Here is a 70904-nt window from a genome sequence, read left to right as displayed (position 1 = left end):
TAACCTCTTCATTAGGGGCTTTGGAACTGCTCTTAGTCTGACCCGTCACCCAGGACATGTTTGCCTTTGGAGACCCTACCAGGGTCATTAAGCCCCAACCAACATAGCTCCTAGGATCATTCAAGTGCTCAAACCACTCCACCATGATGAGGTGGCAGTTCAAGGAGAGGTTCTATGTTGGTGTTACTTGATTACTTTACATTACTTTTGGATTACCTCAGTTCAAAACACATGCAAAATAAAGATGAGAGAAAAACACATTTCATTTAATCTTATTATTTAATCATAAATATAGTTACTCTCCACTACATTTCAGAGGCAAATATTGTAATTTCACTCGTTACTTTGCAGATTACATTCTGCATCACAGCAAAAATCAATGGGCTCTTTGCACGTCAGCTTCCGCATTCGTGTAATACGGCTCACTCACTTCTGGTTTTCTAGAGATGGCGCTCTTCTACAGTCGATGCCTGACAGACCTGCCGAAGATAACAATTAACGATGTCAATCACCTTTGTAAAGCATCAGCGAAAGCCCCGAAGAGCAAGCTGGACAAGGCATTTAGCATGTACGCAAATTTTAATGTGTTTGAATATGAAGGTGAGTCTCCTATACTTGTATCTTTGTGGTTGGGATAGCTAGAAGCCAAGTCAACGTCTTTAAATTAAAGGGAAAGAAAGAAACAAACAAAGAAGGAAGCAAACAAACAAAGAAAGAAAATGAGACTTTTTAATGACATGAGAAAAACTAATAAAAACGTATATAATCACAACATTTTCAGAACGTTGAACTCTAAAAAGTGCACTGGGGAAATTTGTACTCATGACTTATATTTGAATATTTGAAGTCCTTGAATAACGCCCATATAGCAGTCCTCATCTGAAAACAGATTAAACCTTATTACTCATTTTACAGAGAAAGTTAAAAGCATAACAAGAACATGAAGTATTTTACGAGCATCTTGTCAATGCTTTTTTGATCCTGTGCTGTTTGGAAAACCCGGGATGACACCACACCTTCAGTGTCTGAACAAACAAAGGCACAACAATCTGTCACAACACCGGAACTTTCTGGATGGTTTTATTTAAATTACATCCTCTCTTATCAGTGATAAGACCATGAAAAACCGTATTTTATAGTCGTTACTATTGTCATGATGCCAACTGACAAAAAATGAATGTTTTTTACCTTATACCGTTTGTGTTCATTTGTCCTTGATTAGCCAAATAATTAACTTCTATAAACATGTTAGCTTTACGCTAGCTAGCAACAGATGCACCAACCTGCCAACTCAGCCTCTGACTGAACTCAGAACTCATCAGAAACTTTCTTCTCTGTTCTTTCAGTTATTTCCCTTCAGTCTCTTTCCTTTTCTCCTCTAACCTCTGGATGTTTAGGATGCAGATCAATAAAGCCCAGGATAAGCATGGAGTTAGAATCAATAGATAACAGGAACACCACGATGTGTCAAATGTAAATGTTGTCCGTGGTACTTGTTGCTTGTTCATCAGAACTCGACAGGAAGACAAGGTTGCATCACAACAGCAGTAAGTGAGCTTGTGTGGTTTTTAAGCTTATCTGTAGAGCTATCAAGCAGTTGAAGACATCATTAGAGCAGAGTAAAGCAGAGTAGACGGAAGCAGTCTAGTTACCAGTCTCTCTATCAGACCTCCTCAGACTCACAGGGAAACACTGCAGGTATTTAATCTTCTTCTTTTGCACCTCAACATTTTAATATCCAAAAATCTATATCTTAAAATCTAAAAGCTTTATTTGCCAATTGAGTGGGATGTATGTTTGAATCCTCCCGTGGTTCCTGTAAGCGTTATATCTTGATCGTATGGTCATGGTCACATGTGATGAATGATTTATTCTGATGTTCGGAAGCATTTCTGTCGCAGGCAGTGTGTTTCGTGTGTAAGGTGGATTTATCTTGTTTAGATCAACCAGAAAAATAATTGACCAAGGATTTGTAGAAATGACCTCATCTGTCAACCAGTCGTCGGATACAAACCAGACTGCAGTGGATGTTTGTGTTGAGGTCGACACCTCAGCAAACCCCTTCTTCATGGTCGTCTACAGTCTGGTGTTTCTGGTGAGCTTTTAAAGTTCTGATGGCTGAATGGATCTGAGGGAAGGAAGTGACTTATGTAAAAGATCTTTGCTATTAAATGACAATTACTTAAATTAATTTGTTTTACAGAAATGAAAGGTTAAATCTTTTGTTCAGCTAAAACTTTCGAGTGTAACTGTTGCTGCCATGCGGCTCACCTGGTTTCTGTGCAGGTTGGTTTCTCCCTCAATGCCTTCATCATCAAGTTTTACTTCTGCCGAGCTCAGCGTCAGGCATCCAGCAGCATGACAGTTTACCTGAAGAACTTGGCGGCCGCTGACTTCCTGCTCTGCCTCTGCCTCCCCATCCGCATCACAAAATATGTCAGCACCACCCGCCTGGTCTTCTGCCACTTTGGCTTCTCTGCCTTCTTCCTCAACATGTATGCCAGCGTCCTGTTCATGGGATACATCGCTGCTAACAGGTAGGCCAGGTTAAGTATGCAGAGTGGCCTGGCATTGGCCACGATCCTCTCCACTGAAGTTTGTACAAAAATGTTGGGCTACTGTGTCAAACATAAATAACATACAATATGATCATTTGATACTCAACGGTGATTTCATTTTTTTTTAATGTTTTACCTAATTCTTGTAAATAAATCAGGTTCAGCGATAACAGTCATAGTTCAAAGACAGACCTTTATACAGAGTATTAATGTCACCTCCTGTGAGTCATATCCTCAGAGTTGTATTGCACAATTTTTATGTAGTATCCTGTGTAGATGCTCTGTGATTCGTAGAATATATGTAGGCTATCGTTTTGAATCAACTGATGTGAATGATAGCAACTTGGTCGTGGAGGGGGAACAACCCACTGAAATTAACTATCCAATCAGTTGTAGACATTTTTTTAATTAAACAAGTTTTATTTAGTAACACTTCCAGGACAGATAATGTACGTTTCTGCTAGAATGTCCAATTTGATGTCAGCAACATGTTTCAAACAAGTTGGGACAGGGGCAACATAATACTGGGAAAGTTGTGGAACGTTAAAAAAAAAAAAAACCTGTTTGCAACATTTCACAGGTAAACAGGTTTATTGGTACCAGGTGATGAAAGGGCCATCCTCAAAGGGCGAGGATTTCCACAACCTCTACAATGATCAAATTCTGTTTTTATTTATGTTTAACACAGTTTCCAAACTTGTTTCAAACAAACAAGGTATATACAAGTGGGCTATAGCATACTGAGCATTTTTACAGCAGCATCTGTATTTTCACATGTTGAACACACCAATGTCTTGTTTCTGGGCCATGCAGAGAAGTTGGGCTGTGAACAATGACAACGAATTTGTCTTCAAAATAAGATCTTTACATTGTACCCCACTGGAGTTTGGAACTGCGAACTTACCCGGGGGCTTTTAATTTGAAAGTAGTGACCGTCCTTAGCTTGCCAACACAACAACTACAACTAGCTAACACAACCAAACAGCTACAGAGACCGAGGAGATGCTAGCATCTCCTGGATCTCAGCGGCTGACATCTTAATGTCCACGGATGAAATGATGGACTGACTGCCGTGATCAGCTGTTTCTTGGTTTTACAACTCTCCGGCTGTGGGTCGCACAACAGCACAGGTCATCGACACCTCCGCTGTAAACTGCAAATTTATTATTATATACATGCACACATTGCCCAAGATATCCCTAAATACATTTAAATATCCCATGGCACCATATTACTGCCCTATGTTTACAGAAAACAGAAAATGAAAAACCTAATGGATTTTAAAGTAGCATATCATTTTGAGAGAAGAGAAATAGTGCTATCATCAGTGCGCTGAACACATCATGTACTTAAATTCTCGTCAAACATACAAATTCCATACTTCCATTTGAGGGGAGCAGCAGGTAAACTTTAAACTGCTGAACTTTAAACTGCGACTGTGTACTGACGCCTGCGCTTCCTCGCTCCAGGTATCTGAAGATCGTCCATGGATCTGCAGCACCTCACATCCTGCAGACGGTGCGTGCTGCACATATCATCTCCACTGTCACCTGGGTTTTCCTCCTGGCCCTGACAACCACCTACATCATCATGTCATTCCACAGCCTGAAACACTCAACCTCTGTTGCAACAAGGTGTGAAGCTCTCCACAGTGACCAGCTTGCTGTGCTCTACAAAATCATAGACACTTTCACCACCGTCAGCTTCCTGTTTGTCCTGGTCTCCTTGATCTTCTTCTATTATAACACCTCCCGCAGAGTGTCAGAGGCGCAGCAGAGGCAGCCGACGTCCTCCAGCTCCAAGAAGCTTGCAAAGTCACACAGAAACATGTTGGTGCTGGTCTGTGTCTTCTGCTTCTGCTTCGTCCCTTTCCACTTGTTTCGAGTTATCAACATATTCCTTCGGAAGAATTGTTCTATGAGGAAGGTTTCTTATTACCTGATGGAGGTGACCGTCATGGTTTCAGCTCTGAACGTCTGCCTGGACCCGCTCATCTACTTCATCTTCTGCAAGGCATTCAGGGCCCGGCTTAGCCGGAGAGTGGTGGCTGGAAACGGATAATTACTGTACATAACATTTTATTTGCCTGGAATGTAATACAAATTATAGATTACAATAACTAATCATTTAATTTAAATAAATTGAGGGGCTCTGTGGAACTTTGTGTAGTGCTGGGATCCAGTCGTTAATGTTAGCGGACTCCAGTTCTAAATGATAGTTCTGTTAGTGGAGCAGAGAGGCGCTGAGACAATGTGCATAAAGTCAATACTTTGGACTGTCGTGGAAATCTGACCCGAGTCTTTCACAAAGAAATCCACAGTCCAGCAGCATTCAACACCTTCAACAAATCATCCACAGACTTGTTCAGTCAGCTGAGCGAGACGCAGAAAGTCTCAATTTTCATGTCATGTTACAATCTGTGTCCGTAAAATTGCAAACAGGGTGAACTGTGACTATTTCTATTTCAACCATTGGCCATTTGGTCCAATAAAATTCGGACAGTCTAGAAGAGCCACAAGATTAAATCATTTAATGTCACTTCAAGTTAGCTGGTCACTAAACCAGAAGTTCAGCAACTTTGCTTTTCGTGCCGCAAGACTGTGAACGGCCACTGGCAGTTGTGCTGCCATATCTGGATGTTTAATACATTTATGGTATTTGGTCTTAAAAGAAAAAAGGTTTTTTTACCTGATGAGGCAGAAACAAAGTATTTCTTAATACTTCTGCCTGTTCTGGTCGTCACCTTTTGTATATCTCCATCTGATCTCCACACCAGAGGAGGGGAGTCAGTCGCTGCTTGTCTTTAAGAGCACAGTAATTGATGGCTCAACTCAAACATAGAAAGGAAATCAAACCTGGCTCCTTCACAATGATGCACTGAGAAAAGGCCAGAGACAGTCAATCTTTATCTATTCTCATATATTTCTGTCTTTTCCCTCTGTGTCGGTCTGTATTTCCTGTAATCTCAATCTCTGTGACAGCTTGTGATGGTTCAAAGGAAGAGAAGAGAGGCAGAGAGAGGTGTAGATCATTGTTTTTTCTGCCCGGTTATGTTCCCGTCGACATATAATCCATGTTAATAAATGGCTGTTGAGGTCATCGCGATGTAGCTGGAGGGACGATGGGAGAGATAGAGGGGAAGGCAGAAAATAGGTTTCAGTCTGAGTGAGTGAGAGAGCGAGCGAGCTTTGAACAGGGTGTACACCTCACTGTTAACCTTGTTTATATTTTGTGTATATTTTGGGATATTTTTGATTTCGGATACCTGTTTATATTTGGATTTCCTACTTCCTACTGGAACTGCTGCACAACAGTTTCCCCCCTGGATGATTGAAGCTCTATCTTATCTTAAGCTGATACATATGTGGCCAAAAGTATGTAGACACCCGAACATTTCACCCGTATGTCCAACGACTATCAGTACTAATCAGACGCCAGCAGCCTCTGCTCATCGACGGCGGCTTTCCACTATACTAAGGAACCCAGCTGCAGAGATTTTCCCCTCATTCAGCCAAAAGAGCATTAGAGAGGTCGAGCGCTGATGTTGGGTGATAAGGCCCCGCTCGCAAATTGGTGTTCCAGTTCATCCCCGAGCTGCTGGAAGTTGGGTTGAGGTCAGGTTGAGTTCTTCAACAACAAAACTCGAAAAATCACTTCTTCATGGACCTGGTTCTGTGAGTGCGGTCAGAGTCATGTTGTAAATATTTAAATACAGAATATGAATAATAGATATTTTATGTAAACCCCTGCTGTGCTGTTAATTCAGTCAACCTGCTTAAGACATGTAAACGTTTACTTCCATTTATAGAAATAATAGATAATGTTGTATTTGTATCTACACAACAACCTGCTCTGTGCATGAGGTCACTGTCATGTTGTATACATATACACAGGTTTAGGAGGTTAAATCTATTTCATTACAGTTACTAATGATCCGTTACAAAAGGTTATCAATAATGTAGTCACATGTAATGCAATATGAAAGTAATGTAACTCCTTATATGTTTTTTTTAAACGTTATATTTATTTTCTCTCATTTGCTTTTGCACTGAACAAAACTGTAACAAAACAGAAAAATAAATGCTATTTATTTTTTTTTTATAAATGTGTGTTTTGGGGTCGCTACACTCTCTTTACAAACTGATTCATTCTTCTCAGACCAGCTGAACACATGACCTACTTTTCATCTTATATGCAGTTCAGTGTTGCGCATGAGATCGTTGATTTATTCATTTATTTCTTAGATAATGACTCTGTTTTTTCATGGCATGCACGTCTTCCATGATGTCCAGTCACTGTCCTGAACATTTCAAACAGACCCTTGTGATGGCCTTATTTTATGTGAGTTAAAGAATTTTGTGAAGATAGACGTTCTTCTCTGGAATTATGGGTATCAGACCGAGGTACACGATCCGATTGCCTGTTTTTTATGTGTGTGTAATTTGATTACTTTACTTTTGGATTACCTCAGTACTAAACACATGCAAAATAACAGTGAGAGATTACAAATATCAAGATGAATTTTATCTAATGTTAATAACTAGCGTGTTTTATATACATTGATCTTGGGCTGCTTTTTAGGTTGTAGTTACACTCGACTACCTTTCGTAGGCAAATATTGTAATTTTACTTGTTACTTTGCAGATTACATTCTCCTCCAGAGCAAAAGGATATTTTTGTATGAATTAATTTTATCAGCAATGGAATGAAAAACAAAAAACATGTAAACATGTAAATTTTATTTTCTATACTTTTGTACATTTATTGGCTGAAATTTCTTTTTGATACCTCAGTATAATTAATATCAGATACTTTAACTCGAGAAACACTTGTATGGGCGCACTTTCCCTTTAAACAAAGTAATATTCTCACATGATATCTTTAAAGTTATGAAAAAAATCAATCTTCTTTTTTTCCAACCAAACTAAAGAATCACATTTGCACATTATTTTAAAAGATCTCTGTCTTGTGCAAGTTTGTGTCTCAGGTGTCTGAACCGGTCCTAAAATGAAACAGTCAAGGTCAGAGAGTGTCACACTGACCATATGTTACATTTTTTTCCTGGGTTCTTCTTCTTCTGTGCCAAATACCGAGGGGCTGGAAGCAGCCGACATGTTGGGCATTCGGTTCGTGTGGTTGTGAATGGGCAGCTATTTTTGTTAACATGCTCACCGACACGGATGAGCTCACGTTAACAGACGTTATCAATGAAACAATGAGAGAAAGTGCTGCAGCGATCCTCTGCACCACTGGATGGCACTGCTCCTCCTCCTTCCTTCACCACTCCCTCCCTCCCTCCCTCCCTCCTTCCCTCCATGCACTCCTTTTCTCTCTCGCCCTTTTTCCCTGCGTCTCCTCATCTTGTGTAGGAGGAAGATTAGAATCGCCAGAGAGCACAACGAGGATTACCAGATCAATATCGGAGACAATCTCTTTCTCCCATCTCTTTTACATGGTCTATCCCTCCATTTCCCTCTCCTCTCTGCCTGTGCCACTCACTCACTCTTTGTGGTTAATTTGTGTTTTCACCCTCTGCCCTTCAAGTCCCTCACTCCTTCTGGGTATGTAAGAGAGCCGAGAGAGAGAGAAAGGATGGAGGGGAGGGGGGGGGGGATGGACAGATAAGCAGACGGACCTGCAATAATCAGGAAAAGACAGATGCAGCTGAGATGAGAGATTCTGATCCCTTTCACTCAGATGCCATTGATTTTCCATCACCTACGTGCACACACAGCCGTTACATGCAACGCTGTTAATTCATCACACACTCACACACACCGGCTAAGCTGAGGCTCCGGGAGAGATGGCATAACCCATTTCATACTCAGACACAGATTCATAGCTGAGTGGCAATGATAAAAACACCTAGAGGTATTTTTCTGTCCTTTCAGACAGACTGAGGCCTGAGGAGGAGAGGAGAGGAGAGGAGAGGAGAGGAGAGGAGAGGAGGACACAGACAAAAATACACACACACACACAGGTGCACAGATCCATACCAGTTTAAAATAACAAGTGGAACCGAGGAGCCTTGTTTGTCCAGTTCCCGGGTACACACAGAGGTGGTAAATGAAATCCTAGAGAAAGAAGATTAGTCAATAAACTCAGGTAAACACTTACAGATATGGTGTGTGTGTGTGTGTGTGCATGGGTGTGTGTGAGTGTGTGTGTGTGCGTGTGTGAGACAGGGGGGTAGAGAGCGACTCATCTTTTATGTATGAGTGTTTGTTTAGCTGCACTTGCAGCTGTGCCTGGGTTACTTCCCATCTCAGTCACACACAGCTGACTAATAAACCCTCTCGCCACGTTTAAAACACACCACGAGACCCACTCGCAGCGGAAACTGTCCGGGTGTCACTACGTTTACCGTACATTGAGCGCGAACAATCCCTTCAGAAACGCAAAGAATAGCGTGAAATATGACATTTGGTGAGTCATAAAAACATGAAATATTCTCATCATGTTTGGTGTGGCACTCGCACTTGTTTGCTTGTTTGTCTGTGCATGTGTTTTTGTGAGTACAAACAGACAGTACAACAGAGTCTGTGTGTGTGTGTGTGTGTGTGTGTGTGTGTGTGTGTGCGTGTGTGTGTGTGTGTGTGTGTGTGTTTGGCCGCCTCCTGGTACAGAGTTCTTTCTGGGACAGTGTGCATCACAATCATCTGTTCCTGACCAAACACCCATTTCCTGTGTCCAACTGAGATACAAGCTGGCCACACGGGCACGCACACACACACACACACACACACACACTTCCTTTCTCTCTTACATAATCAGTAAAGTAAAGTCTGCCAAAACTCATGGTCGTATCGGCGAATCCAAATACGAAAAAGACTGATGGGAATAACACACATTCATTCACACACGCACATCAAACATGACTTTACAGATGTGTGTGTGTGTTTATGTGTGTGTGTGTGTGTGAATCTCATTGATATGCGTGAGTGGAGGCGTGTTATTGGTTCCTACGGGCTCGTTTGGGGCTAATTAGAGAGAGTAATGAGATAAGAGCAGTGGGAGAGGGAGGCGATGCTCTGATGGATGTGAGGAGGGGGACGGCATCTCAATGAGGGGAGACTCTGAGGGAGGGAGAGAGATCAAATTAGAGGATGAAAGGGAACAAGAGAGAAGGTAGAGAGGATGCAGAGAATCAATAATGTGGGCTGAAAGGGAAGCTCGGCGTCCGGGGGTAAACGCTCGCGACAAAGTAGATCAACTCGACTCGGCAGCAGACGTGTTCACTTAAACTTCAGTCGTGTGCATAATCACTATCAATTATTTATTTTCGAGCCCGTCCCCGCTACTTAACACTCGGAGCCATATGGTGAGCTCCTCCGAGTCCGTCTGTGAGGATCAGATCGGTCAAGAAATGTATGTGAAGAAAATTCAAAAGGCGTCAATTCAGAGGGAACAGGGTGTCATTTCATGGCACCTTAAAAAAACAACATGACTCAGACAAAAAATTTGGAGAAACCTTTCACCGGCAGCTCAACAGCACTCACCACTGAACCGCCGTCATGTCTGCCAACAGTAAGCTGTGACAAAAAGGGAGGGTGTGTGGGGTATTGGCCGATGGCCCACCCTTAAAATAAATGTACGGAAAAGAGATCATAAGTCAACATCTAGAGTTTAAAAACACAAAAAGACAAGAGCTAAATGTCTGTTAGCAAAGTACATTTCTGCAAAATAGATAAGACAAGTTCAACATCAACAAGTTTTCCATTTCTCTCTTTTCATAACGCTGTGCTCTGGTTAGATTTAGGCACAAATAACACTTGGTTTGGTTTATAATACCCAAAACAAAACAACCGGAGGTGCTCTGACTTCCTGTTGGATGCATTACTCAGGAGACAATAAGTAAGTTAAGAGTAATAAGTTACTCTTTACTTGTTATTCCATTAAACAAATTATAATATTCTTGATTTATTATGTGGTTTCAAAGGTCATTAGTGACACTGTTTGTTATATTACTACATTTCTTCAACATTGGTTGACTTACCCATCGATGATCTTGTCTGGATCTTTCCCTCTTCTCGTCTCTCCACAACATTGTCCCGCTCTGAAATCCAGTTGCAGTTGTTTAGAGTGCGTTCTGCTTCACTGGCAGTCGACACCTCATTTTGCCTCGGTAGCACCGGCATCACGTTGTCCGTGCTGCCGTATCAGATGTTTCAGTAATTTTCAAGTTGTATTTTCCACAGTTAAAAGTGTTTTCCTGCTGGAAACAAAAGTTCACAACAGACCAGTGTCGCTTTGTCTCTTTAACTGCTCCATCACTACCAACTTGCTCAATCTGAACAAGTGTTAATTCACCCGCCTGCCTAGCCTGTCATGTGACTGTCTAGACCAATCATGTTGCTGCTCACCTGTCTTTACTGTTCATGTGATTATATGCCAACCTATAAATGAGCCCAAAGGTGGCCATTTTGTGCTTGGCTGAAATGCAAAGTCATGTTTTTACTGATGTGATGATTCAACAGCCTTGATTCATCAAAGGCTTTTCTTTGAACTCATAATCTTTTTGAGTGCCTCCGACTTTTTCTGCTATTCCGAAAGAAGAAGATTACTGATGGGCACCAACCATCTTCCAACCCGAGCAGCGCCACTTGCATCCCGTTTTTTGACGGACCACGGTGTTCTCTGCATGTTTGACAGAGACAAACTCACCGGGACAAAACTCTCTCCCTCATCCTGCATCCTTCAGCTTTTTGTCTAGCAGCCGATGTGACCTGCCCTGATCCTCTCCATGTATTACTTATATAGTAACTGTAATGTTGTTACTGAGTTTGAAATTGTTTTCACGGCTGGAGTGTTTATCACAGCACAACACTCATCACCCTGGGCCACATGGGCATCCTTCTCCCCGAAGCCTCGCACAACAACAAGGGAATAAGCGGAGTGCTGGCACTAATTTCTCTCCACTTTGAGCAGTAAACATCACTGAGCCAAAGATTTTCAGCAGCAAATTTCAGAACCAGTGATGTGACAGTTGTCTGAGTCGTGGGATGTGGGAGAACTGCAAATTGAGTCTGTCAAGATTCTGTAATAATGGACCCAAACACAATGCACACAGAGGCAGGCAGGTAACAGAACAAAACTCGAGCTGTGGGGCAACCAAAGCAGTGAGCGTGCAAAACAAACGGCAGGCAAGAAGGCTGACAACAAAACAGAAGTCATCTGCAAGTAAAATACTAAAGTACACGCCGGTGTAACACGGCGAGCAGAGCCACGGGTTGAAACTAACAAAGAGGGGAGAGGGGAAAACACGGGCTTAAATACACAAGGAGGGATTAAATAATGGAACACAGGTGAGCAGGAAAAAGGGCGAGAAAATAGACAAAGACAGGAAGTGGAAAGTTAAACACGAGAGGGTAAACTTTCAACAAAACTAAAACTCAGAGTTACGAAGAAGATCCTATTGAAATGACCCACTGCAGTGTGGATCTGCTGAACATCCATCTGTAGTGTGTTATAAGCCCCTGCAAGGCTGAACATTTGTATGCAAGAGACAATAATAAGACTTCTTCATCATCATCAGTCATCTGAAAGGAGCATCCTGCTGTCTGCGTCGCGTTTATGTTTCCCTTGAGTTTCTTCAGCGCAGTGTAGTTTGTTTTTATGTATGCGTGACGTTGACACTGTCATTTAGGTTTTATTGCATTTAAAATTCATGCTTTGCTTACACAGCACTTAATCTTTGATTTAACTTCAAGCCCGATGAACTGAGACGCCCCTGATGTGTCTTCACATATTCAAAGTGATGCCTTTGTTTTGATGGATTAGATTTGTTTCATTGTAACAGAAGAGCACAACAAAATCAACCTGAGAACCTTTTCAAAGGATTGTTTTCTTCTTCTGATAGTGACTTCTGTAAACTGAGAGAACTGCAGAATGATAAATTCAGCTTTTATATTCACCTGCATGAAGGTTTAAAAGGTCTTCACAAGCAGGTGTTTGATTTGAATAAAAAATGGTCTTTGGGAGGGTCCAGATGTTCGACCTGAACAACTACAGAGCAGTGACAAACATGAATGGGTTAAATGAATAAGCTGTCAAACATATCCACAGGGGATCACCTTTTTCTTTGGCATTCATGATATAGTTTTCAGGCTGTAATTAGCTGTGATGAGAAAGGAAACCTAGTAGTTCTGAGCTTGCGAAAAAAAACTACAAAGGCATCAACAGATTAATGTGAACAATGGTTGTAAAGACTTCATCACTTTTAATTGCATTGTAATAAAATTTTACATTAATAGAATTCATTCAGCTCATTTAAAAGGATTCATACCCTCATCCCTGTTGAAGCAGCTACAACAACTTTATTTACCAAAGTCATAGAGAGCAGAGTCAGTCTCTGAGGCTGATTTCAGTCCCAGTTCAGTGTCCAGCAGTGTTCAGTCTCATGTCCAAATCCAGTTGAGCTGAGCCCCATCGCCCTTGTTGACTCCTCCTGTGATCCTAGTTCCCGGTCTGGACAAACTCTAAGGCTGCTGGCTGCACGCCTGACCAAATCCAATGAGCTAGTTAGCTAATGTTAGCTAGTTATAGTCAAGGACAGCTAGCAAAGAGCCGCAGTTGATCTGGTGATTTGCTGCCCTACATTACCTTGCTGACGAGGTAATGTATGTAATATCTACTCACTTTTATTACCAACTTTTACTTCTATTTTTTTTTCTGTCCAGCTTCCAACTATTGACGACCTTCCTGTTCCACACACTATATGGTAAAAGCACTACATTTACATAGAGCTTTTATCCACAGCACTTCACCGTTGGCCTCTAATTCACCTGGTCACACACTCACATACACACATACAGTAAATGGTAAACGTATGGTTAATGGACTTGCATTTATATCATGCTTTTCTGGGGTAAAGGCCACTCAAAGCCCTGTACGGTACTTGTCACATTCACCCATCCACGAGCACATTCATACACTAATGGAAGATGCAAAGAGCCGCACAACGTATCTCCGACATTGCTCAGCCGTTCACACATACACTGACGTGGGAATGGAAAGTACTGGTCCGACCACGAGGAGTAACTTGAGGAGACGTGGACAGGAGGAGTCGAGGGTTTGAACCACTGACCCTGCGATTAGAGGACAACCAGGTCTACCTATAAATCAAATAACCTAATTCAGTGTAAATCTTCAAGCTTCTTCTTTTAATAAGACTCTATTTACTGAGCTGTGTACATGTTGTCCAACAGAAGACGTGGACTCACTGGTTAAAAATAAACATCCACGCAAATGGTGAGATAAAACTAAACTGCGTCGGCACTGCACCATCTGCCACGCAGGAAACCTTTAAAGCAGATTTTAAACCTCGTGTGCCAATTTGTTACTTAACTGCTGCAACGTTTAAGATTTACATCACCGCTACCAGAAAATTCCCAAGCGCCCCCGCAGCCCCCTCGGGCTCAGATAAGTGAATTTTGGCCGAGCAAACATCAGCGACCCGGTTTGGAAAAAACCCCACGGCGCTCCTGAAGAGGTGGTCCAGGTGACAGTAAGCGACAACAGCAAGTCTGGCGCCTTCGTGAGTGCGTCTAGTGTGTGACTGAGTGATGGTTACTTGTGGTAGAGCAGCTTGAATTTAATTGGCTGGTTTCCCCTCCTCCCCAATGTGCTCTGACTTCTATTAATAGAACAGCATCGAGCCCGGGTGGAACCTGATGCCTCCCTTTTCTCTTTCAGACCTCCACATCCCCTTCCTCGCTCGTCTACGCCTCTCTTTGTTTTTTTTATCTTCGACGAGGGAGAGCAAACTATGTGCCACCTCCCTGACCTCCTCCTCATCCCACCCGTCTGTGTTTCCCCCTCCCAGGCTAGTCTTTCAGCCAGCGTCCTTGTTTAATAGGCTGATCCCTCCGTCATTAATTAAACATGATCACAGGCCATGTGAGGCTTTGCGTTCCTCCATCCTCCTCGGTTCCCTCTCTCCCATATCTGGATTTTATGTCTCAACTACAGGTTCCCTTCTCATCGCTCTCTCCTCACTTTACCTCTCCTCGTTCTGTTTTCTCCACTCCCTCCTCCGTGCCCCTCAGGTGGTCTCTTTTAACAGCAGTAAATAATTTATCAGGCTGATATCCGCCCAGGAGACAAAGCCAATGGATAGATGAACAGATAGAGATGAATAAATGAAAAGGTAAAAATGATATATCCGGTGTCTACTTCAGCATTTTGTCTCAGGCTGTGTGTGTGTGTGTGTGTGTGTGTGTGTGTGTGTGTGCACTGCGTGTGTGTGGGTGTGTGCTTCCCTGTGTGGAATTCCGGCGGGTCTTCCGGAGAAGCACTTCCACGATGCAGAAAATCGGAGCCAATGATGGTGATAGATGGAGAGAAGGGAACCTTGCAGCGGGGATCGTGCCAAACCAACTGGGGCCAAGCCAAAGACAGCGGGGAGGTGGGCAAATAAAGACGAAAGGGAAAAAAATAAAAGGCGGAGAGGCACAAAGCGATGGAGGGAAATCAGACTAAATTGTCAAAGGGGTCTGTACAGTCTGTCACCGCACAGTACATCCAGCGATGTACTCGATTCTGACGGAAAGCAGATTTAAAATGTGAGCCAGCTTGTTACGTAACATGTCTGCAAGGATAGCATCACAAAGTGCAATACTAAACATGGACTTGTGCTGAACTGTACGCAATAGGTTGCAATCAGACAATGCAGCAGGAAAAGTTCATCCTTAAAGGTGTGAAATGTAAAAATTTCCGTATTACACATAAAATGCGTAAAAAACGACCATTTATTCTATATTTTGCTGATTTGTGCAATTAAATTATCTCCAAATGCTCTGAAATCTGTGATTTTATTCAAGCTGATGGCGCGTTTCGTTTGGTCACCTCTCGCTATGACTTGAGGGGGAGTCACAGCGTCAGAGAAATTTTAGGAATAAAATTCAAGCTGTTTTTTTTTTGTTTTTTTTTACACAACCAAATATGTCCGGACTCTCAAAGCTTTTATCATCACATCTAAATTGTTGAAGAGCCCAGATAGTCACCAGGATAAAATGCTAGCCGTTAATGGTTTTGCAAAACAGAAAAAATACTCCTGCACACTTGCAAAAAATACATTTATTTGTGACATTTTGGTACCAGACCAAATGTCTCACTTGCTTGACTTTTAAAGCTCCCACATGAAGTCAAAATTGCTTTTTTTATCACATACAGTATGTCTTAAATTCAGTCATTTTGAAGGTATTTTGTGTGTCGCTGGGGGACCAGACCTCCCCAGTTACTGTCCAACAATCCAATGTCATAAATGTATTCCCTGATTTGGGTCGGGTCATGTTTTATGGAGAAAAGATTTTGTGTTTTTCACTCTGCAGCCCGCAGGTCGCTCTGTTTTCAGCAGCATTTGACAGATTGCTCCACTTGTTACGAGAGTCACTGCAAACACACTGATAACCAGCAGTTTCTCAGTAAACACCTCCAGGCCGGGGCTGTAAGCAGCCTCCAAGACACCTGTAGTATTGATGCTAATGTAAGCACTAACTGCTGCTAAATGTAGTTAGCTGCGTTTAGCTTGGTCAGCCGTCGTTGCTGAATCAGCCCCAGGTTGCCAGACCTGGCATGAAAAGCACCTCAGCACTGTATTCTCTCAGTCAAAGTGGCCTCCTCTCAGAGGCGGTGCTTTTACATCCTGGTCTGACTGTGTTCTCTGGGAGCTGAGTGTCTGGGGAGAGTCAGCGTTGGCGACTCCACACTATTGGCTGTTGCCTCTCTTTACAGGAAACACTTAAGGATGCTGAAGTCACTAGCACTCTATTAGCCACTTCATGCGCGGATCTTAAGGTGACAAGCACACCAAGCTGGTGACAGCGGTTCAAGTCTGTGTTTCAACATTTCAAAGTGAGAAACCAAAGGATAAAGAATTTTAAAGGAGACCTTGTGACCATTTCTTCACGAATTAAAGCCAAAATCGAATGTTTTTATGTCTACACCTGACAAGCACATGAGCACAGCACTGTGTGGGAAAGCTAGACCTAATGAAACACCTGGGGTTTTGCAGAAATGTCCTTTTCTGGTATTTACTCGATGGGCTTGTTGTTTACATGCAATTGCAAAAATTAGAGTTTGCAGAATCCCTTAAACTCACAGCAATGACTTTATATTGTCACCTTGTTTGTTTTACCAGCTGTTCATACTGTTAAGTTTGATGTCGACCGGATGGTTTAATTCTAAATACAATATTTAAGGATTTTTTCGTTTACATGAATTTGTGATTGTGTCAATGAAAAATTAAGGATTATATTCCAATCCTTGAAAATATAACAGGTAAAATTAGGCATTTTCAAACTTTCAGGACATTGTATGAACCCTGTCAGAGGTAACTGTCTTCACCAGACACTAATGTGGATGTAAATTGATACAGACGTTTATTAAGTTATCTATTTTTGTCACTGCGACCTTCCTGCATGACAGAAAACCTTGTTAAGCCGTTTATATAAGCATTGAAATTCTCAGTGTGTTGCCTTATTATGGTTATAATCTGATAATTATAGTTGTTGGAAAGGAAATTAACAGGTGCAGCAGGTTCACACCTGCTCTCTCGCGGGGCCGTTGCCGGAAAATTTAGAGATCACACACTGAGGGAGAAGTCAGCGAGGCAGGCTGAGGCGGGCTGGCACAAATGTCCTAAAATGTTGTGAACTTCACAGTTTATTGACACATGAGATTGGATTTTTCCCTCAGGTGTACAGATTGCTAATGAAAAGTTCTGATTTGTTTTAAGGCGTATTCTTTTGGGGGTAAAATGTCACCGTTCCATTAATCAAATGTCTCAAATTAAAAAATTAGATAGGAGAAAACCAGCGGAGTCGGTGACCCGTACTCGAGGCAGATACACACAACACCATCACGGTCACCATGGCAACAGAATAGCCACATATAGCTGAGCCTCTTTATCATCCTCCATCTCATTCCATCGATCCAGCGTTCCATCATCAGAGAGATGACCGCCGCCTCTTACACCTGCCTTTCCTCCTCGTGAATCTGCGTCCTCACATGTCAGCACAACTGTATTTAATGAATCCATAATTATGTGCGTGTTTTGATGCTCTCAGCCGACAGTATCGACTAATCTTTGGGGGCGCTGCCCTCCGTTTTCAGCTCATAATAGCCACTTCTATATAATAATGAGCGGTTTAACCTTTGCAGCTGGGCTTGACCCAAACTCATAACGATGCTCTGCTCTGGAATCACATCGTCCGTAACACCGCTGGGATCCTTTAGAAACAATAAAAACCATCATTACACAAATTAAACTGACAATTAACACTGATGCTGCGAACGTGACATCAAAGAGGGGCATCTCATCTGTAATGTGACTGTGTGGATCGTGTCAGCGGCGTGACAAAATTACATTCACTGAAAGGTTATCGGTCTCGCTCGTAATTAGTGGCACCATCCGTTTTTTCCTGTGGTAAATGTGTCACTGCCTGGGCCTAGCTGGACGATATAACCGTCTATTTGAACCCGTAAGACGAGCAACGCGGCGAGTGCACAGTGTTCTGTAAACTGTTTGTTTTCTTCATCAAATGTGAAACGCTAATTAAAGATAAATGCTCTACATCGTTTCTCGGAGCACTTCTGGTATTATTATTTCTGAGGTCAACAAAGAGCTAACATCTTCGTCGATGTGTTGTCACACTGCTGAGCTTTAAACTGTAAGACTGTGTTTGTATATTGCGGATGGAGTGTACACTTACCCCATGTTTCATCATTTAAAGATATTATATCACAAATGTTTCCGACAATGTTCAAACCCAGAGAAATCCACAAGTTTACCCAAGGTTACGGTGCATTTCATGTGGTTGCCTGTCGCTACTTCCAGGATAGTGAAGTCGATGAATGAGACACGAATAATACTTTAAACCAATTACCTCGTCTGGGAAATCTTTGTGTATCTTAGTCTGATTTTCATCAGCAATGTTGGTTGTTGAATGGAGAGTTTACGTTTTTTCACGCTGGAGTGTTTACTCACCAGAAACAGCCGGATTACTTTACTGTACATTAGCCGTTAGCTTGCAAACAATGACACGTGTATTTGTGTGTTTAAACTCAACTCTAACTCAACTCAGCACTCACCCATGACTCTGGTTCTCTTTCGTCTATTCCCCTCTCCTCTGTGCACCATTATGTTCATGTAGTGAGGCACATTTCTCCTCCGGCTCATGTCAGCAGTCAACAGTACAGGGTATAAACAGCCGACGACGGCGGTCACCTCCACGGAACACTGCTGCAGTCAAGCTGAGAAATACGAGGGAAGATAAATCAACTTTTTGATTTTCAAAGGTTATAAAGTAATCTCCCAGCGCTCCTCCTCCTGTCAGTAAATGGCTCTGGATCAGAGCAGTGGTGTTTTTTCCTCAAGGATGTCTGGCTTTGAGCCCAGCGTCCGAGCAGCTGCAGGGGTTGTCTGAAATTTCATTTTTGAGCGAACTAATCCTTTAAAAGCTTACAGTCAGGGAACAGACATCTCCGGTATTCGATAAATGTGTTATTGAATACAGTATCATGTGTGGCCTTTGATGGCATCTCGCTCCCGCATCTTCAGACCCTGATAGATAACAAAGAGCACCCGAGCTGATTGAGGCTGCATGGCTGTAAAGTACAGGTGGGAGAGTGCAAAGAGAAAGAGACACATTCCCCGACAGCACAAAGCTCTTTTGTTTTGTTGGAGGTCACTGATAGTCCTGCTTTGAGTTTTGTTTCAGTCAGGTACACTTTATATCATTTTTAGAGGTGCTCTGCATGACTGGCCTTGAGCATTTCCTTTCCTCATTTGAAGCTGTTTGTGACCTTCAATTCCTTTTGTGTGATTTATATGTTACTCTTGTTCATTTACCAATACATGTTTATTCTCTCCTGTGGGTTTTTATTTGTTATTGAGCCGCTGTTGTATGAAAGGTTGTAGCACAGAACAAGCTTCAAGCCTGCATTTTGTCAGTTTTCAACACACATGAATGTACGTAGACAGACATGCAGGTAAAGCCTGATGGCTCATTTCACTCTCGCAGCTCCGAAACAGAGATGACAACAGTCTTGGCAAAGTTTGACAGTAAGATTTAATGAATGAACAACCATGCTGACTGAACACGTCCACGATCACATCACAAACCCAGAATATCTCCATGAGGTCCGTCGCCGCAGCTCGAGATTTGAAGAGCGTTGAAATTCAGTTCGTGAGCTGCGCTTTTTATTTCTTTTTTTTTCTACAATTCAACCTCAGCTTGCAAAATCACTTCTTGAGACGCAAGTGGAATGAAATGCAACAGAATATGGATGAGCTCAAACTGTCTGACTTCCTTCTCTCTATCGGCGTCCCCGTAGCGGAGGCAGTTAATTTTCGTCTCCGCCGTGATGAATGCTCTTGTCTGTGACCTTTAGACATGTGTTCGACAACCGTGTATTGTGTCTAGTTATTAGCTCCGTGAGCTCTCGCAGTCTAGAAGTCATTCAAATTCAAAGACAGACAGTAGTCATTTTCCTGTTGACATGAATGTCATTGCGTGTGTGTGTGTGTGTGTGTATTGTTGCAGTACCCTTTAATGACACATCACATCCTCCTCTACCACACTCCCTCTCCTTTTCACCATTTCCTATGTGCTCATCTATCCGTCGCTCCGGATGACGTGAAACAGTGTGACGTTGTAGAGGACCTGGTGTCCGTTGTTCCAGGTGTACAGCGCTCTCTCTCTCGGGTTGTAGTCCATCATGCTGATGTGGGAGTACTGGTTGTGGAAGGGGATGTCAGTGTACTCGTACGTGGAGGAGTTGGTGTGGTAGGCAAAGTGGACCTTGGCCCCGGCCAAGTGGGAGTTGGTGACGTACAGGGTGCCGCAGATCATGAAGGCCTCCCCTGCACTCCGCTTAGGAAACCCTGTGTCCCAGCTCTGGAGGACTTCCAGCGAGCGAGAGTCAAGGCGACTCACCTGGAGACAGAGAGGGAGGGTTGGTCACAGGGTTCACACGACAGACGGTAACTAAGTGCACTTAATTACATGTTGTGCTGTATTACACGGCGGCTGAAAAGGGCAACCGAGCTGCTAATGTCTTGCTTCTCATTAAACTGTCAAATTGAGGACGTTTTCTTAATTTGCTCATGTTTTGTCTATTTGTGTGTTCTTAAGCTGCAGCACATTTGCCCTCGTCAGCCACCGTAGTGTGTATGTTGGCCTGTGTTTGAAACAGGACCACACATAGTTTGTTGGCCAGAGTGCAAACAATTTTCAACTGCGAGATGTCCTAAAAAACAAACTGCAACTTTGTTAGAAAAATAAGTTTTTATGTAAAAATAAAAACAACACAAGCTTGCCAAAGGTTGACAGAGCTGCCATCTTGCTGCCTGCTTGTTACAGTTACTAAGTTTAAATGCGTTTCCATTGAAGTTCCAAAAAGACTGGCTGAGGCTGAGGCGGAAAAGTTGGTGTGTCAATAAAAAACAAATGTGACAAGATGCAAGAAGTGTTGAAAAATAGTGGCAAGCGGAAACATCAGAGACTGTAACCTAAAGTGAATACATGAAACAAAACAAATGCTTTTTATACCCCTGGTTTCCACATGGCTTTCATTTAATTCACTTTAACGGGTGCTTTATTGTGACATCATCTTGCTGCACTGTCCTCTTCTAATGGAGGAACAAAACAAAATGTCCACTAACATTTTTAATTCACCCATCAATCTTTAGATCTTTATCACACACACACACGCACGCACGCACACACACACGCACGCACGCACACACACGCACACGCACACACACACACACACACACACTCGTTGGGCTGTAAAAAGTGTAATGAGGAAAATCAGCTCCAAACTGTATATTTGAATCATGATAGGAAAACTGCAATAGACTTGCAGCTCGTTATAACAAACGACATCATTCATTGCAGCAATGTGTCTCTGTCAGCTGTTTAATGGATTTTTAAATAGCAGGACTTCCGGAAGGTAAAGCAAACCTGCTGACAGCAGAAGTTTCAACAGAAACAAACACATCAGTGGGTTTAGATAAGTCACTCCAAATTAAATGATTCAAATAGGGTTAAAAACAGCTTTTAACTTCTTTGTTGCTTATTTTTTTTAGTTATCGCAAGAATGCAGGAGCAGACTTTACCATAATGTTTCCAGCATTTGGGATGGAGGTGTAGACGGCCCAGAGTCCCATCTCATCAGCCATGAGGTCGATGTCGGAGGACCCTCCCCAGCTGTAGGGAAATGTGTTGTTGTATCCGGCTCCACTCAGGCTGCGCTGGAGCAGCACGCTGCGAGAGCGGAAATGGTACTGAACCTGGAAAGAAAGACACATAGATCCATCACTCTGGTCATTTATTGCCAAACTGCTACTATTTCCATTGCAGCCGGTCTCCTACCAGGATGTTGCTCTGGTGTTTGTTGTAGTAGAGTGACCCGTTGTAAACCACATGGCCTGTTCCTGCCCAGGGGTGGGGCAACAGATGCTGCACGAAGTTCTGCCCTTTTGTGAAATCCCCCATGGTTCTGTACTCCAGCACGCGCCTGCCCTTATAGTAGCCGTCCATCGACCAGACCTGAAGGAGGGAAATAAGGAAAACAGAAGGTTTACCTCCATTCTGAAAACTGAGCATCCATCAAAAACTAAATCCTGTTGATTTTGCAAAGAGATCCATAATGGCCGCCCGCCGAGCTCACCGGCAACTTGATTAGATAATTACATGGTGTTTTGGTCTTGGCTGATACTCAAGCTCTGTCCCCGTTGGCCCCCTGCACAAATTCAGCCAACAAAATCAAGGCAAATCAGAGACAGCAAACCAAACTCCTCGAAACTCCCATCAGAACAGCGGTTGTCTAATCAAAGCTTAGCAACTGTGAATGGACACAGCAGGTCTGTCAAGCTCCTTGTCAAACGCTTAGAGAGTTGTACCTCCTTAAACTGCTTTTCCTACACCAGAAATAAAAACAACAGTATAATTTTCAACGTAAGGTGCAAACGCTAGCATGTCTGGCTAATTAGCTTACTGTTTACAGAAGAACATAACCTCCAGCTTTTTACATTCCAGCCAAACTTCCAACATAAAGATAATGAGAAGGGTTGTTTTTTTTCCCCCCCTAGTAAAAATGAAACAAAGTTTAAAACATGAAGATTAAAGCATATATCTAACCTACTTAATAGTGGATGAGGCCTTTATTTACCTCAGCTGCAGAAGCTACCAGGCCCTTAATTGGAGCAGGCTTACTAAAGTCAGGCATTTATATGTTGTATATTTGTTCAGATTTTAATAAAAAGCCTCCCTGTTTTCTGATCTACTCTGGATTGATCAATTTTACCACATTGTTTTGTTAATGCACACACTTCTTTATCTGTTTCAAATTAAAATGTTATAATGTTTGAACATCTGAAGGCTTTTATTGTGAAATAAAAGGCCACTCAGCCATTCTTCCAATGTTGTTCAGTGGCAACTTGCGGTATTGCAGCAAAAAATTCCCCTGCAGCCCGAAAAGCATTTTCCCCATAGATCGCCATTAAGAACCAAAAAGACGTCTGAAAATGTTTTGACAGTAACACACTGCAAAAAGGATCCACCTGCTTCATCTATCTGCATTGCTTGCTGTGGTGACGGCGTTGGCGTTATTCACTTTGTACGAACATAAAAGCACGAGAAATATACAATAGATCCGTCATCTTCCCCTACAAACAATCACGCCGTCAACTGACTGATGGGACGGGCTGGATTTGATGTCATTTTTGAGTGATGTGCGGCAAGTGACACATGTTCATAATCCAATATGAGCACTAGTGTGTCTGGACTGAGAAACATTTGTATAAATCTGATTTGTATCGCATTTCAAAGTACCTCCAAATGTGTTTTGGATCCGATTTGCATGTGTTTTGGTGTTTTGCTGCCTGGACAAATCCTAAATTCAATCTGGATGGATGATTTGTGCTGGCAGTCTGAACATAGCCATAGAACAATATAACGTATGTAGCCATCAGCTGAGTATTTAAGACCCTTTTACAGGCCTCTTGTTTCAAAACTAGTCAGCTGGAGACAGAGTTTTCAACCCACACACAGTTAACCTTAATTAGCTAACGCTTGCCAGCTACAGCTAATAAAATCTGTTGGATGGTTTTTTCTTTTACTGGCGGTGAGAGAGATCCCTGGAGAAACAAATGGACAGAGAACGAGAGACGACTAGAGGGAAGAAGAGATGAGATGGGAGGCAAATTGAGTGTCGACAGCATGGAGGATTAATTACCCAAAGAGGGACAAGAGGTGAAATAGATGAAAGAAAAGAGCAGAGAGTGCCGGCAAAAGAGAGCATTGTTGGTGAAAAAAGGCTCGTTATTCCCTCTCCAAACAGAGAAAAGTAGACAGAGCAGACGAGAGGGAGCAGATAAAAAGGATTTTTATTCCGTGGGTCAAAGAAGAAGAAAATCTCTCCTGCAGTGGCGGCAACAGTTAGTTTGCAGTCGCAATATTTAAAATTCCCACAGAATTAGAAAACTTCAGACAAAAGTAACTGATTGCAGTGATTCTGAGGGACTTCAGAAACAAAATGTTTAATTTAGACTCAGCTTGTGGTTTGCAAAGACAATGAGACAGAGTGATTGCTCGCTCTTTACTTCAAACACTCTCCTTCGTATCTCCTCTTCCTTCCCACTTTCTTCCCTGCTTCACCAGCTCATCTGATGAGGCTTCCTCCGTTTTAATTTTTTTTTAACCGTGTTTCAAAGGAACACGAGTCCCTTTGTTTTCCTGGCAGCTGTAATCTCCTCGCATTTGACTGCACCATTTGCTTTATATAAACAAGCTCCAGATGCTGATTATACAACAAACAGTGCATGCAAGAATATAAGTGGGGAGGTTTTTTTTTTTGCTGTTTCTTGAACTCACACCTCCCCAGTCGGCCTACGCCCAGACTCCCCTCGAAGGATAGGTTTGCATTTTTCCCTCTCCTGTTCAGTGCAAATACTTGCGCTTTCGTGCAGAGAAATAAATCACTGCCTGTGCCTCTGAAAGTTACACATTGACGCATTTAAGCTCTAGTCTTTTTACAAACAATAATGTTAGCATGATTAAACATGGAGTGAAAAGAGACTTACTATTTGAATGAAACCAACCAAACACATAACCCTATCCACAGTGGGCAACGTTATGGAAACACTATTTGAAAGAAAGAAAGAAAGAAAGTAAAGGATGAAAGTCTAAAAAACTAAATGCAACAGTTATTTCAGGCAAACAATATCACCCCTTTCTAATGAAGAGGGAGAGAGCCATAACTTCACTTTTTATTTTTATGTACAGAACCACCGGTCACATCAGATTTTTGGAAAAAAAAAACGCTCGACTTTGCTCAAAACACCCCTTTTTTTCTACTGAAGGTTACAAAGTTTAGCCAAAGTTCAGTCAGGAAGACCACGTCTTTAAAGCATGCCCTCTTAGTCACAATCACAGTCTCCTGCTTGCATTAATATGCATCTCAGCCCACCTCCACCCTTCCACCACCTCAACCTCAGATGCCTGGCCATCTCCAGTCAACCCTCTGATAAGAAGTCTTTGAAGTTGTCCAACATCAAACTCCATTCCTCACCACCACCAGTGTCTAGGCACCGGCGGGAAGTCTCCTTCATACTGGAAACATCTAATACGTTGGACTGCTTCACATGTTGACCTACTTCCAGTTGAAGACGAAGCACCAAAGTCTGTTCCTTCTGTTCACAATAAAAAAGGATCCTATTTTATAATCACTCCTTCGTTTTGTTTCTATTATAAGTCTCTTCTGTCTGAAATACTTTTATGAGGCGCACGCGCACAAGCTTCTTTTATCCAGAGTGCCGCAATGTGACGCCGTCAGCTCGTCCCGCCAGATGACTAAAGCCAGTTTAATGTCTAATGTTTGGAGCACCTCACCTTTCTTGGTAATCCTGCGCATTAGCGTGATAGCCTCCTCTTCCATGCTAATTAGAAGTCCATTCGCAGCCGCACCAAATTTGTGCAAACACTTGTGAATCTCAACTGTGTGCTTGCATCAGTGCAGCACCGCGATTGGCTGATGAAGCAGACGTTTGGCTTTTTTAACGTGTCATACAACATGCCATCTCTGGTGCTGCAGACTTTTCCATTTTCAGAATGCTTCAAATGGTTTGTTCCTCTCTTACAATGTCTCTGGCTTGACCCTGCCAGCTCCCTCATACAAATTCCATGTATTGTCCGAGTGAGCCCGTATTTGAATAGAGCAGGTCATTAACAGCCACTGAGTGGGCGTCATTGTGAGTATAGCGGCTGAAGCTTTGTTGACGCTGCGGATATTTCCCAATAAATGAAGTATTGATATCAAGGCAGAAACATTAATCATCTGTGGTTTTCATTCTTTCTGTTTATCACATTGATTTTTGAAGTGGCATGATCCAGTGTACTGCTCGAAATGACCCAGTATGCTTTTTGGCCAAGCTATTAATGTAATTCAGTTGATTAGGTGGGTCAGTTTGGGGATGTAGCACTTTGATCCACAGCTTAAAAGAAAAGTCAACCCAAAAAATGAAAAGGTCAGGCTCCACTCATTGCAAAAATCAAAGGAGTATAGTATTTCCAGTGGGTGAGAAGCCATCTGACACAGACACTGCGTGCTACATGTGTGAAAGGTCTAATTTGGACAATGCCTGGACATGATTCTGACTCAAACTAGCCTCAGCTGGAACAAAGGTTGTAGATTCGACCTTTATTTCTCACGATGTGGTCACAGTAGGGAGGGAGCACTTCGCGGTCAGAAGGGAGAAGACGATTGATTACAGCAACCAATGACCCTTTAAAAATTCAAACCATCTTTAATGTTTACAGCAACCTGTCTTCATTTCTTTTTCTCCCACTTCCCCTCTTCCTTTCTGTTGTTTTTAGTCAGCGCCTCCGATGTTTCTTTCATCCCATCCCGCTTGTCTGTCCCAACTGTTGTTCTTTTGATCAGCCTTCTCCTGTTTCCTCCCTACCCTCTTTGTTTCTCCCTCTTTCTGTCCACCCCCTCTTTCAGTTCCCTGCTTCACACCTCTTCAACAACTGGCCCCATCCTCTCTCTCTCTTTCTCCCTCTCTGTTTTGCTGCATCTCTCTCTCTCACACACACACTATCAGCAGAGACATCTTGACAGATCAGGGGATATCCACACCTCAGCAGCTGTTCTCAAATACAGCGACAGGTGTGTGAATGCGCGTGTGTGTGAGAGTGTAAAGTATAATGTGTACACGCACACACACATTCACAGATTTATGAGCTAATGAAGAATTCATAAATGCCAAACTGGGACCCTGTGCAGACACTGTAGTCATGGATACCAAAGGATGTATGAGAATGACTTTACTTACAGGCGTGTGTGTGTGTGTGTGTGTGTGTGTGTGTGTGTGCATGTGTGTGGCACCAGTCCCTCACAGCCTTAACAGATAAGATACAGGTTGTCCAGCCTGGGAATATGCATGATTTTTAATCTGATTTGTTTTTATTTGAGAAAATAAAATATTTCTCCAGGTGGTCTGTGATGTTTTTGATGCTCGCTATCAGCAACCTTATATAATGACCTTATGAAATATCAAAGGCTGCCAAGGTCGTGTTCACAGACATCGCTGTTTGGATTCGTATATTTATTTCTTCAGGGATAAAAACCCTTCTGTCGGGAAATTGATGCAATAAGTTTATTATTCTAAGACTATTTACTATAATAATAACATATTCGAACAGTCACAACTCACAAAATCGTATTTTCAGCATCCATGTTTGCTCTTTTTGCATCTTTTGTTTGTTTGTCATTTTCAGTGCTGTTCAGCAGTCGACCCTCGCACAATATATGACAGCGTTCAGCAAACACCGACACAACTGTGTGTATTGACAACCCTTCAGCAGTAAAGTAAAGAAAGTGTCATATCGTCCATGTTTCTTTGTTTTTCGTTGTGGGCGATTCAGTCATCTAGAAGATTAAATATGCTACTCTCACACACAAGAAATACTAGTCAGTTAAATGGTAATTTTAACCATTTTAAACCAGCTTTGTATCACTTTGTTTGCAGCAAATGCAAATAAACAGTAAGCTTCATTTGCCTGCACCCACATCCCCTCCTTGTTTTCACCAGATTTTAAAGCTGCTGTTTCATCTACAGGTTGTTGTTCAACATTATATACATTTTGGTTGCTGCAGGTTTTCTACTGTTTGAGCAAAAGGAATAGCACAGCCCATTTTCACTGTCATGTAGCACCAATTAAAAAACAACTTGTCTTTCTACATAGACAGCCCAGTTTTATGCAAGGGCCATCTTTCCAGTAGTGCTAATTATCTTTTTTTTTTTTTTATTAATGAACACATTTAAATTAGAAATTAAAGAATTTGCACTGAAATGTCATTAATCCCTTGTAAAACATGTCAAATGGCTACTGGATGTTCATATTTTATGAACCGCTCAATAGATTCACATTGGTTTTTGGTTGGCTGGTGAAGAAAATCTACCAGCCTCTTACATATTTTACCAGCGTTAGGCAAGCAGCTCGTGCTGTTGAGCCCTGTGATCAAATGTTAACTTGTTAAATATTTTTTAGACAATGTTTAACCAGATAGATTAGATTGTGCTAGATTTGGTCTGGTTTCTGAGTATGTTCTTGCTTCGAGACAAGTCAGGGGAATTGGTCGTTAGGAACATCCCTGGAATTTAATGACAGCAGCAGCAGCAGCCGGTCTTTTACACCTGCTTGGGTTTTTTTATCAGGTCGCCAGCAACTTAACTCCATTGGGATGATAATGTTTGCTGAATGTGTTTTTGTAGCCACTATTTTTCCAGTGACTATGTACAGGAAAAATGCTATTTGGGCCAGTACAGCAGGATGCTGAATACACTTTTTCAAGCGTGACAAACACCCTGAAATGACTCCGTATTATCTGAATTTTCTATTGAGGAGGCCTGCAAAGACCTTCTCAATGAATGTGCCCAGTGAGCAACTTTCATTCAAATAAATGGGGGTGTGATATTAGAACGCAGTATCCAGTTCTCCATAAGACATCCATGGTTTATTGTAAACAGCGCAAGTTTAGAAAATTATTTAAAAATCAGCTCTGCAAATGTTTTTTGAGGGAGGAAATGCATCTGAGACATTTATGAGGCCTCAAGGATACACCCAGTGCATTTTGGTACGAAACACTAATGGTAAACATAACTGTGTTTGTTTAGAAGAGAACTCCACAGGGCTCCTTTAAGCTTGAAGAGAAGCGAGATAAAAGTGATTCCAGCAGATTACAGCTTTTTATAGTGTCACTGGTTTATTTAGGATACAAATCCAGAGAGAGCATTCCCTGGATTTGTATAAAATGCTTTCCTTGTGTGTAGCTGAATGTCAAACCTAGATTCAGGAACATCTGGTACACAACATTAAAAGAAAGAGACAGGAGAAAATGCTTGCTATTCTTGGGACAGAGATGCAACCAGACACAGGGACTGGGGAAGAGAAGAGCCCCATACCACAACCATCAAACTGTAACAACACTCACACACCGGTAACTGGGATACTGCTGCTGCGTATAGCTCCTTCTCATCACCGGGGAGAAGCTCTAATAGGGAACAGCCAAGGGTCACCATGGCGATATAAATCACACCTGGCAACTGGGAGACAGTCGCCTTGACAACTAGCTTAATATGCACTCACCAAACACAGTATGTGTGTGTGTGTGTGTGTGTAGGAAATGGGTGAAGCGTGTAGCGGGTGAAGACAGAGTGCACACAGCAGTCATGTTAGAAGTAAGGCAGAGGGGCAGAAGAAATACAACAAGAGAAAAATAGAGCTTAGCTATCTTGTGACCACGTTCATAACACCTGCTCCACTTGTCATGTTCACACACACAGACGGATGAACACACTGTCCACCTACCCTGCTGTCGGAGCTGGGAATCATGGCATCAGTCATCCAGGAGCCAAAGCGAGACCCCGAGGCTCTCACGGTGATCGGGGTACTAACGGCAGTGAGGCGACCACAACCTGTTAACAAAAGGAAGGAACAGAAGCAACACTGTGTGTTAGGTTTTAAACATAGTTTCTGGTTTGGAGTGAGTGATGTCGTCTGCCAAGGTCACATGGACAGTTTGTTTATGTGCAGCCATTGCCTGTCACAAGTCCTAACTCAATTTGAACTGTGAAAGAGATGTATTGCCTCACCACAAGATGAAAACGTAGACATGACTGGAAGTTTGAAATAATCTTCTCTGTAAACTCAAAGAAAATGTTTATTACTTTGGTACTAACCTTATAGTGTTTTAGCAGCAACATCTATCCTATGATTATAAAACACTCTTCAGGTTTGAAAAGTGGCTGTAAAAAAGAAGGTGGCTCTTTCACTCAACTTTTATTCACACCACTTATAATGGATTTCAATAGGGATTTTTTTCTCCACTGCGAAAGCCATATCAAAACATTCACAAAGAAAATATCAAACCACTTCTGCAGCATTCCGATTTCTATGCTGTTTATTCAATTTTCATTGAAATATGTCTGCCTAACACATCTAACAGTATGTCTCTATCTTTATGTGCTGTTTGACCTTGTTGCCTACTGCTTTTAAAGCAATAGGCTGACATAATGGGAATTGCTGTAGACTTATTCACTGTCTGTTTGCGAGTGAGATGTGAAAATCAATACAACTTTTATGTCTGTCCAGTAAATGAAAAGTTACTGCCAGAAGCTGGCTAACGTAGTTTAGCACAAAGGCTAGGGATGGACAAGAAGGGGCAGGATCTGACCACCTGTTGGCTTTACCTTTATATTCATGATACTGATATATACCTGTTAACTACTCGGCATCACTACTTCAGGAGTTAAACTAAGAGTAACTAATGATTAAGTAATTAGTAGGGCTGTCAAACGATTAATTGTTTTAATCGCGATTAATCGCATTTTGTCCATAGTTAACTCGCGATTAATCACAAATTAATCACGATTTTTTTGGCACATTTCTTTCTGTTCTAAATGTACCATAATGTATTTTTTTCATGTACTTAATACTTTTAACAACATAAGAAAGGGCAAATATGCTTGCTTTATGAAAATGTTTATTCAACACTTCAAATCATGCAGGAAAATAAAAGGCTCAAAAAATATCCCCGTACCCTAAATGGGATCAAGACATGTCTGCTTTTGGCGAGGGAGCGGTGGGCTCTCTGCATCTGCCAAGTGTTTGGCTTGCAAATGATATTTGAGACTCACTGTACTAAAATGTTAACTCATTTCATGTCGACAGTACGTGCAGATAACTTTTGTCCTATCGACCGAACCATCTGGTCGTGTTTTGAAAGTGAATTTGCCGTTTACAAGTCCTTTCTCCATTTACTTTCACTTTCGCTTTTCAGTCCACCGTGTTTTTCCCGAACGCCAACCCTGCTTCTTCTTCTTCTGATTCCCTTTCTTATTCTTCTGCCGCCCTCTGGATCAAGACTACAGGTGCCATCGACGACAGTAAATCAAACAATGCGCATTTCTTTTTTTTTTTAATACCAAGCGTTAATCGAGCGTTAATCGAGCGTTAATCGCTTAAGAGGAAGTTGCGTTAACGAGTTACTAACGCGTTAACTTTGACAGCCCTAGTACTTAGTAATTATGAGTTTACTTGGTAAATACTCAGTATTATGTATTACTTTACTTGATGAGGCACAAAAAGAGTAACTAATGATTTAGTAAATACTTATTTATTAGTTGTTACAGGTTTATAGTTAAACCATATGTCAACTGCCAAAGGCAGAGATATCCCTACTATTAATCAAAAGTATCAATTTCTGTCTCTCAAAACTCTGTATCCCATCATTCCCATAATGCATTGTGACAGCATTGTCTATCAGACCCTCTCTGCCTGGTAAATGTTCAATGTCAAAGGCAGCTCAGGCAATACTTTTATCACCAAGTATTAACGACCCTCCAGCACTTACCGAGTTTGTTCATGCAGCTGTGTAGCCGGGTCTCCAGCAGTAAAACCCTCTGCTGAAGCTCCTCATAGTCGTACGCTCCAATCTCTTCCTGAATGGCTGTCAGGATGATTGACAAGTTGAGGAGCTCCATTCGCAGGGTGCCCAGTGTCTGCAGGTCCAATCTGTACTGCTCCACCACTGACAGAAGGGGCCGTAGCTGAGACATCTGGCCCTTCAACTCCTGCGGGTGCGTGAGAGATGGGATGAAAATTAAGTGAGAGAGAGGATGGGGTCCTACACTAATGCATCTTTCTCTCCTTTGGGTCAGGTGGCTTAAAGTAAACCCACTGCATTTCACTGCATTCTGACTACTTCCCTGTGGATCTGTGAAGTCTGCGAGGAAACCCCAGACCCCAGAGTGGATTCAAGCCAGTTTCTGAGTTAATTACGCTTCTCCCCAGCCTCAATCCTCCCTCCATCCTTTAACCTGTGAGCCGGAAACTGAGTGAGGAGAGAGGAGGCTCCCACAGGACCCAGAGATGTAATCTATTGAGATGTTTTTAACAGCGCCCCTTCAATGTGAATCTGTTCAGTGAATGGTCTGATGATACGGGACAGTCAGAGGTCTGTTGTGGAAACTGCATTTCTGTAATATTAATGTTTTTATATGATTTATATTCTGTGGATTAGACAAACTACTTGTGGAAACAGGAACAAAAAAGAGGGAACCAAAGCTCTAATGTTATTCATTATACATAAAGCAAAAAATGATTAGATGTGTGTATAACATGAATGATGAACGAATCCCTTGCAACTTCGCCTAATTTTTCTTCATTTATTTTCTCCTTCTTTTACATTCAAAGCGCGTCTGGGCTCATTTAGCGAAAAAGGCAGTTATACAATCCTATACAGCAGCACTGCCGCAGTTATTCCTATCCTATAATATCAGCCTGAGCCTGGAAAATCAGACTTATTCTACCTGTGGACTTTCACAGACAAATAGATAGAAATAATTGTCTATCTGTTAAAAACCTTCCTTGCCATTTCTTGCAGGATTTAAAGGGTTCTGACTCGTGTAGTCCACCATGCCCACTTTTTTTTTTTGCACTTCTGGAGACTGATGAACTCCTCCTGGTTGGATGATGAGGCACAGAGTAGCGAGTAACAACTGTTTATCTATTTATGACAGACAAAATGTATCCATAGGAATGATGATAATCAAAACTGACCTAATGCTGTAAGTGACTTTCTTGCAACATAAAAATATAGTCTACAATCTAGGGCTAAAAAAAAATGTTCTGTTGAAGCTTTAATTGCCAGTTGGCAGGACAGACTTGTGGAGCACAAATCTTAACGGGGCAGAACACACATTAATTGAAACATTATCCTAAAGCGAGATTGGCTAAACTTATATCAAATATTGATCCTAGCTGTGATCGCTGTATCAAATATCTTTTGGCTTTGCCCAACACTGAAACACTTTTGGCAAACTCTATTCAAACTCTTTTCAGACATTCTAAGAACTTCCATTTCTATAATAGCAATATCTTGCATAGAATCGTGCCATGTCAATCTCAACCCATGCGGCAAAAACATGACAGTATTTGCTACGCTCCTGGCAAGGAGACTCAAATAGATGGAAAGATTTCCTCCAATTTTTGCAATTTATGGATTTGAGATCTTATGCATCGTCTGACCTTAGAAAAAAAAATGTGTCCTGCTACAACAGGCTGTGCATCAACTTAATACCATCTGGCAACCAGTTCTTCACCAGATGGAAAAGATGGACCCTCCGATATTTTCCAGTTTCTAATGTCAGAATTCAGCGGAGGAGGAAAAAAGGGTAAGGGACATTTCTGCAATGTGCTTCAGTGATGCAGGTCTGTCGATTCTTCTGAAACTGTGAAACTGAAGAACTATTGCACAATGAAGACATCAGAGATATCTCACATTGAAAACTGAAAAAAACAATCTAATTGATTTGACTTTTTTGTACTTTCTCGACTTTGGTCAAATGCACTCCAGCTGTTGTTTGTGTTGTGTTGTGTTTGGTTTGGCGTAATGTTTTTCTCTTCTGCTCAATTATTTCTACACATTTGACAGTTGAGATTCTCTGAGTAATTGCTCTCCCACCCTTACCTCCCCTCGTCTCTTCCTCACATCTTGATCTGTCATATGTTTTGAGAGGACGTGAAAAAGAGACAGGAAGGAGCCACATTAGCCAAATGGAAAGCATCCCCAGGACATGCTGGAGGGACTACATATTCCATCTGGCCTGGGAACAACTCACAATCCCACAGGAGGAGATGGAAGATGTGGCTGGAGGAAAGTATGTTTCAGCTACTCCACTGGAACCGCGACCCAGATACACAGCATAAAATGGACGGACAAATCCTTCCACAATTTAAGACAGTTTAGGGAAAAGTTCACCCAAAAATGAAGATTTTGTGTCTACCCACTCAAGTCAGGCTAAATATCATAATCCACAGAACATTTTTGGAGCTCGAGTGCAAAACAGCCCTCAAGCTGACTGAAGTACTGAAGTAGTTTTTGAATGAAAAAACGAACAAAAAAAAAAACATAAAATGGCGATCCACACAATCTCAAATGGATGTGAAACGGCATTACTGGATGGACAGTCGAGCCTGTGCGCCCACTTCAGAAGGGGTACATGCTTGAGCTCTTAACAAAGCAGCCACAGTTAAGATTTTGGATGCAAGTAGCATCTTTTCAGACTTCAGGATTATGCTGGAATAGTTGCATGGAACCATTGCAACTATTCAATGGACTATATGGAACCACCGTTTTTTTTTTGTTTTTTTTCTCTTCTCGTCTTTATGTGTCTTAAAACAAGTCTTCATCTACTTCGGTTCTTTAGGAGAATACTGGCACATGGTTTTGCTGTGAAGCTCACGAAATGTCGTCTGCATGTGGGTGAGAAGATAATGACAGTTTTTTTTTTGTTTTCTTTATAAAGATCTTTTAGAAATGGTCTCACACTGGAGACATTTGAGTCAGAGCAAATGGAGAGAAGCATCTTTTCCTGCTGTTTAAAAAGAAGATCAGCCTTTACCATATGGATTATATGTATGACACAGCTGCGTGTTGAGAAGGAGGATAAAGGGTTATCCTTAGACACCCCTTTTATTTCATTTTTTTTTCAGCCTCAACACTGAGACGTCTTCTTACTTTCAAATCCCTCCCCAAAAAATGTTTTGCTGTACAGAGAGAGGAGTTGGATTTGATATGGGGAAAAAAGAGAAGGATTAAAAGAAGTGTCAAAGGCGAAGACAAAAACGTTATCATCTCCTCAGAACATCTCATACCCCCGCACGCAAACACAACAACGCATCCAGGAAACAGGCTTGGCAGTCAGTCAAACACTTTGTGTCTAATCCCTCCCCTGCTATCTTCAAATCAGGACCCAAATGCTTTTCTGACGACGCTTCAAAACATGTTCCGAAGCTGTTTCAGCACAAATTTTTTTGCACGCTTGAGTTGACCTTAAATTTGGCAACTTCATTCTCGCTGATTGGTACTGACATCACGATTTGCATATAAATGTAAGTTCATTAATATGTATTAAAATCACTCTTGACAAAATGCTGAAAATGTCACAGCCTGTTAGATAGTAAACACTTTACCTGGCTAATCCCTCCCCTGCCATGTCTCCTCCTACATCTTCACCTCGCGCTAATCTAAGCTTTCATCTCGACTCCTCTCTCTGTCTAACCTTTAACTCCCCTCTAACTTCACTTTGCTCATTCCTCTCATCCCCAACACCCACGGGGAAAAGTGGTAATATGCCATCAGACATTTTTTTTCTAATTTTCTCCCCTTTTCTCCTCCGTCCCTCTCTTAAACTCGCCATCAATCCATATATCTGTTTGTCTTAATCTCTCTGTTTGACCTCTCCTTCTCCATCTTCCTGCTTGTCTTCCCCCCCCAACGGGCTGAAAATACTGTTTAGTTATTGATAAACTTACTGTAGCTGCACATCGCATAAATATTCACCAGTTTTGCCTCTCAGTGCAAAGGCAAAAGCTTATGACTGTGAAAACCCCCAAGGAGCAACAAACGTGCATGCACACACACACACACACACATAAACTAACTGCATAAAAACTTAAAAACAGACCCCAGAGCCCTGTGATGTTGTTAAGAAAATGCTCAGCAGAAGATGAAAGGCAGAATGGATTTATGGGGAGCCGGAAATTCTCTTTATTTGGGGAAGTACAGTAAAGGGTAATCTATGTGTGTGTGCGTGAACATTTTGTCCCTCGGGTTTGACTGTGTTTGCAGACCTCCTATGGAGCCTCTGTCCGGGCATATCACATCTTATGCTTTAAATATTGGATATATTATTCTATAATGTTGTGTTTGTGAGCTTATAGAAGGTATGCCCTTTAGGCTAGACCACTATGCGACCTTATTTCAGAAAAAAGATGTATAACAGTTAATATCATGAGACAAATATTTTTTTAATTGTGCCATGAATTACACATATTTTGTCGAGTTGTGATCAAATCCGAAAGTTCACTCAAAGTAATTTTTCACCAGGTGAGCTATAAACACCAGCAACGGTACTCTGCTCAGCAGATCGCTGCTGAATCCAGGCTGATGAACAGGAGCAAAGATACATCCACTTCTTAATGCCAAAGTGTCAAAATCAATCGTCAGTAAACAGTCCTGGATCAGAGCACAATCCGATGACACTGTTAATTCTTCAGATCTGGTTTCACCCACGACCCTCTAGTCGGCTCTGAGCAGCTGAGCAACGGCTCCCCACCTTGAGACATTAAAAGTGTCTTTCATTCTCTGCAGTATGAGTGAAACAAGATCAATTCAAGTCCAGAAGTGAACACGTTCGCCTCCACCCTCACTGAAAAGTATCAGGAGTGAAATATGGTGTCACTGCATCATAAAGCCGTGGCCCTTAAAAGGTTCTCCGCCTGGTCTGTATTCAGTTATAATAATTCTACTGTGTAAGGGCCTGTGTCTACGTAATGTGTTCTCAGGAGGGCGCCGGGGTTTGTCGGTCTTTCTCGGGCAACCATTCATACATTACCAAGAAGAAAGGTGGAGAAGCTTGTTCTGGCTGTGTCTTTCTATCCTGAGCTTTATCAGACAGACACAGAAAAGACCATTTGTGGGAGCAGATCGTCCGTACACAGAATGCTGCTGGTGAGTGTTGTGCTCTTATCACCCTACGCGCTGTAAGCTTGTTGTTAGCTGTGTAATCGGCTCTCTGTTGCCATAGCGTTCGCTAATGTCAGTCAAAATAGACGCGCATCATTTTTTTCTCTCACAGCACGAGCACTTCAACCTAGCACTGCCAGTGCTTTTTTGCTTGAGAGAAATGTTTTGTGGACACGAGCTCTCATGTGTTATTCCTGCCTGATGAGAGCATCTGACAAAACAACCTTTAACTAATGCTGTGAGCCTGAATAAGACATCTAGTTGTCAACGGTTTGAAGTTGAAAAAAAAAACTATAGTTAAATGTGAAGCATGTCCTTACTACAGGCTGAAATATAGTCATTGAGATGCAGCCGAAACAAAGATTACAAGTGTCCTAGATATCTAAAAACTTTCTCCTCTCAGACACATTTAGCCCACTTTTCACACTGACGTCAAACGACACACAAGTCCCCAAATCCGAGGGAGAAGTTACATGCAGGTGTAGACAGTGAACAGGATTTAACTACCTTTAAGTGTCATTTGGAGCCCTGAGCCGCCAATTACAGAGACTAACCCAGCAGTGTCACAGCTGATTTAACCGTTCAGATCATTTGCCCCTCATTCCTCAAATACACAGCCCTTCTTTCTCTGTAGCTCTTGAGATAATCTTCCGCTTGCCTGCTGGTTTGTTGTTGGCACAGACGGATGCCAGCAGCGTCACAGCAGAGAGCACCGAGCCTGATGAGATTAGTACTCCTAATTTAAGAAGTGAAATACATTTAGAATTCCCTTAACAAAAGGCGATACTCATCCAACAGACATCTTAATCTTAAGTTCCTTTTCTGTAAATTTAAAACACAAACATTAAAATGAAGAACAAGACATGTTGTACATGAACTCCCTCTGCCTTTGTGTTTTGATATTATGTTAAATTCCTCATTAATATTAAAATGACAGATGACAGATTATTTTTCCTCCCAGACAGCTCAAAGTCCTAATGTGTGCAGCGGTGCTGCACTCTCGCTGGCACCTTCTGTACAAAGCTGTGTGACACTTTTACACAGCGGACATGAGGCCACTGAATTGACAGCTTCGAGACAAATTTTGCCTCTTCATGAAAGATGCTCGCGTGTCTGAGTGCAGGCAGGAAACTTCAGCTTGGCATGCGTGAAATCAATGTTTTCACACCAAAGGTTATGTGTTCCCTACAGCGACCGTCTTACACTGTGTATGTCTGAGTGTCTGCCTTTTATGCGCGTGTCTGTTTTGTGTGTGAATGTGTGTGTGTACCTGCAGGCCCTTGGCTGTTAGAGCACGTGGGTTGGCCACATAAGTGTGTAAGCGTCCGTCCACTCCTCTCAGCAGTGGCTCCGAGTCTCGGACATACTGCAGGTCTCTGGATGTCCGCAGGTCTACCACCTCCATGGACTGACTCACATTCTGGACCTAACACACACACACACACACACACACACACAAAGAGAGACACACACACACACGGTTCATATAATGACTGATCATTGTTAGTGTCCCGCATTGCCAAAAATGCTTCTGATTGGTTTTGGCTGTTGTCTGATTGCTGCCACCTGTTATTTGTTTCCAAACACCTGTTGTTTGCCTCCCAATATGACAGCACAGTGATGTGATGGGATATTTAAAGGGCCGTGTCAACCAAATTCTAGGAAGACAGATTTCTAACATCTACCTCTTGAGGTATTTAACCATGCGGAGAGTTTTGGTTATATCTGCCCGAGAGATATCCATCTGTGAGATTTCTGCTTCCTCCCAATTAAAATAGGGATTAAGTGTGCTACTTAGGGCATTGAGAGATGGTATTTAGAAACTACAGTGCCGGATTCATCCCCAGAACATATGGGGACTATTTATTTAGCATTTTATGATATTTTGTTTGTAGTTTTAGATAATTTCTAACAGCTTTTCTGTGTATGTGAATAGAGGTGTTGTGTGACCTAATGAGTTTTCAATTACTGCGTGACTGTGACTTAATTATTTGGCGATACTGTTGCAGGTATCTAATCTGTATGTGATAAATCAACAAGATTAAGAGTCTACAGCCTACCTAATGGCTCTGTGAGGTTGTACTCTGCAAGCTAATGATACTGCTAATAATGCCGATGCTTCCCAGGTAACATAATTACCCCTTTCACCATCTAAGGGTAGCCTGTTAGTAAGCTAATATATGCTAATTAGCACTAAACGTTAAGTTCAGCTGTGGCTGATAGGAATGTCAATGTTGTTTGCTTGTAAACCAAAGTACTGGACAGGTCGAAATTCTGGCCCAGTGATGGTGCTTGGGGAAAATGGAAGGAATCACCAAAGTTATTAGAGCCAACAGGAGTATTTATCCCGTGGGGACACTTGATAAAATATCTGAAGTAAATTTTATAGCAATCCATCCAAAAGTTGAGAGGCTATTACATTATAAACCTAATATATCAGCCTTATGAGGAAAGAGGAAAAGTTAAGCAATCAAAGTCTTCAGGGTTCAGCCTCTGAGGAGCACAAATATCTGTTCAAAACGTCAATGTCATGGCAATCTGTCTAATAGTTCCTGATTATTTCCATCTAAACCACGAGTCTTACACTGCCAAAAGAGTCGCACTGTTCATGTGATTAAAGATATATTTAACATATCTGCATCAGAATGTATGAAAATCGAACAGAACTTTTGTTGAATTGTGTCCTTACATTATCCCAAATGTTTTCAACAATGTTCAAGCATGTGCCAGTCTAAAGTTTACAATGAGGACTGTATATTATCCAAATCAGTGGCTGCAGAGGGCCAGTACCAGCGTTGCAAGGTGGGAAATGTTAAGCTTTTGTACCAGAAGCTTAAAATGACCTTATTTAAGGGAATATGATTGTATGCAAGTCATAACCACAAAAAACAAATAAATGTATAATCTTACAGAAAACACATTTAATATAAATAACTGGGCTTGAACACAGCATCCCTTAGTGTGAAAGTTCCAGCTCTAACTTGAAGTCACTTCAAATCACGTTAATCTTCAGAGGCTACACTGAGCATGATTAGCTGTGACGAGGTCCCGTGAGAAGAAGGATCCACATTTTGCACTCCTGATCAGGTCAGGAAATTAACTTAAATGAGGCAGTGTAGACTAAAATAAACTAATTAAAGGGTCACAAAATTGTCAGATTATCGTACATTATAGCATTTTTTTGATCATTATTGATGAGACATCGTACAGAGGGCAAAATTATCGTTCAAATACAATAATTATGGCACATCTGGTAACGTTGGCCAGCAACATCTGCATATTTTACTCTTTGGCTTACAGCGACTTTTCAAGCCTTTTCTTCCCCTTTCCATTTCACACCACCCCAACTTGTATTGAGTGGAAAACCGGCACTTGCTTTACTCCACTTCAAGGACTGATCCAAATTAAGGCAGTCACTGACTCTAGACAGACACATTGCTTCTACATTTTTTAAATGCAATTTTGTAAAGCTGTGAGCACCGCACACAAAACGCATTTTGCCTGAATTTTAAATCGGAGGTAGCAGAAGTCTCAGGGCCAGATGGTTGAGAAATTGACAAATAAAATCAAAAGAGTTGTGAGTGACTGTGTTTTTGGGTTATTTCTGTATTTAGCAAGAATCAACCATTTAATATTCCAAGCACCTTGACTCGACTACATGATGCAAAGTCACGCATATCATATTTCTCTCTGAAGGAGCTTTCCATTAGATCCTTTTAAGAATGAGATTCTCACCTTGAATATGTTATGCTCTAAAGAAATAAACCCCCCCAAGCTTCTCCTCATTAACCACCCTGAAATGCTACCACACACTTCAAATATCTTTGGATACCAAATGGAAAAACAAACATGTGGGGAAAAAAATCCATTATAAAAATGACCCAGATATTCAGAAGTGATACGCAAACAAACAAACACTCAGGCAAAAACACACCCACTCATCTCCCGCTCTAAACACATGCTGGGGAAGGCCGGAGACATGAACACACGCATGCACACACACATTCACACTCACAGCACGATCTAGGTGTCACTTCCAGAGAAATGCTGAGCTAATTAAGATTCATAAATACAGAAGCCTCCCAACAGGAAACAGAGCAAGGAGCGATGAGAAGACGTTCAAGAGAGCGTTCATCTACCTTTCTCTTTGCTCACCTTTCTTCTGTGTGGGGAGTTTAAGATGTAACACCAGCAGTGAATGAAAATAAGAGTTATAATTCTCATGAGGTTGTAGGCTAGTTAGGTTCACTTTTACTTTGGCGAGAATACGGTCCGTATACGTCCTGATGTGTGAGCCTTGCGGCAGTGCATGCATTGGGGAATGTTTGCTGCTCTGATGGTGTTCAATAATTCATCTACTTCTGTCACAAATCACTTTTATTCCACTCTCAGGACGCACGTATACATTGAGAGAAATGTGCCTACGCAGCCAGTTTTTTATGCTCACACATACACACTTTGTTATGAACACATAGACAATCAGCATACAAATACTCCCATGCAGAGCTGCACCCTACATACGGAAAACAAAGTGTTTCTTTCCCTCCCATCTGTCAGTGTTTCCTTTGAGTTTAAACTCTTTCGGCATGTTGAATGACTGGGGGTCTTTAGAGGATACAGCTACTGATGTATCAGGGATACATCTGTCAGTGAAACCTGAGTGTGTGTGTGTGTCTGTTCATGTGTGTTTCCGCCAGTGTCAAAACAAAGAGACAGTCCAGTGAATATTTCATTCCAGTACGCTGCCTCTCCCCCTTTGCTGCATCCCAATTCTGACCATCGAAACGTGCAGGGATGCACTCGGAGTCAGACAAACACAAACAAACACAGAGGACACACACACACACACCTGTTCAGTCAGCAGGCGTAGTTGTCGGCTCCGAGGGTCTCGTTTGCAGAGGTTTCGAGCCGGCGCGACCACCGTGCAAACACACCTGCCGTCAGGATCCGAAGCCGTGCTGTACACCTGCCAGCCCTCCTCTGAGCCTGGGTACAAACCCTGCACACAAACAGGCTCTGCGTTAATGATGTCGCTGCAGGAGCAACACCTCAGCTGTGCTTTCAACAGTGGAGAAGGTCAGCAAAGTGAAGCTAAGAGTAAATTCTACTATCTAATTGTTTGTTTTGTATTTTGTCAATACAGTGGCTCACATTTTTGAGGATATTAAAGCTGTTTCTATTGAATCTAAAATACACTTGAATTGCATTGTACCTTACTTAAGTATCAAATGCAAAACCATTTTCGGAGACCAAAAAAAAACAAACAAATCCAGTCATTACCTTCTCACACTCATCCTGATAGAAAGTCATGTGAAGTTTCGTAGTTACACAAAACATTTCTGGCACGGGGTCGAGTAGATGAACTCCTCCTTTAAGGCATTCGCTTTTGCCTTTTCAGACTGTTTTATAGCTCTCAAACAATAAGTCAGTACATACAGTACATACATACATAGATAATCGATTAAGTAATTTGTCGAGAAAAATCACAATCTTGCTTATTCAAAACCATTCAAAACCAAATATCTCTGTTGGACTATTGATCAGACAAAACATGGAATATTCAAAAAATCATTACTTTGGGCCATATTGAATATAAAACTGACTGACTACCAATATATAGTATATTATGACCAAGGCCTTTTTTTCCACTGGTGATTACTTTTTCAAAACCCACTTTATGTCACCAGCCATTTTCCTCTGACGTCATGTTCAGGGTGGGAAGCTCAAATGTTGTGTTGCTGTGTTGCACAAGTTTCATAAATGTAGGAAATCTGATAACTCACCTGGGCCATTTTTCAAAGTAAAACAACTATCTGATGACCCCATAGCAAACGTTAGATTCAGCCACTTCTTAGCTCTAATTACAGTTGGATAGCATTCAGCGCCTTTTACTTTCAGGCTTAAATAAATGTGTCCAAGATGTGTATTGATATTTCAGAATGAATAAACACATTTCCTATTGTATCGTGTAACACTATTCAATGGTAATGTTAGCTAGGAACTTGTTTAATGCTAACGATAGCTGTAGGTAGTAAGATGAAAGTATGGCCCAGGTGCCTCTGGATTTTCACTATTCATTGTCTTTTTTGTCGCAGATCAACTAAGAAGTTGTGAAATGGTAACAATTTGTAAAATTACATTATGAAACTTGTACCCAGGAACATTTCATCTTCCCACTCTGAGTATGACATTAGAGGAAAATAGCAGCCGTGTAAATATGGTTTCTACAGGAGCTTGAATAAATCTATAAAGTCTAAAAATGTGTCCCTTTCAGTCCAGCCATCGTGACAGAATTAACGCACAATACATGTGCTTCGATCATGTTCAAACAGCAAAAGCTCCATGAGCACACGGCTGTTCAGGAGAAACACACACTGCCTCCCACAGTGTTCAAAAAGCAAATATTGGATTACAGTGTATAGGAGGCATGTGCAGGAATTGTCAAACATGTCTCAATTCTGATGTGAAGGTGAACATGTGAAAGACAATTCAACATTAATGAGCAGTAAATCATGCTGAGCTATTTTAAAGCAACAACTAAAGTGGCTGCCAAAGCAACATTTCAAAGCCCCTGAAGTGCATGTTTTATTATTTATTTTTCGTGTGAATCTGTTTTTCTGAAGTGTTTTTCAAAGGGACCAATGAGTCACAGAACTGAAGCGGTTTCTTTTGTGCATTTTCGAACACAGCACACATTCTCTCAGCCTCTCGGCACGTTATTCAGGTCACGTTGTAGTCAGAAGGGTGGACACAAACATTTTCTTTTAAAATGTTTATGTCTAATTCTATCTCGCCGGTGAATCTCAGCAGCACTTCAGGAGCTCCTGACTGGACTCATTTCGTGATTTAAGTGTCCATTTAGGTTTGTAAAACGCAGAGTGCATGTTTCTTTGCACTTTATTGTTCTTGACTGCACCATAGACATCCGTGTCTAAATTGGATATTTCTCGTCTGCAGCTAAAATCAACTGTGACATCTCCCACATGTCTGTGTCCAGGAAAGCTTGCAGCAGAACTGGAGAGTTTCCACCCTCTGCATCTCAGCCGAGCTGCTGTTCTCTCTGGCAAAAAGTCACCGGCTCCCCAGAGTGCCCGGAAATCTACACAAAAAATTATTTCCACTCCCACAGTCCATACTCATGCCAGCCTATGCCTCTTCTCTGCTGCTTATTTTATTCACATATAAGATACAGAGTTCACCAAAATATGTTTTTTTTTGTGTGTGTCAACAACATAAGTTCTTTAACCATAACATTCTGCGTAAATGTATGATGTTGTTGCTTGGATATATTTTTGGTTTGGTGCAATTTTTTTTGATGTGCAGATAAATCACAGAGGTACAAATTACCTCTGCCAAGAGGGTTATGTTTTCATCTGTGTCCGTTAGTTGGTTGGTCTGTCAGCAGGATTTCACAGAAATTACTGAACAGATTTCATGAACCTCGGATGGGTCTCAGCCCAGAATAGACCCCATTAAGTTTTGGTGCAGATCCGGATAACGGGACGGATCCAAAAACAATTTCCTGACTTTCTTTTAGATTGAAAAATAGGCTGTTTTTCAACATTTTTGTTAATTTCTCAGGGAATGATGCATGGTTCTTTGTGAATAAAGGCACATTTGATGGCTGGTATCTATGTGTGAGTGCAATTTGATGCTGATTCGCATAAACAAATCTATTATTCTTCAACAAAACAATGGAGATTATGATTCCATCTAATCTGCACTGTTTTGCTGTCCTCGAGGTTGGCTGTTACAGATTGAGTGATCTTAAATTATGTATAAGCAGTTATGGGTAGTTAAAATTTAAAGCAAGACAGGAAAATGACGTTTTAAATTGGATAAGGCTTGATTAAATTAAAGGGCATTTTTGAGCCTTGGCGGAGGTATGTATTCTAATTGGCTGAGTGCCATTCTAGTTTGAGTAGCATCTAAATACCACATTGTATTGCAATTAAAAAATGACTGAATTAACCTTGAAAACCCCAATTTATATATTGTAATGTATGCTGTTATCCTCTTGTTGATTCCTAAAACTTGATTTTAAGTAGTTTTTTTAGACGTTAAAGCATTCAATATCCTAAAAACTTATTCCTGTAGCGGAAATTTTAATCAAAGTCTTTACCAAAAAAATCCTACTTGACCCACGGGGCTACCAAGACGGCTTCTTCCTCTTGAATTTAAAGCTGGAGTATGAAACTTTTATATAGCTATTGAAGTCTTTCAGATTCAAGCGACTGCCCACTGAGCTCACACACTGATGATCACGCCTCTGAGGAGACAACTGTAACTACATTTTTTATCAAAGTTCTCAAACTGAAGATGTAAGTTGCCACATCAACAATGTACAGTAAAGCTTCTTGCAGTGAAACCTAACTGCCACAACGGGGAGACAAAACTTAAAGCACTAATAACTATGACTACTATTATGTGAAATGAACCGCTTATGGTGAATCTGTGAAGCAATTCAGCTCATTGTTTTGGTTTTCCAGCCTGCAACTCTACGGTTTTGGTTCACTCTCTCATAGCATTTGTTTCCAGCAGCAGCAGGCATGTTTATTCAGCAAAGAAATTGAAAAACAGACTCTGCAACCTGCCCGGGACCAAGCAGCAACCAAAGCTGGTGAACATAGTGGAAATTTGGATAGATTGTTCTAAAAGTAACGTTTTTATTCACCAGCTTCTAAGTTTGAAATCTTTAACGGACATGATTTACTATAGTAGAATGAATTTATCTTTTGCACCTTAAAGTATATTGAAATACCTTCTGAGACCAACATGCACTGGTTGATGTGATTTTCAAGGCTGCAGTATGCAGCAAGACATTTATTTATCAATAGCTCTAATATAGCCACTAAGTTTTTACATAATGATACATTTTCTTTTTTTAATCTTTTAGGTAATTTGGGGACCTCATTAGATAGCGCTGAGGTGAAAGCAATTGTTCCCTGAGGTCTAAACATCGAAACTAAGTCACGCCACATTAAAATAGAACACGTGAAATCATGGGGTTATTTTGGTGAGATTTAACCAGGTCTTTGGTTTGACCTACTTAGTGTTTTTAGCATTTTAGAACAATGCAAAAGTGTGGCTGAGCTCAACCTGACACAAAACAGCCTGTCACTGTCATCTCACTGTGAAGCTGCCCTACAAACAGAACCAGAATGACGACAGAGGAGGACGCTGGGAGGATGGAGGCGGGAGAGGAGGTACTAGAAGGGGAGGTGGAGGCCTGGAGCGAAACATCTGATAAATCAATCAGCTGGGTTTGCTGGTGTTGTAACCTTGAAGTCCTGTTGACAATGAAGCTGACGGGGCGAGGGGGGTTTAAAACAGGACGACGTGGATGGGATGAGAATGTAAGCATTGTTTATGCCGGCTGCTTGGTGTAATTAAACGGAGGAGGACATACGGCACCTGAGGGCTCATTTCACACGAGGGGAAAAATGATAAAAATCTACTCAGGCAGCTCAGCTGATTATGATCAGTGTAAATAAAGAGAGCAAGTAGGGGTAACAGCTAAATTCCTGCAAGAATTGAACAGATAGAGGCAAGAAAAGTTATGACAGCATTCAATACTGAAACAAGAGGAAGAAAATCTAAATGTGTCTATGATCCCTCCTTGTACCCAGAGCAGTGCCTCAGATGCCAGCGGGGACCTGAGAGGATTGTGGAGTAGTTCAACTAATCTGAAAAGCAAATTGATAAAAAAAAAAAATAATCCTCTTATTGACTGCATATCACTGACTGAGAGAGTGTGAACCTGGTTAGCAAGCAAACAGGGATTTTTAACCGCTAAAAGTCAGTGAGAGATGTTTAGAATATATACATTAAAATAATTATTCATGGACAAGCCATTGAAATACAACTCAAAGTAACATAAATTTGCTAAAACAAATAACTTAAGGTAATGGTATAGAATGGAATGGTATGGAATAAATATATCAAAGAGACAGAAAACGGCTAAAACAGAAAAATAAACATTAATTGATAATTGGTTGAAATACTTAGCTAAAGGTTATGGTTTCGTCGGTGTAATAGGTGAAAGTAAGGAGGAGATGGTCAAAACAGATAGCAACAAATTAATGGCTGAAATAGTTACAGCTAAAATGTATTAACAGGTATAATCATTAGCTAAACATATGTATTGAAGTTATGTTGAAATAGAGACAAATATCTGAAAATCGGTTAAAACAAGAAACACAACTAATGGAGGTTATAGATTAGGAGTTGTGTTAGGTAAAAGTGAAAAGATGTTCATAGTTGGTTAAAAGTATTGGTACATCACTTTTAGCAAACCAGTTTAACAGTAAAAACCTTAAAATGGATATTTTATAGCAATTAATACAGTAAATTCTGTAAATTGTTAGTTAAAAGTCATTTCAAATAGCCAAGTAATGTAATGGATATACGGTTGGCAAAGGATAAAAGAAATAAACTTAACCAAACTACCGTGACAATTACAGTTCTGTTGTATTAGAATATTGGAACTACTGATGCTAAATAACATCCAGTTGTTCAACTGAACAGATTTTTAAACGTGACAGGTGACATCATTGATGGAGCGCTCCGGCTCCTGACGAGCCAGGGAGGGTATCACACACACACACACGCACACGCACACACACACACACACACACACACACACACACACACACAAAGGTTGAGAAATTGCTCATCTGGTTCACAGTGATACTCGTGTCTACCTGATGTACACTCACATGACAGCTTAAGATTGAAGAGATTCTCTGTCTATCATTTCCTGAGGTAGCACGAGAAGCAACACAGCACCTCAAACACCTCCATCTGTTCCCAGCCAGTTCTTGTGTGTCTGTGTGTAGGCGTCTACTTGCATGAGACTGTGGCAGCACTTTGCTGAACTTGCAAAGTGCTGCCACACAGCAGCTGTGAGGTGCCACACGAGCCAGAGGACTAAATCATGCAAAGCCCAAGTGCCCACAAATATACAAACACACACGCAATTATACTCATAGACAGTACATGTACAGAGTGAAGCGACCTGTGTGTGCAGTGGTCCAGCATCCACACGTGTGGAGCTGCCAGGGTGTTGCTGGGGCAACAAATTGCTGGCTGTCCCACGGGTGAGTCAGCCTTCCCCAGGAGAAATATCACCCCAGTAAGTCACAGAGAAGGCAATCTTATTACCCCTCTGCGCCTGTGTGTGTGCGTGTGTGTGTGTGTGTGTGTATGTGTGTGTGTGTGTGCGCGCAGCATTGGCAGCGTACTGTACATGTTCTTCTTTATGACTCACATCGACCCAATCAGTTATTTATTTATATATCAGAGCTATTTATTCCTATTATTTGCAACATGCTCTGCTCTATTTTCGGCAAGTATTATTTTTCTTTGTGGTTTATTTTCTGCTCCAATTTGAGCCCATCAAACATCAGCTGCGTGTCGGCTAAATGTGTTGATCCCTAAATTAGACTCCCATTCAAGGTGTTTCTGGGTGTTTTGCTGCAGTTCAAAAAGAGCATTTTCTCCTATCAAATGCAATGAGTATCACATTAGAGAGATTATGCAATTATATCTGAGAGAGTGGGTGTTGATGTGTACAAAACAGCTGATTGGAGCATGTGAGTGTTCACTGAAAAACCATTAAAAAAAAAAAAAAACATCTGTGCTTGTAAACTGACTCCTACACATTTTAGATAATGTGAAAGATGAACTTCTGATCACAAAAAAAGAAATTGTTTTTGTTTTGGAAAAAATAACTCAGAATACATAAACAGATACATACACTGACGATCCGCTCATGTGTGCCATCAGGGGAGATGATGGTTCCATTGAGTCCAACCAGCGATGGCAGAGTCTGGGACATCCAGTTAGTGACCATAGCCATGGTGCTGAGCACCGCGCCAATCTTCAACATGGGAACACTCATCCTAACACGCACACATTCACGCACCGCACACACAGAAACTCTGGCTCTCACACACAGTCCAAACTGTTGACAGCAATCATGCTGGTAAAACGTGCACACGCTCGAGACTTTTCAGCTCCACAATCCAAAGTGTAATAAAGAACACAGCTGGGATCGTCCCACTGCTGAAGTCTGCGCTCCTACACTGCCACAGGTTAGAGAATAAATCCTGGCGCACAAGACACTTCAGATGCCTCCATATGAAGACGCATCAGGTCCAAACATCCAGCACTCAGCTCAGGCTGCAGGAGATGCTCCTGGAAACAGCTGGTTAGGTCCTACTGAGCTGTGTGTGTGTTTCCTGGACTCCTTCCTCCTCCTGGCAGTAAGACGCTGTGGCTGAGCCAGCGCTGCTCTCTCATTTATCCACTAACTCTCTGCCTCTCCCTCCACCCTCCCTCCACCCTCCCTCCCTCTCTCTCACTGACACACTCCTCCATCTCTCCCTCTCACTCATGCTCTCACCTATTCTTTCTATTCATTAAAAAAAGAAAATACATATTCCCCTCTTAAACAATATTTTCTTAAATGAACAAGCAAGTACAATGACAAAACCTCAATAAACATTTAACAAATTTTCCTGCTTTTGTATTCTATTTTCCCACCCACACGCCTTTTCTCCTTATTTCCCCATCTGCTTATTTTCCCTTTTCATCTTTATTGACCACATTGATTTCTTTTATCTGTTCATTTCCTCCTACTTTCCTTCACATTGATTGAATGCACACATCTACAAGCAGCAGGCACAATGCTCTGGTCTGACCCGTCCCTGGCCTGTGTGCATGTGTGTGTGTGTGTGTGTTAAGTGTATATTTCGTTGGCACTGCAAACTGAAGCAACACTGCCACCATGTGGCATGCGATGCCCGCTAACCTCATGCTCAGTACGCAAGCCGTTTCCCCCACTGGATTTGGTAACAATTTGAGATGAGGTACAAGATGTTCTGAAATGTTTTATTTGATCTGTGTCTGCAGCGTTTCTATGGAAGCAACAAATTCCTCAAATAAAATCCAGCCAGTGTGCCAACACTGCATTTTGAAAGTGTTTGTGTCAACCTGCCCAGGGACTGGTTTTGTATATGCCTATACTAATTGTCTGGGCTGGTTTTGTAGGAGATATACAAAAATGTATGTACTTAACTGTTTTCTACTATCAGGGAATTCTCAGACATGTGTACTGATGCATCCGACTGCAACGAAAAGACGCTGACGATTCATTTTGTAAGGATTTGTAAGGATGTTTTTATATGGAGCTGTTTGTTGATTCTACTGACTGTTTTGAATCAGTGCATTGAAATGCATTTTAGAGCTTAACCAATTATTATACGTAACTATATTTTTATAATCAATCTTTGAAGTCATTTTCCGGCTTCTGAACTGTTGTTTTTTGTCTTTTCTGATTTTCACTGTAATTAATCTGTTTGATTAATTCATAATGAAAATATCTTTTAGTTATGTCTGGAAAAAAAAATGCAAGCAAAACCTGAACAGTTACCACTTGTGAATCTTCTTCTCTCTCCAGTGAAATGCTAGATTATGTTGTGTTTTGTTCTGACCTTTTAACAACTGAATATGTAGAAAAGTACTGAAGTGGTAGCTCTTCCCTTTGCCACAAACTGAACGTCGACATTTGATGAAGATGATGAAATCCAGAAATCACCAAGAAGCACATTTGTAAGAAAAGCAGATTTTTGAGTCTCATTCCCAAACTCATCAAAAACTGACACACTGACCCATCCTACAATCCCAAAGCACCTTTATTACACCGAATAAAGAATTACTACGTTAAATTTATATATTAATATTTATATATTAAATTCAAATAGACTAATGTGGGATTGTGCAGATTCCTGTATAAAAATGAAAAGTTCTCAACCCTGTTTTACAGCTAAAGACACCAAACAGAGGGTGCAATTTGTAGCTGAAGCTTCTGAAGCTCAGTTGAAAATGATTTACTGTACAAGCATGTCTCATAAAATTAGGGAAAGTCATTAAGTATCCTGCTATCAAACCATATTAAGGCTGTCTTTTGAGCTGTTTAAGAGGGCCTCGGGTGATCAAGACCTCCGACAGAACATTAGTGTTAATAGCTGATAGTGTGAAAGTGCTTCTCATGGCACTATGACAAGATGAGGCTCTCTTTACTGCAGCACAACTGCTGGAGAACACGGGTGTTCCTGGTTCACGCCTCGAGCGATTACGTGTTGACAATTTAACTAAACAACACTGAATGTTTCATTGTGCCTTTGTTCTCATCAGCAGTTACATGATCACGCTTTCTTTTCTCAGTAAAGAGCCCCCAGGACACACATGGATTATACATAAAACGCCTGAACTTACATGAATATTTCAATCGGCAGCACTTAGGGGCAACACAGTCGTCTGGGTCGGGGCGGCACAATAGAGCCGACATGACAACTGAGCGGTGTGACACACCTTCAGGGTATTCATAGTCACTGACTCAGGTAGCTTCCTCTTTGCATTATTAGGAAACAATCACGTTTTCTTATACAGACGATACATACAAAAGGGAAAAGCAAAGTTGCAAAGTACATCACACAACTACAAATGAGCAGACCAAGTACATCAAATTATCAGCCAAAACAATGAGCCAGGCACATTAAAACCCACAATAACAGATGAGAACAAAATCTAGCTAAATACATTTTAAAATGTGTTTCAGGAGTCACTGGAGGGAAGTGTTTTGAAGATGCTGGCAAGAACTCCCCTGGCAGCAAATATATTTATCTAGTCCTTTTCATGCTCACATTCTTGCAGCACTTCATTTCTTTGGACACAGTGGAGAAAATGCGCCGAAAGATCTAACACATTTTAAACAAGACGTGTGTTTTGGGAGATATAAATGCATTTCACGTGTAAATAAATGCATGCTTCAAATATTGGAAATAAAGGAGCCAATAAAAGTGCTGCCAAAGAGTGTATTACTCTCCAAACTTTTTCTACGCTCTGAAGTCGAGCACAACATTTACAGTCAAAAATTGCCATCTGGCAAAGAGAGGCTTTATCTCCCCATAGGACGAGATTATAAATTCTTCATCAACTTTATCCCAGTACATCTGATCTAAAGTTAGAAAGCTATAAGAATTCTTGCTTGTATGACACACTTCATGCTCCGACACAGAGACTTAAAGTTGGGCACAGTGACGAGTTGAACAGTGTCTTCTTACCTGACATGAGCAGACGGCAAACAGCAGCTGTAGCACCCAGAGGGCTTCAGGTGGACCCATCACCTTCGCCTTCAATTCTCCCACGTCTTAACCCAGGTTTGTCTCACTGCAAGCAGAGAAAAAAAAACAAGAGACAAGCTGTGACCACTCAGAGAATCCGACATCTACTTCTGGGACCACCGGAGGACTGTACACCTCCCTCAGTTAGCTTGGGGGGGGGTCATGGACTACGGTAGTGGCCAGGCTGGAGTGACTGAATCCCCTCTGGCTGTGGAAGAGGAACACAGTCCTGGTGTTGGCTGCATGCTGAGGGGAGCCACTCAGGCGCCAACTGGAGAGGACAACTGTCATAGGTGAATGAGGGGGTGTAAGGGAAGGAGGAGTTGGAGAACAAGATGATTATCTGTTACGTCAACACAGGCAGTGGATTACACTTTGTTAACGGCTGTGTGGACGCACTCCTGGGTGACAGATTGTATGTGAGAAGGCACAGTTGAGTTTGGCCTCAGTTTTGTTCAGAGTCCAATGATGGACCATAAGCGTATGGATGGGTATCATTTGTACATTTTAAAGGGGAAAAAATGCCATTTTCAGCATCGTGAAATTGTACAGAGGCATTTTCACATTTTTGACAGTTTACGCATTAAACAACTGACTGATCAATAAAATAATAAGAAGGATAACTAACAATGAGACTTAGTAGCAGCCTTAAATTTTTTTGCACGAGTGCTGATTTTTGGTTCAATATTCCAAAATGATTATATACTCTATTAGTTTGAGGAAAATAAACAAATAAAAATAATAATACGACAAATACCTAATTGTTTTTCTCACTTTTTTTTTTACACAAACAGCCATATAATAACTTTACCTAAATCGTTCAAAAATACAATTTAAACCGAGATTTAGGCATAATGGCATTGTTAGACATTTATCCATTTTATTTTGACATTTTACACATCAAACAATTGATCGATTAGGAAAATATGAATATGAGTTGAAGCCTTAACATTTTTTTCATATTTTATCAGCACCTCCATTGAAAAAATTAACAGTTTATTTAAAGTATACTAATGTTTTTGGGCTATTTGCTCGGTCAGTTTAAGCTTTAGCTTAGTGTTAGCCTACATAAAAGGCAACATGAATTCAATGTATATTCAACAAAGTATTTGTAGTTGTACAAAGTCCCTAAATTATGGATTGAGCATGATTAGAATTTTTTGAAAAGAAAAAATGTTAGTAATTTTACTTTATTGTAATTAACATTACTTTAATATTGTAATCAGGTGCATTCAGGTAATTTGACACCTCAGCTCAAGTGTTATTGATTTCTGTTCTGTACTTTTACCATAAAATGAATTAAATTAAATGTGAATGATGACTTCATGGGGATGATGTCACAGAAAGAGGCGGGGCACTAGTACATATTATGTATGTAAGAATGTATTTCTTACCTTTTTATTATATATTGTTTATTTTGTACTTTTATTTATGTTTATTGATTAGGCTGTTGTGACACGCAGATATCCCCGTTTGCAGAACCAATAAAGGAATTCTGATTCTGATTCAATCACACTCATGGGAACTGCATGAGGAGGTCAGTGACGTGATATTCTGATCAGTCATAAATAAGAAAATGTTTCTAATATCTTATCATGTTATGTTTGTTATGGAGCTGTTGAAAAAAGAACAATTCTGGGAAAAACGGGACAGGTGGCATCTCTAAGCCATGCTAACATTCTCAGTTAGCTAATTTAGCTACATACTAATCTTTCGCAGAAAGAATCAAAATTTTACCTATTTATCGTTACCATTGGCACCTAACGATCCAGAGAATCACCCAAATTATTATTCTAACCTCAGAAAAACTATACATATCCGCACTACAGCTTTCTATTCAATAGTTTCCTTCATAATTATTTCACTCCTGACCAAACGTTGAGGCTAACGCATAGATAGCTGCTATCATTAGCCACACCACCAACCGCCAGTGGCTCCATAAAAATGAAAAGATAAAACTTCTTCCCTTTACCTTTCCCCAGGATTTCACATTATCTCTGAGGACAGTGACATCCACAGTATCTCCAGTCCCCTGACAGAGAAGGAATAAAATATTAAACAGTTGGATACGCTGCCCTGATAAGGTTGGGTTGGAGCTCAAACTAGTGCAAAGATGCAGATCCCCACGCCTGCTCCCACTCCGGGTGTAGTTAACGACGATGTGACTGACTTTCATGTCAGGACATCTATATTTCATGGCCGAAAATTGGCGGCTAAACATTACTGGATGAGCTGCTTCACCTCATTAAAGTTTCAGCATCAGTGGAAATGTCTCTGGTAGATGTACTGCAGATGTGTCAGGACAGGAAGATGAGCAGGGGGGAGGCAAAGAAGGAGCTGGGGAGAGATAAGGGTCAACAAAAGAGGTGAATAAGAGAAGAGCGAGGCAGGGACAGGGGATGTGAATGGTTTATGCTCAGGCTGCAGGGCACAGTGAATACAGAGCAGGAGATAATTCACACACACAATCAAGGGATAGCCCTGGATCCATGCCAACCCTAAATCATCTCCCTGCAAGACATCTGACACAAAATGTACGTTTAAAAAGCCATGCAAGTGCTTATTTACTTCTGTTTGAAATATGTTTCCTGTGCAGCGGACCTACAGATAGTTATTGCCTTTATTTCAACCCATCCTGACAATTTAAACTGCCCTTAAAAGAAAAAAAAAAAAAAGCACATTGGAGTTGGTTCAAAATGCAGCTGCTGGCCTCTTAGCTGAAACTCAGAGCACATTTCATTTTTATCATCCCTCCACTAGCCTTCAGCTGCTCGAGTAAACGATTTTACTGATCAATTGCGAGGCATTAAATGGATATTCCCCCGACTTATTTTTGCCAATTCAGGATAAAAGGTGCTCAAGTGGCTGTGCCAGGTGCACTGTCATGTCAATATATCAAATACAATGAAGCATATTTCAAATATACATGTTTTAAAAACCACTTTTAATTGACATGCAATATGTGTCGTCATCAAGCCTCCCATTACCACCTATAAAATGTTGTATTAATAGTAGGAACATTAGTCGGCAGCCATTGTGGTGCAGCTAAATGCTAGCATGCTCACAAGGAGAATGCTAATATACTGATGTTCAGCAGACTCATATTTAAAGGTCCCATATTGTGCTCATGATTAGGTTCATACACTGTTTTTCTGTTGCTGCAGCACCTCTCCTCACCCTCCGGTTCAGTGCCTGTCTCTCTTCCTAACCCTCTCCTAAAAAAGCCCAGTCTGCTCTGATTGGTCAGCTCTCACAGGCCTGAGCGGGCTCCGCCCACGGTGTCTCCAGATCAGCTCTGCAACCGAAGCCGCACTAGTGGCACGGCAAAGGGGAGCGACTGTAAAGTTGTGACATCATAACCTCACAGAAGGCTTGTTTCGAGGCCAGTTTCTGACTCCAGGCTGTGTGCAGATTGAATGTGAAGTCATCAGTTATATACCAAAGCTAATGACAATCAGGGGTGTATTGATTCTCCAAAGCCACAATTCAATTTGACTTTCGATATCAAGGATTTTACCCACTGACATATTTACATTGTGAGTCAATGGAGTCCAGAAATGACCATATCTCTTTCTAATGTAAGACACTAAAGCCATATCATCAAATCAAATTAATTTACTATCTTCGCCTATGAGGTTATGTTAAAACTTGGATGAAGAACAGAGAACAGAGCCCCTTAACTTTTGGTGCAGATCTGGATCCAGGAATTTGTCCTTACTTTTGTTAACATTGCGAGACAGGCTTTTACAGCATTTTCATTACTTTATCAGGGAATTGGGTGGCTGCTATTTACAGAACGAGTATAATTTGATGTGGATAAATGTGACTTTTGAGCTGCGGCGGAGATTGCCTTTCTGGATTAAAATAACAATTCTTCACCGGTCAATAGGGAACAAATTTAAACACACACAAAAAAAGAAAAAGTCACTTTACAACAACAGCTGTAGTTTCTTCAATATACAAACAAACGCTTTCTGCAGCATGTGAAGCAGCACAGAAGCAATAGATGGAGAAAACAGAACAAAATATTGGGAGAATAATATTTTGATTTCGATAGCTGACAGTGAACGTTTGATTGTCTTTTGGTTTAGAATTGAAATTAGGACAACCTTAATGGCAATCCATTCAATAGCTGTTAAGACGTTTAATGAAAAACAAACATATCAAATAAGAACAACCTTACATCCTTAAAAGGGGATGGCTTAAATCTGTGAGGTTCATGGTGACCAGTAGTAGAGATATTTCAGTCAGAGTTTCAGCCAGTCGGAGTGTTAGACTGACCGATATTACCATTTCTAAAAATAGCTTTAAATTGACTTGCATTACACTGTAGCCTGTGAAGTCACCCACCCTGTTACCATGGTAAGAAAAGAGAAGTATGATTAGAGGGATAAACAGATCAAAGTGCAGACCGGAGAAAAGCACACTGAGGTGAGTTCCAGCTGAAGGTTCACCTCTCTGCTCCTCGAATCTTCTTTCTGTTGGCTTTGTTCCACAAAATGCAATCAATAAAACTAAATCTCATCGTATTAACTTAAATGTACATGATGTACTTTTATTAAAATATGTTACTCAGTCACTTCCCCACACAACTATGCATAGAAAGACCTTGAGGCAATCATGTACCACAGTTTGGTTTGTTATGTTGAAAAAATATAAAATATGGCTTCACAATATAAAAAAAAAAAAATGCACTGCCCCAGTTCCCTTTTGTAATGTACTCCGCGAGGAGCTACATAATAGCACCGTGATGAATTACACTCCAATATACATCACATAATAGATAATTATAACAACAATATCACAACAAACAACAAACAAACAAACATAAACACAACAAATTGAGGTTCAATGATAACACAGGACATGGTGGGTGAATGTTTCTGAAATATGGTATTTTACAGTCAGTACATTTGTGAACTGCTTTGTGAGTCAGTATGAGAGTGAATGTCTGTATAAAAGATGAACGTTTAGATGGCAGAACACTGGTTTAGGTAAATCAACTTATAAATATGTTGCATCAGGTTAAGTCTTGAATGTAGTTTTCTCCCTGCATGTAAAAAGTGTCCATGGCTCTTTTTTCCTATTAAATTACTCCTGTTCCCGCCGGCCTGGTTAACCGTTGAAGCAGACCGGGCCAACTTGGAATCCAAACTTCTGGTTCCCGTTCCCAAAATCAGACACAGCCACGTCGAGGATGGGGAGCGTGGTGGACAGCGGAGCATCAAATTCCAACACTGTCCTCTCTTGCCCTGAGCGTGTCTACAGTAGAGAGAGAGAGAAACACATTCAAACGATCAGAAAACTAATATTTGCTTAAATGTTCACTCTCAAATTTTTACCTGTGTTACTCACCTGACACCCGTCATACAGCGCACTGATGTAATGCGTGTTCTCATGCGTCAGCTCCTCCCCGTTGCTGCCTCTGAAGCGGAGTGCATGCTCATGGCTGAAGGTGGCGGTGTGCAGCCAGGCGGCGGAGTTGAGGCAGTGGTAGGTGAAGGTCTGCTTGGCTGTCGCGCTCAGCAGCTGCAGGAAAGTCAACTGGACCACGTGGACCGGAATGCTGTCCGACCCGGAGTAGGAAAACTGGAGAAAAAACACCAGAATAACACACCCACATAAACATACAGGTAGTACGCAGACAGGTTTAGGAAAAAGGGTAACTGAAATCATTGCTGATTATAATTATGTACTTTTTCTTATCTGATTATGTGAGGCGGTTTACATGTAATCACTGATCCCAACTTTATTGTCAACCAATAGAAATGCAAATCCCCTTAAGCGTAACTGCAATTCTCCACCTGCCCAACTGATGCCCTCACACTTTCCCTATCAATCCTGGTCACCTGACTCCCACACCTGTGTCTCATTCCGCAGTCAGCCTGTCAGTATACCAGTCCCTTTTCCTAAATCTGGTGCCAGATTGTAAATGTTGCTTTGTACCGCTGCTTTCCAGCCACCTGAACCTGAACCCTCTCTGTACCTACCTGCCTTTACCCTTTACCTGCCCTGTTCAGGTTAATCTGGGGATTCTAAACTACTTCTGTTTGGACTTGTTACCTTTGTCTGTAGGCTTATGTGTAATCCCTAAAGCCTGCTTCTCATAAAAAGGGGCTTTGAAGTTGCAAGATCACTTTTGAAACACTTCTACAATTATTTTGAGTTGTACAAGGTTCGCTGCCAAATTACAGCTTTTGTCAAAAACCTGATTTTAATAAAGATGTTAATCCTCATCGTCACTGTTATCGTTTTTTTGTGGACCTCTTACACTTTGTGGATTCAGTTTTCTTTGGCTTGCTTTTGTTTTTCAAGGCCACAACCTCTGGCTTTAATTTCAAAAATATTTTCATGGCTTATAAACTCCAGAAGGGACCAGCACCTGTCTTTCTCCTTTTGCTAGCGCAACACATTTCTAATCTACTCCTCGCCCAGAGCCATCCTCACACAGAACTCACTGCCAAAACTCACCAAGAGCATTTTGTGTGCTCCTCAGAAAGCCCTAGGAGAATTCTGGACTGCAGAATGCATCTCCATCTCTCAGTATCCACTCTTTGTGTGCTCTGGAGGGAACTGCAAGCTTTTTTTTAATAACCGTGATAAGTGGATGATTTTATTGTGGTAATTTGTGCCCCCCACCCACTGTAACATTTCTTTTGCAGTGAAGCAACATAGACGACCCCTGACCTGCTCACTGTCTTTCAATAGACCAAGCTGACTGCACCACCACCAGTGGGGTTTCTCCATACACATGAGCTCTACTAGGCGTAGTAAAGCCATTCATGGAAAAGCAAATCTGCATGGCTCAGTTTGATTCAGCGCAGCCAAAGCGCCAGTGGAAAGAGCACCAAGGTTCAAACCTCCAGTCTACGCTGTAGAGGACGGAAACTGTACTCCAACCCGTCAGTTTACCCCTCATCATTCATCATTACAGTAAGTGATGTTGTCTGTTCTATAAAAGAGAAATATGACTTTCTGCCGCATTAGGAAATTAGCTGAAGCTCTTTTAGTCAGACAGAAAACTCCCCCCCCCCTAGCAGCTCTGATATGATCTGATTGCTGCCAGATCTCTTCAGTTGGTCTTACTGTCTGGGCTAAATAATAAAAACTGAACAGTGTTATAAATAGTATCTGCCAAATGTTTTAAATGCTGCTTTGAAAATGAAAACTTAATTAAAATGCTCAGTTCCCTTCTGTAACTGACAACATGCTAATTAGTGTGCAATCAAATACGTCCCACATTTGCAGCAGTGTTTGTGATTTTGTCTTCCATGACACAAACATTGGCACACATCAAAAGCATGCACAGCCATCACACTATACCTGTTTTCCTTTCCTGAATTTACTGTACCAGGTGCCAGACTTTTCCCCTTTCCAGGCTGCTAACTTCACCTGGTGGAAAACCAAAAAGAAATTAAATAAAATCAGCCTCAAGTTCACTCAATCAACACACAAATGACTCATGTTTAATCTCTTCCGAGAAGTCATTCAGCTTTGAGCAGAGGCTCCTGTTAGCTTTGAACAACTTGAACAATCAAATACTTATATATAGGTTTAGTTTGTATTTGTGTGTTTTTCTGGAAGAAAACTAACCGACTGGAACTTCTTGTCAGGGTACAGACATGTCTCTCCTTGTGCAGTGAAGTTGCAAAACACCTTGAAGGAGTCTCTATGGCAACCCTGGTTTGGATCTATCCAGTACTCACCTTAAGAGACAGAAAAACAGAGGAGGATAGAGGGATCAAAGAAACACAAGGGTGAAATAACTGTCAACAACAAAAACACCGGAGAAACATCACACAGGTATAGATAAAGACATGCAGGCAGACAGCTGTGATAATCAAATGTCTGGAGACACAAACTGATAAAGTACCGTTGGGGAGCCCGGGGCTGAGGAGCCAGAGCTCCTTGCAGGTGCGGGCAGGGCTGTGGTACGTCCCTTGTGGGTTACGCAGACCTTCCACCTCTACTTTCATAGAGGACAGAGATGCAAATACTTCCTCCATGCCCTGGCCCTCCTTCTCCTTCATCAAACCGTTCTGCTCCGCCTGGTCCCCCTGCATCCTTTCCTCCTCGCCTCCATCTGTCACCTTCTCCACCTCCTCCTCCTCCTCCTCCTCTTCAAACACAGCACCATCCACAGAGCTGTCTGTCCTCCTCCTGCGTCCCCGCTCTGGTAGAGGGGACATCCCAATCGCTGGTGATCCCTGAGGAGAAGAGAGGGGAGGAGACACAGGTGATGAGAGCAGATACATAGATTCATATTTTACTGTTAGTTGTGAGATAATAACAGTTGTATGGGTGTTGGTTGTACAGCAGAACTCACTGGTGGTCCTGGAGGTCCTGCAGGCCCAGTGTCTCCTCTGGGACCAATTGGACCCTAAATACACACAAAGCAAAGGGATCAGTTTAGAGCGGAATAAGACTCCAACATGGTAGCTCTCAGTTATTCAATAAGACAGTTCCACAGTTACCTGGTTTCCTTTGGAGCCCTTTGAACCAATAGCACCCTGCAAGAGAGGCAAAGAATTTAAGATGAGGACAAAATCCCAGTAATCCAGATGATAATTGTAAATTATTTTTTTTGTACTGTACTCACAGACAGACCCGTGGGGCCAGGGGGACCGTGTGGACCTTGTGGACCAACTGGACCCTGATATCAAACACGAAAGAAACAAACTGTGAGACCGAGACGGCAAGTAGATCTGCTGCAAAATTACATGTTGCTGTTGGGCCAATTCCGTCAAATTGTCTGGTTTGTAATCCAGGTTGTGGTTATCTGTTTGTGTGTTTTTTTAGCACCTCATCTCCTTTTGGACCCGACTGTCCCTGGTTTCCTGGCAGTCCTCGGTCACCCTTCTCTCCAATGTCTCCTGGTGGCCCGATCAGACCTATCAGACCACCATGACCCTGCAGAGATGACAACGATGAGCTTAGGGTCAAAATCAAACCAAGGTCAGAGTGAATGTTTATCTACGTATGTATTCATGCACGTACCTTGTCTCCCTTCTTGCCATGGTCTCCCTTTAGTCCAGGTAATCCTGGTGGACCCTGAGAAGATTAAGTTATGTTTTCATACTGCTCCATAAAATGTCAACAAAATCATTATTATTCTCTCTTAATATCATCTGTAATAGCATTCCACTTCATTTGATGAGTCATCCTACCATGGGACCTGGAGGTCCTGACTGGCCAGGCGGTCCATTTAAACCCTGCTCACCCTGAGAGACACACACACAGACAGAAACAATTAAACCTCTGTCTTTTTTATGCTCCACTTCCACTACTTTCCTATTAAGTCTGTGACCTACTGCAGGGCCGGGGATCCCTCTTAAACCTTGAGGACCAGACTTCCCAGGGTGTCCTTGGGCACCTACGGGTCCTGTCTTCCCTATGGGACCCTCAAAACCGGAAGCACCCTGAAACAGACAAAGAGCAGGGTGACCTTCAGAAGCTGTGAGCATTCAGACGTTATTATTCAAAGGCTTTCTCTCTCACACTCACCTTCGCTCCTTTCAGGCCTGCCTTTCCTTCCTTGCCTGGTTTTCCCAAGTGGCCCTGAAGAACAGGATTTTAAAACATTTTAACCTGAATCTGTCATACGGATGCACTGATGCACAAACACACACTCTCACGCCCACACAGAGAATGCATTAAACAAAATACCCTCAACGTCATCCTACTAGGGTAAGAGGGTTTAACTTTTACTTAATCAGACAGAAAATGAAGATTCTGAGTGCATGCAAGCACTAACACATATGAACAAAAACACACAAACCCTTCGGCCCGGAGGTCCAGAAGGTCCAGGTTCTCCTGCGGCTCCTGGTGGCCCCTAAGAAATACAAGGAAACTATTATACAGCCAGTGTGATGACAGCACTTTCATGTTTTATGGATGAAAGAATCTAATTTTACTTACAGATTTCCCAGGTTCTCCTGTGTCTCCTTTAGACCCTGGCAGACCATCCACACCCTAAAGAGGAAAGAAAGATAGTTGGCAGAAGAAGTAATAGTTAAAGATGTCTCTGTGGCATCATGAAACCTCAATATATAGCGATGTGATAATGTTGATACAAGTATGTAAAGAGGAGTAGGAAAAAAAACAGCAGCTCTATAAATTGAAATTAAAACATTTTAAAAGCTCAAAATTCCAATAATAAAATATCCAGTATTGAGGATACAGCATCTTTGCTGCCATGACTTCTCCGGAGCTAAAGGTACCGGTTCTTAAACGGCCACATGAAAGTAATATGAAAATGTGGCTTATTCCTCATACCATCCTCTCTTAAAAGTCTTTAATAATTACTGTAAGTATTTACAGCAAATTCAGTTTACGTTCCAAAACATCGTTTTATCAGCACTTTCTCCGGCAAGATGAAGATACGAAAGAGGAAGGTGAAGAGAAAGACCAGATACTCACGTTGATTCCAGCTTCTCCCTGCTGTCCGAGGTCCCCTGTAAGACCGATAGGACCCTGAAGACAGATGAAGAGAGGGTCAGCACTAAGGTGGTAGTACCTTCATTTATGCAGTTTTAGACTCATTATTTCACAAAAGGTGTGCTTTCAGCTCTCTTGTCCATTTTTACTACTTTGTTTAAGAAAACTAACCATTTACAGTCCATAATTTACGGTGATTAAATGTATCTCTGTTTTGCTAGGTGTTTGTAAATCAAATATTTTTGGCTTTAGCTATAGCCTTATTTAGTTATACAAAATACCAAATTAAATTGAATTGATGTCATCTCATTAGAAGGATATTGTGATTAAATTCAACAATAGATTCAAGCCTCTTGAGATGTCCAAAGCCAGTGTGCAGTTAACTCTGTTTTGTAGATTTGTAGTCTGGTTTTGTGGCAGAATTTAAAATCATCAAAACATCAGATTCGGCGCTCCAACCATGTAACCATGTCAATGAGTGCAGCCTTTCAAGTACAGTGCAGAGTAAATTTGTTATAGTACAAAAAAATGAAAGGAACGTTTTGTATTGTACAGTATGAAGTAGGTTCAAAGTTTAGTGTTGCGTTGCAGTAAATAGCAGCACAGTATTAAAGACAGGGTTTTTGCTATGTTTCTTACAGCATTGCCCTTGGCTCCATCCTCCCCTGTGAGGCCCCTGGCTCCTGCAGGACCAGCTGCTCCGGGAAGGCCTGTATCTCCCTTCTCTCCCTGGTCTCCTTTTTCGCCCTAAAGCAGTAGAGGAACAGAGCCAGCGATTAAAAGGGCTGCGGCAGAGAAGCTTTAAAACTGAAGACGGTACGAACAAATTTGAAGATGTATTTGATCAAGAGAAAGCAAACACACTCACTGGCCTTCCTGAAACTCCGACTGAACCGGGGTCGCCTGCTTCGCCATCCTCCCCCTGAGAGAGACAGAAATTAATATGTAAGAAATCCAGACACAGTTTGTTTCAAATATTCTGTTTGCAAAAGGTGTAACTGTCAATTTCTTCACCTTCTCTCCAACAACACCTGCTGTTCCTATCATGCCAGGTCGTCCAGTGGGACCCTGCACAACACAGACGAGATCACAGTGTTTCTTCAGAAATCTAAACAGGTGTTTGACTAACTGAGGATGCACAAACATTACTGTGAGACTTACCACTCCACCAACAGGTCCTTGAGGGCCATTGGGGCCTTGTTGACCAGGAGGACCCTAAAACCAGTTTTGTAATGTGGGAAAAGGAACAGCAGTTCATTAATTTGTGTAAATGAAGGAAAAATGTGGTGTAACTATGGGACAGGTGTTTGAACGGGATTTAAGCTCACCATGAGTCCCACATGTCCACTCTCACCCTTCTCTCCTGGCAGACCAGGCATGCCCTAAAACACACAGAGGATTAGAGGAATAAAGTAAGCAACTCAAACTATTCAGAAGACATGACCTCTACAATCTGCACCCTGACTGCCGAACAAATCTCACCTGTAATCCCATTGGTCCTCTACCGCCCTTGAAGCCACGGAGTCCCTCATCTCCTTTTGGACCGTACATGCCCTGCTGGCCTCGGGGGCCCACCAGTCCATCTACACCCTGGTACACACAGGAGAGTTAGGAGTGTCAAAGACCTAAGTGTATTGTTTGATATAACTGGCAGAAAGGCAGGATTGATGACAAAAAGTGTGATGCTTTAATTGTTTGGACTTTGCTGCATATAAAGCATGAGCACCTGACCCGGTTTCTGGCAGGATTCGGACAAAAGGTTCAGGTCGGGTGGGATACTACTCTCTCAGGCTCAGTCGGGTTCAGACAGAAAAATGCGGCCTGCGTTGCACTCTAGCTCTGTATGAACACCTGATTCTTCTTTTCAGCACACACACAATGTGTGTAGCGTGAGGAGATGTTTGCTACAGATGTTGGCTGCTACATCAGACCACTAGTTTGAGGTTTTGGGAATTACGCTTATTAAATTTCTTCAGAAAGTTAGATGAGGATTGATAGCACCTGTGTGTCTATAAGGTGAAAATGCAGCCATTTAGCTTAGCTTAGTTTAGCTTAACACAAAGGGTGGAAACAGGGGGTTAACAGCTAGCCTAACTTTGTCAAATGGTTATTATGCATCTGATTTGTTTAATCCATAGAAATATCTGAATGTGAAAAAATCAGGTTATGGTTTAATGGGGGGGGTTATGCCAGGGGCTTTTTAAAGTCTCGATGGGATTTTGAGACATTTAATTAGGACAAACCGAATATAAAGTGAAGAGCAAGACTGACCGGAAGTCCAGGCTGTCCAATGAGACCTTGAGTGCCAGCTGGACCTGAAGGGCCCTATGGAGAGAGTGAGAAAGACATTCAGACATAGTTATAGTATACAGTCCATGTTGCAGTGTCGATGTAGTTCTCCAGCTCCAGACTCACTCCTTCTCCTTTGTCTCCTTTGCTGCCTTTCTGTCCGGGTTCTCCCTGCTCTCCCTGTAGACACACACAGAGGACACGCAATTTATGGCCAAAATACAAACACACACACTCTCGCACTCTCATTCACTCACAGACCCACACTTTACCTTATCCCCATCCTCTCCTGGAGGTCCAGCCGGGCCCGTAGCCCCAGGCATCCCTACAGGTCCCTGTTCTCCATCTTGACCAGCTGGTCCTATCGGACCTTTCTCTCCCTGGAAAACATTAAATAAGTTTTGTTCTGCATCAATCGAGATACTAAGATAACAAACATTAAGAAACAACTGATCCTAACAGATATTTCCTATGTGGTTTTCTTTCCATCGATTTTGATTTAGATTTAGTACAAATGTAAGTATAAAAGAGTGTTAATGTAAAAAAGGAAGACATAATAAATGAACCACAAATCAGATGTAATTACAGGTTCGCCCTTCTCTCCCATTGGTCCAGGTCCTCCGATCGCTCCGGCCCGACCAGGTTGTCCAATGGCTCCTGCTGGACCTGAAGGGCCCCTCTCACCTGAAGACCCCTAGAGATACAAGCACAAGTTGGTCCTTGAACTTGTTGCCAATTGAAAGAATATGTGCATAAAAAAAATCTGAAATCATCAGAATTTTTTTATGCATATATTCCTTTAATTGGCAACGATCCCTGCAAATTTTTGATGTGAATTTGTTCAGGTGAAATTAAATGATCAGTCTCGTTGGACTTACTACAAAATTTTCATACATTTCATAAACAAAAAAACAGACAAAACCCTCCGGAACCAAAAAGATTCTCTGTAACTCACTATAGCTCCTTGGGCTCCAGTAGGTCCTGATCCCCCTTTCAGACCAGGAGGTCCCTGGAAAGATCATTCATAATTTAAAAACAATGTAGCTTATGATCAGTCAGAAATATTAAGAAATTCAGTTATTTGTGGGGAGTATGTTGTACGTATATTCATGTGTGTGTTACCATGATTCCAGTAGCTCCTCTGCTCCCCCTGAACCCTTTCAGTCCCGCAGGACCGTTCTTCCCAGATGTCCCAGGTAAACCTGGATCCCCCTAAAAAAAACACATGAAAAACATTCGGCAATAAAAACATGTGCTCATATGAGATGACGATGATCAGTGTTTATGTGTGCTTGACTGTGTGCACTCACCTTTCCACCTTCTTTCCCAGCAGCCCCAGGTAAACCATGCTCTCCAGGTACACCTGGTGCCCCTGGGTGACCGCGGTCCCCTGTTGGACCAGATTCTCCTGATTTGCCCTGATTAACACGTAAGTGATTGGGTTAATCACACAATACAGACATGAATCACAAGGCAGGAGAAGTATTTCATAACAGAACTGATCCATATTGTTGAGCTCACCTGTGGTCCAACAACCCCCATCGGTCCTGGAGGTCCCGTCTTCCCTTGGAATCCCTGCAGTCACAGAAAAAGGTGGGTAAAAAACATATTCTTGTGTGTCTGTGTGTGTGTGCAGTCACTGATGACCCTTTATAAACTCTTGTGAAATTTGACCTCACTCACCGGCTCTCCTCGTTGACCTGGGTGACCTGGAAGTCCATCCTTCCCAGCTGGACCCTACAAACACACATACATGCATGCATACAGAACCACACAGACACAAACACAAATGCCAAGATAAGAAATTAAGGGATCCTCAGGATAAAAACTGATCTGCAGTGCTCATGTTATGCCTGTAGAGTTTAAATATTAGGGGGGAAAAATGGTCTCGGAGTACTGTTGTTAGATTTCCCTCTGCCAGAATTTTATTCATTGAGCTGTCAAATATTCAAATATGGAGTCAGGAACTGTCCCCTGCAGGCCACTCTAGGTGATTCATAGCAGCCTGTGACTCGGATTTCTGTTCCAGTGCGTTCTCAGTCAGACAGAAAATGACAAAGTACGACACCTGAAGCAGTATGAAATATTTGCACAACAACAAAAAACCACTGCCAGCCAAGCCAAAATACAAAACATATCTATATAGATTTTACAGGGGCAATCCCTGTCACTCAACCCTTCACACATCGTGTCAGGGGCCTGTTAACTGCGAAAAAATCAAATACTGACTTGGAGGTCAAACTCATCTTTTTGCTAAGGCTTGGAACCCCTCGAAAATCTATTTTTGTAAGATTGTGTTTTCCCTGTGAAGGGCTGTAGATAAATATTCTTGTCACTTCTTATTCCTGTAAATAACGCTCAGGTTTTAGTCTGCCCTGGATTTTGATGTTCATCGTTTTGTTCCTATCTGAACTAAAACAAATACAAAAATAAAAAAATAATAGTGATTTTGGGAAAAAATAAAACAATAATAGGAAAAAAAAGTCTTCAGGAGTGGTAAAGTATTATTACGTTATTATTCGCGATGTGTTTTACAAGTGATGTATGTAAATTTGTGCCCCCAAAAGAAGATAATATCTCAACTAAATCATAAAAAGCAGGTTTCCTGCAGCTTTACATAGTCAAATCAAAACATTTTCACTGACTTTTCAGGCATTTCAAGGTACCTTTTCCCTCCAATTCAATCACATGTTACTGATCTATAATCGAATCTGAAAATGCTTCCTAGTTTTGAATTTAGTTAAAGAACTGTTTCATAATGTGTCATCCGTCTCTACACTTGACATCCTGTATAGTAATACATATTAAGTCATGGAGTTACAATTCCAAGCAGTTTTACAACAAGCTTTATCCAAAATTCAAGCATTTTCGAACCTTGAGAACACCACTCAAGATTTCCAGCACATATACACACCCTGAACTAAATACTGGGCCTGAGCAATGAATTCTACATTTTTTGTGTCTGTGTGTGAAAGTCTGTTTTGTCACAACTCACGCTGGATCCTTTAGGTCCTGGCTCTCCATTCCTTCCTTGCGGCCCTTGAGGTCCCTAGAACAACATAACCATTCAATGTAACAGGCGATCAGTCGACTGATCAATAAATCAATTACGAATAATACAAGTATTTGTCTTACCCTCTCTCCAGGAGATCCTGCTGGCCCATCGTGTCCTGAGGTGCCCTATGAAAATGTAAGAGGGAGGAAGAACACGGAGGTGGTGATGGATTTACCTGGTAAAGCACTGCTAAAAGTGTAAAAGTCACCCATCAGCAATGACTGACGGGGTGTTAATATTGGCTGAGAGGAGAGTCAGCTGACCTTTTCTCCTGATTTTCCTGTAGGCCCTTTAGCCCCTCTGGAACCTCGTGCACCCTGTTGCAGAGGAAACATGAGTGAGACCAAACCCAGGACAGCCATGGACTTGTACTGACCTGACAGAAGGTGTCTGGTGACTTGCTACACAATGAGCTCACAGGGGAATTGTGATTTTAAGCTGATGTACACAATGATGAAGGCTAACATGAACAACATATGAAGTTTTAAAAAATATAAATTGTTTCATGATTTTTGGGGTAATTTGGAGGAAGTGGAAACAGATTTGCAAACACAACAAACAGTTGCTTACTTACACATCCAAAAGCCACAGAGCAACATTAATATTAATTTAGAATCGTCTTTCCGAGCCACTTAACAATGCAAGTCCAACGTTCACTCTCTTCTAACTCCGTTTTTGGTCTCCACATTGTCTTTGTCAGCACAGTAAATGGAAACCTTCAATCACCGGCCACAAATCCAAAACAATTAGCTAAAAGACACTGAAAAATCAGTAGTTTAACACACAGTGTAGTTCTAATTCCTGCCACTAGGAGTCCCTCAATCAAACCAATGACAAACAAAAGATGAAGTTTGATGACATCATGAAGTAGCGTAGGATAATGGGAGTTGTTGTCTACATTGTTAGCAAGTAAGCAACTCTATATAATATATAACGAAGGTCTAGTTGTTCTTAGATATTTTAATGCAAAAATGTTACATCTTTAAGAGTAACTTAGGAGTTGAGTGATAATTATCTGTTGGTTTGTCACTATGAGCAACCTCTGTCACATGAAACAATATCACCTGATCCATTATTACTATAAAATCATTAATTATACCTGTTTTAATCTAAAGCAGCAGTGTAGTGATGCTACACTTGTACCTAATCTAAATAGGTATCTACTTCTGCACTAGACAGTAGATTTGATCTGTGTCATTTTAATCCACATATAATAAATTGACTATTTGAATTCAACAACTGCATACAATATACTATAATTCTTTAGTACACTGTCAAAGCCTTGTTTTAGCTTGCAATTAAAGAGGAGTCGAGGGACCACAAGAAAACAAAAGCTAATGGAGGCGAGGACAGCTTGGGAGAGGGGGCTGGAATTAAGCTCTCTATTCCTCCTCAACTGACTCACCTGGTTTTAAAAGTGCACTCTGGAAACTCTGGAGCTTTGACATGTGGTTTTCTTTCACAAACATCACACCTTATGTACAAGTCATTACCTACTGAACTTGGGAATGTTTTTTAGACACAGCACTCACATTTGGACCCCTCTGGCCTGCGCCTCCTGGTTGTCCTGCAGGACCCTGAGTAATACAACGAAAGACAGGATTTTAATGGAAGAATATGGTTTCCAGACATAATATCATCATTATTTTAAACACTCTCAACTCACTTTTTTCCCTTTTTCTCCTCCAGCTCCCAGAACACCAGGAAACCCATCAGAACCCTGAGAGGGAGGAAGGAAGACATGTTAACTTTGTATGAACGATATCCACTATATAAGTTTCACATTCATTAAATCATTGCTAGTTTTACCTTCGGCCCCTGTCGTCCTGGATATCCTGGCAGCCCAGGAACTCCAAGTTTACCCTAAAAACATGATATAGTGTGTCTCTTATCTCATCTTGTACAAGGTTTAAGTATTCAGTCTTTTTTTTTTTTTTTTTGTTACGTACCTTCTCTCCAGAAGTACCAGAAGGGCCACTTTCTCCTTGTGGACCCATCTGACCTTTTGGCCCCTCAGGCCCATCTTCTCCTCTGCCACCTAAAGCTCCGTTGTCTCCTACGTCACCCTTCGCTCCCATCTCCCCTTTGGCCCCTGGGAAACCATCCTCTCCCTGAGGGCAGAATTAATTGGAGGAGGGTGAAAATCCAGTCAAGGTAAAGTCACAGATGGTAGTGACAGACAGCATGCATACTGTAGATGATCTCTGGTGGTAATGCAATATTTTCTGACAACAAAACATCCTCAGTGTGCAGAGACTCTGCCATGTTTGTGTTTATCTCACCTTTTCACCTTTGCTTCCCTTTAATCCTCTGATTCCATCTGCTCCCTGTGAAACAGGAGAGAGAAAACAAACTGGAAGTCAACATCAAAACAGAAAACACGTTATATAATATCACTGGCTGTTTATGGCATCTTAATGAGGGGCAAGCATATCAAATTGCTGTCATGCTTTGCCATTAAACCTGACTGTTATCAGAGAGAACAATAATGATCGGCTGAATTATTTGGCTTGGAAAAAAATTGATTAAAAATAAAGGGTTAGTAAAACCACAGTCACATAGCGGGAATATTTCACCTTTACATTTCTTACCTTAACTCCCCGTTGTCCAGGATATCCAACAGGTCCCTGCACTCCCAGAGGACCCTACGAATAAACACACAAACATTAAAGGAACAGTTTTATTAGACCGGCTCTTCAGGGCCAACAGCAATAGGTTTACATTTTCCCATGCTCCAAGTATAATAAATGCAACATACAGATACATTTTCTTTTCATCTGGTTGTATGATTTGATGTCCCATCTCCTCTTGTACAGTATTGTGTTTGTTAACATTTCTGCAAATCATTTTTTCCTTTGACAGACAATATAAGTCTAAAAGTTTGAATTTTAGACTGGGAAAACTGGAAGAAACAGCTACCTTGGCCCTGTTGAAGCGTAACCAAATCCACCTACTAGCACCTCTTAAACTCACATGTTAAAACATGTTTGTTAAATCAGCAAAAAATAACATGTCAAAATGACAAATTGCGTTTTTTTACAGAGAGCTGGGAGTCTTGGCAAGATAGCAAGTAAGCAAACCTCCCACAATGTCAAACTACTATTTTATACCCTCTAGTCAACTGTAACAACAACACAACATTCATTGTACACAAACACCAGCGGACTTACCGGCAGTCCTTTTTCACCCGGAGTGCCTTCTCTTCCAGGGTGACCCTATTGACAAGAGGACAATATCAGTAGTTAGGCACATAGAAATGTAATGCATCATGTC

General features: G+C 41.5%; 3 protein-coding genes across 4 annotated transcripts in view; 1 reads left to right on the top strand and 2 right to left on the bottom strand.

Annotated features, from left to right (window-relative positions):
* The first annotated feature begins 1978 nt into the window (after positions 1-1978).
* LOC115589462 (P2Y purinoceptor 14-like) lies at positions 1979-4639 on the top strand. Its single transcript, XM_030430305.1, has 3 exons — positions 1979-2095; positions 2287-2537; positions 4028-4639. Exons 1-3 carry the CDS (start codon positions 1979-1981, stop codon positions 4617-4619), a joined length of 960 nt encoding a protein of 319 aa, XP_030286165.1. The 3' UTR covers positions 4620-4639.
* A 14973-nt stretch (positions 4640-19612) lies between these two features.
* On the bottom strand, positions 19613-48981 carry LOC115590077 (noelin-2-like). The gene is made up of 8 exons (XM_030431340.1): positions 48421-48981; positions 41512-41661; positions 37933-38088; positions 31485-31704; positions 29441-29547; positions 21938-22114; positions 21682-21855; positions 19613-20497 (listed from the first exon to the last, which is right to left on the bottom strand). Exons 1-8 carry the CDS (start codon positions 48562-48564, stop codon positions 20177-20179), a joined length of 1449 nt encoding a protein of 482 aa, XP_030287200.1. The 5' UTR covers positions 48565-48981; the 3' UTR covers positions 19613-20176.
* A 6754-nt stretch (positions 48982-55735) lies between these two features.
* LOC115590083 (collagen alpha-1(XI) chain-like) overlaps positions 55736-70904 on the bottom strand; it is a 40618-nt gene continuing 25449 nt past the window's right edge. The window contains exons 26-66 of one of the 2 annotated variants that reach the window (XM_030431348.1): positions 70802-70846; positions 70223-70276; positions 69914-69958; positions 69581-69742; positions 69441-69494; positions 69298-69351; positions 69164-69208; positions 67895-67948; positions 67712-67756; positions 67572-67625; positions 66260-66313; positions 66098-66151; positions 65887-65994; positions 65699-65788; positions 65532-65585; positions 65163-65270; positions 64849-64956; positions 64703-64756; positions 64559-64612; positions 63770-63877; positions 63616-63669; positions 63449-63502; positions 63302-63355; positions 63156-63209; positions 62927-63034; positions 62270-62323; positions 61769-61822; positions 61629-61682; positions 61355-61408; positions 61162-61269; positions 61018-61071; positions 60848-60901; positions 60653-60760; positions 60450-60503; positions 60325-60360; positions 60177-60230; positions 59724-60057; positions 59444-59556; positions 59174-59242; positions 57206-57439; positions 55736-57112 (exon numbers count right to left, since the gene is read on the bottom strand). In XM_030431348.1, coding sequence (XP_030287208.1) covers positions 56966-57112; positions 57206-57439; positions 59174-59242; positions 59444-59556; positions 59724-60057; positions 60177-60230; positions 60325-60360; positions 60450-60503; positions 60653-60760; positions 60848-60901; positions 61018-61071; positions 61162-61269; positions 61355-61408; positions 61629-61682; positions 61769-61822; positions 62270-62323; positions 62927-63034; positions 63156-63209; positions 63302-63355; positions 63449-63502; positions 63616-63669; positions 63770-63877; positions 64559-64612; positions 64703-64756; positions 64849-64956; positions 65163-65270; positions 65532-65585; positions 65699-65788; positions 65887-65994; positions 66098-66151; positions 66260-66313; positions 67572-67625; positions 67712-67756; positions 67895-67948; positions 69164-69208; positions 69298-69351; positions 69441-69494; positions 69581-69742; positions 69914-69958; positions 70223-70276; positions 70802-70846 — 3309 coding nt within the window. In that variant the 3' untranslated portion in view covers positions 55736-56965. The remainder of the gene's footprint in view (positions 57113-57205; positions 57440-59173; positions 59243-59443; positions 59557-59723; positions 60058-60176; positions 60231-60324; positions 60361-60449; positions 60504-60652; positions 60761-60847; positions 60902-61017; positions 61072-61161; positions 61270-61354; positions 61409-61628; positions 61683-61768; positions 61823-62269; positions 62324-62926; positions 63035-63155; positions 63210-63301; positions 63356-63448; positions 63503-63615; positions 63670-63769; positions 63878-64558; positions 64613-64702; positions 64757-64848; positions 64957-65162; positions 65271-65531; positions 65586-65698; positions 65789-65886; positions 65995-66097; positions 66152-66259; positions 66314-67571; positions 67626-67711; positions 67757-67894; positions 67949-69163; positions 69209-69297; positions 69352-69440; positions 69495-69580; positions 69743-69913; positions 69959-70222; positions 70277-70801; positions 70847-70904) is intronic. The other variant, XM_030431350.1, reaches the window with a different exon arrangement.

Source organism: Sparus aurata, chromosome 1 (genome assembly GCF_900880675.1).
Source record: "Sparus aurata chromosome 1, fSpaAur1.1, whole genome shotgun sequence".
NCBI lineage: Eukaryota > Metazoa > Chordata > Actinopteri > Spariformes > Sparidae > Sparus > Sparus aurata.
The sequence above is the reverse complement of the archived record's forward strand: the minus strand, read 5'-3'. Positions and strand labels throughout refer to the sequence as shown.

What these genes read in the sequence shown, in the direction of transcription:
- LOC115589462 (XM_030430305.1), top strand. Translation starts at nt 1,979, where the DNA reads ATGACCTCATCTGTCAACCAGTCGTCGGATACAAACCAGACTGCAGTG. An exon ending in TCTACAGTCTGGTGTTTCTG is followed by an intron (nt 2,096 to 2,286) that starts GTGAGCTTTTAA and finishes GTTTCTGTGCAG; the next exon opens with GTTGGTTTCTCCCTCAATGC. An exon ending in GGATACATCGCTGCTAACAG is followed by an intron (nt 2,538 to 4,027) that starts GTAGGCCAGGTT and finishes TCCTCGCTCCAG; the next exon opens with GTATCTGAAGATCGTCCATG.
- LOC115590077 (XM_030431340.1), bottom strand. Translation starts at nt 48,564, where the DNA reads ATGAGTGTTCCCATGTTGAAGATTGGCGCGGTGCTCAGCACCATGGCT. An exon ending in CAGCTGCATGAACAAACTCG is followed by an intron (nt 29,548 to 31,484) that starts GTAAGTGCTGGA and finishes TTTTGTTAACAG; the next exon opens with GTTGTGGTCGCCTCACTGCC. An exon ending in CAAATGCTGGAAACATTATG is followed by an intron (nt 20,498 to 21,681) that starts GTAAAGTCTGCT and finishes CTCTGTCTCCAG; the next exon opens with GTGAGTCGCCTTGACTCTCG.